General features: G+C 43.6%; 1 long non-coding RNA gene and 1 pseudogene across 1 annotated transcript; one reads left to right on the forward strand and one right to left on the reverse strand.

The window, feature by feature from the left end:
- Positions 1–202: 202 nt before the first annotated feature.
- Positions 203–873, reverse strand: LOC120861378 (annotated as a pseudogene).
- Positions 874–19,732: 18,859 nt separating this feature from the next.
- On the forward strand, positions 19,733–33,414 carry LOC120861394. Its single transcript, XR_005720534.1, has 3 exons — positions 19,733–19,743; positions 24,191–24,194; positions 33,306–33,414. It is a non-coding gene; the product is annotated as an uncharacterized LOC120861394 (long non-coding RNA).
- Positions 33,415–72,089: the final 38,675 nt, after the last annotated feature.

The raw sequence follows: 72,089 nt of genomic DNA on the forward strand, positions 1-72,089 counted from the left end.
TTCTGATCTACAGCAGTGATTCACGTATGCTATTGCTGCTAAGTTGCTTCAGTCGTGTCCGACTCTGTGCGACCCCATAGACGGCAGGCCATCACGCTCCTCTGTCCATGGAATTCTCCAGACAAGAATACTGAAGTAGGTTGCCATTTCCTTCTCCATACATCTACATATATCTATTCTTTTTTTTCTTTTTGATGGTTGTGTATGGTTTATTAAGTTGTGCATTAGTACAGACACTGGGGCTTGCCCATGGTGCTCTTAATGTACAAGGCCCTGACGTTCTGCCAATTTTTCTTGAGCAATGACACCAGGAAGTCGACCGCTAAGTGGGTGTTGTACACAAGCTCATCATCTGTCATCTTCACGTGGCCAACAGCCCCTGCCAGACACAGCACCTTCTTCATCTGGAACTTGATCGTGGACTTCATCAGCTTTGGCCACCATGGTCTCATTGTGGGTCAGCAAGGAAGGGAACTTGCCAGCCTTGTTCAGGCCTGGGCCCAGGATTCGTGGGATCTGCTTGATCAGAGACTCTGAAGCCAAAAAGGCATCCTATTTCTTGGCCAGCTTCTTGACCAGTTTCTTATTGTTGCTGAGTTTCTTCAGCGCCTCAGTGTCCATGCGGGGGTTATCCACAGCCTTGGCCTCATCACGATGCTGCTGGTCCCCCAAGACACACACGGAGAACTTGGGGCGGGGAGTGGACTTAAGCCTGACGGTGCCCGGGAAGCGTTTGTCCTTCTGAGGGTCATAGTTCTTCAGGCTGGTCTGAAGCTCCACCGTCTCCAAAAGCTTCCGGCACTTTCGGTGGTTCCCATGCAGGACTTTCCGCACCGCCTCATAGAGGGTGTCGGGGGAGACTTTGCTGCTCATGGTTCCCCATGTCGCAATAACTGGAAAAGAGCTCTATTCTTTCAGTTCTAACAGATAAGCCTGGAGGCAGATTTAGAAGCTCTTAAAACAATCACTGGCAAATCTCAGTCAAGGGAGCTGCAGGAGGAAGCAGGCAGGCAGGACTGGGCTCCCACCATGAACTCCTCGACCTTCCACCCACCCAGGACTTGTCCCTCTCAAAGGAAAGAGCCTCCCATCGCCAGGGATTTGGCTGCTGGGAATTTAGTGATTAATTACGGCACCTACCGCGGATTGGTCTCCTTAGTAACCACACTAGCAGGGTCCCAGACGGAGAAGCTGTTTCCTATTTTCAAAGAGGGCAAACCCTCTCCTCACTGTCAAATACCTTCAATCAAAACACAAATGGATTTGAAAATCAAGAGACTCTCCTGTCTCTCTCCAGCCTCTTTTCCCCAGCAGTGGGATTTGATGGTTTTGCAGGGAAAGCTGGGTGATAGTGATTGTTTTAAATGAAGAGTTAGGGGACTTCCCTGGTGGTTCAGTGGTTACGGTGCTATGCTTCCAATGCAGGGGAGCCCAGGTTTGATCCTTCGTTGGGGAACTAGATCCCACCTGCCATAAAGAAGATCAGAGCTCCTACAACTAAGACCTGGCACAATCAAATAAATTAAAAAATAAATAAATGAAGAGTTAGGCAAATCCAGTTTCAAGGCAAAATAGCCCATTGTTGTGGTTTTACAATCCAGAGCATCCAGCCAAGTGCTGGGACTGGAAAGCCAAAGGGGTGAACTCAGGTGTCCCACCCTTGAGAAGCTAGCCTGGGGCACAGGACACACACTGGTGGCTTAGAAATGAGAGAATGAGGGAATACATAATCTGGTGCCAACTGCAGCTCGGCCCGGAAGTGAGAGAGCTGTTTGGGTGAGAAGGGAGAGATGGGATATATTTTCTTACTTTTTGAACAAAATGTTAAGATACTGAAGGTCAATGGCAGGTTCTGAGTGGGTAGGAAGGGGCATCCGGGCTTCATTCTGGGCAGCGTCAGGATTATGGGATATATAGGTCAGCTTGAGCGGCTGGCTGAACAACAGACGTTCGTTTTCTCCCTGTTCCGGAGGCTGGCTGGCTGGGCTTTAGAGGATCCTCCAGAGGCCTCTCTCCTTCTGGCTTCTCCTCCCTGTGTCTTCACGTGGCCTGGTCTCTCTGTGTTCTGTATCTTCATCCCTTCTTAGGAGGACACCCATCATACGGGATCGGGGCCCACCCTGATCGTTCTGTTTAACCTTAGTCACCCCACGTAGACCCCATCTTCAAACAGTCACATTCCGAGACCCTGCGGATGAGCACTTCAACAGACAAATTTGGTGTGTGGCGGCGGGCATGTGTATTAATAACGGGGGGAAGTGATACTGTGCCCATCAGACAAGGGGGATGAAACCCCAGAAAGGGAACTAAAGGTCACTGGGCCACTGGGTGACTGCTGTGCACAGTGGGTTCCATCCTCCCCTGGGGCTACCCAGGCCCTGGCGAGCCCAGACACCAAGCTGACAGCGCATCCAGCGGTCCTGCTTTGCGGTATCTTGGTGCGCCTGGTGCCTGCGCAGTTCTCAGGGCCATGTCTTAGAGTCCCATCCCCACGAGGAGGAGTATCCTGGAACTTGGAATGCAGCGATCTTGGAAATGTAAGGCTTGCCATGCTCAGGAGGAAGAAGGCCTCCAGGCACTTCACAGGCTCCAGATTGCCGGCCCTGAGTTTTGTAGGATGGTAGGTTAGCATATGAATACCGGGCGCGGGGCGGGAGGGGGGCGGGGCTCATATGCTTCTGTTCCATCACTTTCTATAAATAAATGCTACAGAACCCCTCTGGAGCTGCCGCTCAGACTCAGTCGCGTCCAGCTCTGCAACCTCACGGACTGTCGCCCATCAGGCTCCTCTGTGGGATTTCCCAGGTAAGAGTACTGGAGTGGGCTGCCATTTCCTTCTCCAGGTCTGGAGCTGGTCCCTCTGTTACATTCGGCACAAGTTATTTGTTAATAAATAATAAAGATGGCTTTATTATAGTTTAATATAATGTATTATTTATTATAATAATAAATAATAAGAGGGCTGCGCTGCATTTTGTTGCGGGCATGTGAACTCTTAGTTGTGACATGTGGGATCTCTAATTTCCCAGCCAGAGTTTGAACCCCAGCCCCCTGCTTTGGGAGTTCAGAGTCTCAGCCGCTGCACTACCAAGGAAGTCCCAAATTAGGCACAGAGTGTGAAGGTAAGCTCATTGCCTTTACTCCCCGGGGGAGGCCCTTAGGTCTCAGCCCGCTTGCCACATTTTCATTGCCTTCAGGAATCCTCACTCACTCACCTCGATACCCACAGGGATGCTGTCCTATCCACTCTGACGAATCCCGCCCACGCTACCAGAGTCACAACCTCATCATCACAGCTGCTCAGCTCTATAACCTGAGTGTTTCCCTCCTCTCTCTTTCCCTATCCTCTGTATTCGGAGAGTTATCAAGTGTCATCATTTCACCTTTATTGCCATTTGTCAGAGCTCCCAGCACCCCCACCCCTTCAATCTATCCTGTACACAGCCCCTTGCCCAACATTTTAAATTAATTAAAAAAATTAATTTCTTTAATTGAAGTGCAGTTGATTTACAATGTGTTAATTTCTGCTGTAGAGCAACATGATTCAGTTATATATATATATACATACACATTCTTTTTTTAAACGTTCTTTTCCATTATGATTTATCACAGGATATCAAATATAGTTCCCTGGGCTATACACTAGGACCTTGTCTGTTATCCATTCTACATATAAAAGTTGACCTCTGCTCACCTCCACCCCGTACTCCATCCCTCCCCGAGCCCTCTCCTCCTTGGCAACCACCAGTCTGTTTTTTACGTCCATGATTCTGGTTCTGTGCCCAACATTTCATTTACTTTTATACAGTAGGTCCTAAGTTATCCATTTAAAATAACTAAGGGTGTTACTTAGTGTGTACACGTCCATCCCAAACTCCCTAATTATCCCTTTACCCTGTCCTACCCCCTACCCCGGTGTGCCCAACAGTGCCATTTTCATTTTGCTTCATTGTCTTACTCCAAAATCCTTTACACTCAAAATTTAAAGGCAGTGGATGATAATGGTTTGAAGCAGTGGGCGCACTGCAAGGCCCATTGAATTTGAACTCCAAAGATCAGAGTTTGAATCCCAGCTTTGCCCCTACCCTGCCACGTGACTCTGGCTAAATCTCTCCTGCTTCCAGGACCTTATCCACTTATTCTTTAAAATGGGTCTAGTAATACCTAACATGGTATAACATTTATTCAGTCAATGTAATGGAAGGGGCTTTGAAAATGCTAAGGTATCACACAAATACTTGTTGTTTTAGTCGTGTCCAACTCTTTTGCGACCTCATGGACTGCAGCCCACCAGGCTCCTCTCTCCATGGGATTTCCCAGGCAAGAGTACTGGAGTGGGTTGCCAAGACCTTCTCCAGGGGATCTTCCTGACCCTGGGATCAAACCTGTGTCTCCTGCATTGTCAGACAGATTCTTAACTGCTGAGCCACCAGGGAAAGTGAAAGTGAAAGAGGCTCAGTCGTGTCTGACTCTTTGCAACCCCATGAACTATAACCTGCTAGGGTGTTCTGTCCATGGAATCCTCCAGACCAGCAAACTGGAGCGGGTAACCTTTCCCTTCTCCAGGGGATCTTCCTGACCGAGGGATCAAACCCAGGTCTCCCACATTACAGGCAGGTTCTTTACTGTCTGAGCTACCTGGGGAGCCACCACATAAATACTATGACATATAATTGCCTCTCAAGCTCATCTCAAGTACAACCATGTCTTATAACTAATTAAAGTGTTAGTCACTCAGTCATGTCCGACTCTTTGCAACCCCATTGACTGTAGCCTGCCAGGCTCCTCCATCCACGGGATTTTCCAGGCAGGAATACTGGAGTGGGTTGCCAGTTCCTTCTCCAGGGGATCTTCCAGGCCCAGGGATCGAACCCAGGTCTCCTGCATTGCAGGCAGATGCTTTACCATTTGAGCTATCAGGGAAACCTTACAACTAATTAAAACTTGCCCTTTTCCTTTCCTGAGCTTCCAGAACCTTTTTCAGGACAATTGCTTGTATTCAGATTTGCAGTTTGCATTGCCTGGTGCGCCCCCTGCTGTTCCCTGCCAGTTTCACATCTTGCCTGTCTTAGGATTGCAAACCATTTGCGTGCTCAGCTGCTGAATCATGTCAGACTCTCTTTGGCCCCATAGACTGTAGCCTGCCAGGTTCCTCTGTCTGTGGGATTTTCTAGACAAAAGTATTGGCTCAGGTTGTGATTTCCTGTTCCAGGGGATCTTCCCCTGGCCCAGGGATTGAACCAGAGTCTCTTGCATCTCTTGCATTGGCAGGCATTCTTTACCTCTAGCACTACCTGGGAGGGCTTCCCAGATAGCTCAATTGGTAAAGTGCCTGCAATAGAGGAGACCCTGATTTGATTCCTGGGTCAAGAAGATCAGCTGGAGAAGGGAAAGGCTACCCACTCCAGTATTCTGGCCTGGAGAATTCCACGGACCGTATAGTCCATGGGGTTGCAAAGAGTCGGACACGACTGAGCGACTTTCACTTCACTTCACCACCTGGGAAGCACATAACCACCTGAGGGACGCATTTATATTCTCTCCTGTTCCTCTTCAACTGAGCACAGTGCCAAGCATCCTGAAGTCAACGCATCTCACGTATATTGATTGAACATCAGATATTTCATCACACAAGGCACATATTAACAGGCAAGAGATTCAGTGAGCTATAATAAAAATCCCTGCACCCAAAGAGCTCACAGTCTGGCTTGGAAGACAAGTTGTAAGAGTGGAAAAGGGTGTGTAAAACTGTTCCAAAAAATACATTGGTGTGTGAGGGTGATGAATCCCCTCCCTGCTTGGGTGGTGGGAAAGGCTTGGCTGAAAGGGAAGCTTTTGATCTGAGTCCTGGAGGATGGGTGAGATCCAGATAGATGTATAGGCCAGAAGGTGGATTACAGTGCACAGGCCAGGTGACCTGGAGTGGAGAAGGCTTGGCAGAAGAGGGTGATCAGACAGAAAGCTGGACCAGGCAGCTGGGTGAGACAGTGGAAGGCCTGGAATGGTAGCCTCAGTGATTTGTGCTCTGTCTTGGCAATTGGAAGACTTGGAGACTTTTTGCTCAGGGGGTGATAGACTCAGGGCAGTCTTTGGAGTGTTAAGGGAGGGTTAACACTGATTACTTACTTTTTAAATAATATTATTTACTTATGCTTGGCTGTACTGGGTCTTCATCACTGCACGGGATTTTCTCTAGATTCTGAGTGGGGGCTACTCTGGTTGTGGCGCGTGGTGTCTCATTGCGGTAGCTTCTCTTGTTGGGGAGTCTGGGCTGTAGGGTGTGCAGGCTTAGCGGCCCTGGGGCATGTCGGATCTTCCTGGATCAGGGATTGAATCTCTGTCTCCTGCATTGGCAGGTGGATTCTTTACCACTGAGCCACCAGGGAAGCCCCTAAATACTTACTGATCAGAGAGAGCAGGAGAGTGTGTGGGTTCTCCTCTTGAGGCTGTTCCTCCAAGGATGACTCCAACCTCAAAATCCTGTCAGAAATAGACGTTACAAGCAGTCAAGCAACTGCACAGAAAGTTTTCTGTTTTTTCAGCAAATCGTGTCGCGTGAAAATCTCCGAATCTCATGACACCTCCTGTTTCTAGATCAACTCACATCTCTCTTTCACCAGTGCAGTCAGGGGCCTGAAACAGCCACAGCCAGTCTGAGCCTGCCCCTCCTCACGGGAGGGGGGCCCGTTCATCCTCCCTCTCCCCAAACAAAGTTCACAGAATGCCATTTCACGAAATGATGCTGTTTGTCACACAAGATGATTATCTTCCCAAAGCTATTTCATGGTTTTGGGAGAGGAGAATACAAAACAGATTTTATACATATACATATATAATATATATACATATTATATATATATATATGGCTTCCCAGGTGGAGCAGTGAGTGGTAAAGAATATAAAATATTTTTCTATTATGAATGAAAACAATTTTCTTTCTAAAATATATATATATTTGTATATGTGCATGGTGCATGCTCAGTTGCTCAGTTATGTCTGATTTTTTTGTGATCCCATAGACAGAGGAGCCTGGTGGACTACAGTCCAGTGGGGGTCACAAAAAAAGTCAGACACGACTGAGCAAAAGAGCTCTCACCATGCACATACATAAGGACATATATATATATATATATATATTTTTTTTTTTTAAAGAGAAACTCATTTTCATTCTTTGCAAAAATGAAATAATGGATCTCTGAGTCCATGTTTTCACCATCAATTAAAAGACATTACCTAAGAACTTCGTCCTGCTGGTCTCCCTCCCTCCCATGGATCTCCCCACCCTGGGCCTCTGTGGACCACACGTCATGCACACAGCTGGTACCTCCAGCTCTGTCTGCCATCATTACAATCAAAGAGCTTTCCCTAAGCAACAGGAGCTGGTGCCGTCAGAATTACTTGCAAAATGTATCTTGTTGAATCACAGGAGCACAGCGCCTAAAAAAAAAACCCAAAGTCGCATCATCGGTTGAAGATAATGGCATTGTTCCTCTGAGGGAAAGGTAGGCGACGAGCCTCTTGTGTCATATATTATAAAACCAAGTGCAGACCTCCAGGAGGGGAAATTTCCAGACACTCAGCTGGCTTGCCAAAACTTGGTTCTGCCGCTTTGCCCTCCGATGGGGAAAGAGTTCCCCAGGCCTGGCCCGGGGGAGCCCAGGCTTTGGTCCTAATGACAGATAAGACTAAATGAGTTTGGGGCTTCCTCCTGAGCCGGCACATGTGTATTACAGGCTGCCACGCGGCCTCCATGGGGCTGCATCCAGGACCTGAATGTTTTATTGAACCATTAATAGTGAATTTTCTGCTTGGATTCCCTGCTGCTTGGAGACAAAAGGCACCAGAGAGCTCTGAGTCAGGGTTCAGGATTGGGGAGGGGAAGATGTTCTCATTTGCATTGTCTAACTTTGCGCGTGTGCTTCGTCTAAACACAGACCATCCCCTCCCCGCCGACATAACTATCCATACTCTGGTTCATTCATTCAATAAGCGCGGGGGCTACCGACCTCCTCTGTGCCCATCACCATGCCCAGAGCTGGGTACCAGACAAGAATGAGACAAGATCCTGTCTGTCGCACAGGGTAACAGTTGAAGCTTGAAAAACGCGTTTAGAATTAGCACAAAGCAGAACATGCTCCAAATATGAAAGACTGCAGAGGGTTTTAAGTGAACGAGTTAGTAGATTGTGAAGAGAGAAGTCAAAGGAAGGCCAGATGATTAAGTATGACTGGATGAAATGGCATGAATGCAGGCACTTCCTTGGGTGTCCAGTGGTAAGACTTCACCTCCCAATGCATGGGGTACAGGTTCTATCTGTGATTGTGGAGCTGAGATCCCATGTGCCTCCAGGCCAAAAAACCAAAACATCAAACAGAAACAATATTGTAACAAATTCAATGAAGTCTTTCTTTTGAAAAAATTATCTGGACACAGATTAGGGGGAAACAAGAAAGATATCTCCATGATCATTTCCCCCCTGCTTTCAGAAGTTTATTTCATGTTGTTACAGTAATCTTTACCGAATAAAATAGGGACAAAAAGCTTCAATTTGGATGAGAAAAACCTTCAAGATACAGCCAGTCTTTGCAGGCAATACAGAATTTTCTCATACTGAAATGTTTGCTAAATGAATGAATGTTTCACCACACAGTTATTCCAATAATTTCCAGGGGTGGAAAGACCACTTATGGAACAGAAAACGGTATCTTCCCCCCAAAATGAAAAGAGTGTTTTTTCTTCTGACCATGTAAGCAATATGTGTTCATTGTAGCAAATAATTTTAAACTATACCAAAAAAAAGCATAAAAATAAAAATTTATCTGTAGACCCATGTAGAAATAGTCAACTTATCTTTGACAAAGGAGCAAAGACAGTCTTTTCTTTTTTTAATTTATTTTTTATAAAGTATTTTGCTCCCATTAAACAGTTTTTTTTTTTGTAAAGTATGAATATTTATTTCAGGCTTTAGATTCCAATCAGTTTCAAAACACAAAATCTGATTCCTCTCTTCCATGTGAGGATGATTTCCTGGAGGCTGAACGGTTCTGTGCCCTTAGGAACATGTCTAATCAGGTTCAGAACAAAGTCCCTGATGCCCACTGAACCCCAGCCCCCTCACCACCATGGGGCTGAACAAATGCACACATGTAAATGAGCTTGCTGTGCTGGTCTTTGTTGCTGCATGGCTTTTTCCAGTGGCAGTGTGTGGTGTCTACCCTCTAGCTGCAGTGCACAAGCTTCTTGTGGTGGTGGCTTCCCGTGTTGTGGAGCAGAGCTCTAGACCTCATGGGCTCCTGGCTGTAGAGCACAGGTTCAATAGTTGCAGCGCATGGGCTTAGATGCCCCACAGCATGTGGGATCTTCCCAGATCAGGGATTGAACTCGTGTCTCCTGCATTGGCTGGTGGATTCTTTACCACTGAGCCACCAGCAAAGCCCCAGTTTTTTCAACAAGTGGTGCTGAGACAACTTGACATCCGATGAAAAAAAGGAAAACAGAATCTAGTCACAGGCCTTATACTCTTCTCAAAAATTAACTCAAAATCCATCATAGACCTAAATGTAAAGCACAAAACTGGAAAACTCCAAGAAGATAACACGGGAGAAAACTTTGATGACCTTGAGTATGAAGGTAAGACACCTGAGGAATGATCCATAAAAGGAAGCACTGATAATCTGGACTTCATTCAAACTAAAAACTTTTTTGCAAAGGACAATGTCAAGAGAATGAGAAGACACAGACTGAAAGAAAATATTTACAAAAGACACATCTGTTAAAAGAGTGTTATCCATAATACAGAAAAACTCTTAAAATTCAACAATAAGGAAACAACCAGAATAAAAAATGAGCTGAAAACTTTAACAGACACTTCACCAAAGAAGGTGAAGGTGAAAGTGAAGTCACTCAGTTGTGTCCGACTCTTCCCAACGCCATGGACTGTAGCCTACCAGGCTCCTCAGTTCATGGAATTTTCCAGGCAAGAGTACTGGAGTGGGTTGCCATTTCCTTTTCCAGGGGATCCTCCCAACCCAGGCATTGAACCTGGGTCTCCCACATTGCAGGCAGACGCTTTACCATCTGAGCCACCAGGCAAGCAGGTATAAGATGGCAAAAAAAGCACATGAAAAGACGCTCCACATCGTATGTCGTCAAGGAAATGCAAAATAAAAGAGATACCACTACACACCTGTGTGTGTTTAGTCGCTCAGTCTTGTCCGACAGTTTTGACCCCATGGACTGCAGCACTCCAGGCTTCCCTGTCCTCCACTGTCTCCTGGAGTTTGCTGAAACTCACATCCATTGAGTCGGTGATGCCATCCAACTATATAACACTCTGCGAAAAGCAAAACTGTGTAGGCAGTAAAAAGTGGTTACCAAGGGCTAGAGGGTAAGGGGAATGAATAGGCCGAGGACAGAGGATTTTAGGGCAGTGAAAATATACGGCACTAGAACAGTGCTTGCATTTATCCACAATCAGAATATAAAACACCAAGAGTGAACCCTAATGTCAACTATGAACTTTGGGTGATTAGCAATTGTCAGCGTAGGTTCATCAGTTACAACAAATGTACCATCTGGTGGGGGGTGTTGATGGCTGGGGAGGCTGTGCATGTGAGGGGGCGGGGGGTAGGTGGGAAACTTCTGTCTCTTCCTCTCAGTTTTGCTGTGAATATAAAACGTCTCTAAAAAAATCTTTTAAAAAATTGTCTTTAATTCTTTCAGAGATAACTTCTGTTAGTATTTGACTGCATAGAACTAAATTTGTCTTTATGTGGATATCTTTTTAAAATATAAATTTATTTATTTTAATTGGAGGTTAATTACTTTACAATATTGTATTGGTTTTGCCATACATCAACATGAATCCACCATGGGTGTACACGTGTTCCCCATCCTGAACCCCCATCCCGCCTCCCTCCCCGTACCATCCGTCTGGGTCATCCCAGTGCGCCAGCCCCAAGCATCCTGTATCCTGCATCGAACCTGGACTGGTGATTCATTTCATATATGATATTATACATGTTTAAACTCTGTGTGCTTGTGCTTACTCGCTCAGTCCTGTCTGACTCTTCGCAACCCCCTGGACTGTCGGCCGTCAGGCTCCTCTGTCCATGGGGATTCTCCAGGCAAGAGGACTGGAGTGGGTTGCCATGCCCTGCTCCAGGGGATCGTCCCAACCCAGGGATTGAACCCAGGTCTCCTGCATTGCAGGTGAATTCTCTACTGTCTGAGCCGCCAGGGAGGCCCCCACAACATGTCTTTAAACCTCTACCACCACATTCATAGCAGCGTTATTCGTAGTAGCCAAAAGGTAGAAACAACCCTAGTACCCATCAGCAATGAGTGGGTGAACAGGATGTGTGTATATATACAAAGGAACATTATTTAGCCATGAAGGAAGGAAATGCTGGCAGAGGCTACAACATGAATGAATCTTGAAGACAGGATGCTGAATGAAATGAAATAAATCAGTCGCAAGAAAACAAATATTGTAGGATTCCACTTACAGGAGATAACTAGAGGGTTCAAAGTCATAGCAACGTAAGGCACAATGGTGGTTGCCTAGGAGCTGTGGGAAGGGCTTCCCGGCTAGCACTAGTGGTAAGGAACCTGCCTGCCAATGCAGGAGACATAAAAGCTGATCTGATTCCCGGGTCGGGAGGGTCCCCTGGAGGAGGAAAAGGCAACCCACTCCAGAACTTCCTGGAGAATCCCATCGACAGAGAAGCCTGGCAGGCTACAGTTCCTAGGGTCACACAGAGTTGGACACAACTGAAGCGACATTTAACAACAGGGGCTGCAGGAGGGGAGATTGAGGAGCTGCTGTTTAATGGGTACAGAGTTTCAGCTGGGAAAGGTGGAAAGTTCTGGAGCTAGATGGGGGTGAAAGCTGCATGGGGAGGTGAATGTGTGTAATACCACTGATAGTGCATGTACACGTTAATGCTCAGTCGTGTCTGATCCTTTGTGACCGACCGCATGGACTGCAGCCCACCAGGCTCCTCTGTCTATGGGATTTCCCAGGTAAGAATACTGGAGTGGGTTGCCATTTCTTTTTCCAGGGGATCTTCCCCCCTCAGCCATCAAACTCACATCTCTTGTGTCTCCTGCACTGGCAGGCCAATTCTTTACCTCTGAGCCACCCAGGAATGCCACTGAACTGTACACTTAAAAATGGTAGAAATGGTCAAATTTATGTTCTGGATTTATATATGTATTTTTAAAAATTGAAGTATATAGTTGATTTATAATATTGTGTTTCAAGTGTTCAGCAAAGTGATTTGGTGTGTGTATATATATATATATATATTTCCAGATTCTTTTCCATTATAAGTTATTCCAAGATATTGAATGCAGTTCCCTGTGGTACACAGTAGGACCTTGTTGTTCGTCTATTTTAGAACTCTGTACCTGTTAATCCCATAGGCTGTGTATATTTTACCACAATGTGCAATGTTAGATTAAAACTCTACCACTGTATAGACACAATATACATACACTTTGCAAGTAACTGAAAAGCTCACTCAAATTGGTTTCAGAAAAGGAGGGCTTTAGTTTTTGAAACTGTGAAACAGATTTTTGGCTGCATTGGGTCTTCATTGCGATGTGCCAGCTTTCTCTAGTTGTGGCCTTTGGTATTAGGGATCTTAGTTCCCTGACCAGGGATGGAAACTCTGTCCTCAGCATTGAAAGGCAGATTCTTAAATTCTTAACCCACTTAACCACAGGGAAGTCCCCAAAGGAGGACATTAGATATACCCAATGCCACCTAAAACCCATTAGCAGGCATGTGGCTGCCTTTTTAGGGGCCTGAGATCAAGAACCAAAGCTCCAGAAACAAGGAGATGCTGTCTGTCTGTCTGTCTGTCTGTCTATCTTTGGGGTTGCCTGCTTTCTCTGTTCTGCAAATTTCTGGGTATCTGATTCTTCTGTTTCTTCATCTGGGTTGTTTTCCTGTTTTTCCAAGCCTGTGGTAGAAGGTGGCTGCCCTTAGCTTCTGGATTTACTTGTCATCTTTAAAATAAACAACCCAAACTCAATTTCTAGGCTTGAGTGATCAACCTAGAATAACATTTCTAAATCCTAATTGCAAATTCCAAGAGAAGAGATTATTTGCTCCCAAGGGTATCTTGAAAAATTTCAAGGCCATAGAAAAGTTGAATGAATAGAACAATAAACCTTTTTATTGTTTATTGTATTAATGCTCATCAATTAACATTTTGCCATGTTTGTGTGCTTTCTCTTTCTCTGCCTACACACACCACACACACACACGCGCGCATGCTGATTTTTGACTGAACTATTTGGAAGTAAGTAGTAGATGAGGTTCGCCCTTAAAGTTCTTCAGCATTGCCTCCTAAGGTAAAGACTTTCTTCTTCTGAACCACCCTTATCACACCTAAGAAAATTAGCCACAATTTAACAGTATTAGGTAATATCCAATATATATTCAAAGTTTATCAAGCGGCCCAAATTTCCCTTTATGATTTTTAAAATTGAGGATCCAATCAAGGTTTTTACATTTTTTTAAATTTTCTATTATAGCTGATTAACAATGTTGTGTTCATTTCAGGTGTACAGCAAAGTGATTCAGTTATACTGTATCCATTCTTTTTCAAATTCTTTTCCCACTTAGGTTATTACAGAATATTGAGCAGAGTTCCCTGTGCTGTACAGAAGACTCTTGTTGGTCATCCATTTAAAATATAGTAGTGTGTGCATGTCCATCCCCAACTCCCAATCCATCCTCCCGCTGCCGCCCCCCACCCTGACCAACCATAGGTTCATTTGCATCATTTTTCTTAGATTCCTCGTAAAGGGATATCATATAATGTTTATCTTTGTCTGTCTGCCTCACTTCACTTAGTATATAATCTTCAGTCAAGGTTTTCATGCTGCATATTTCTGGTCATTTAAAAATCTAGAACAATCACCCTGCTTTCTTTTGTGTTTCTTGATACTGACCATTTTGAAGCCTTCTGGCCAGCTGTCTTATAGAATGTCCTTTGTTCTGAATTTGTCTGGTGTTTCTTCATGGTAAGATTCAGGTTAAACATTTTTTGGTAAAACAGTGACCTTGGTAATGTTGTATACTTACTTCATCACATCAGGAGGCAATTTCTGGTGAGATTAAGCTTGATTGTAACTATATGTTTGACTTTTCTAATTCATAAGAAATCTGTGGGGTGATAGCTTGGAGACTGCGTGAATATTCTGTTTCCCTGCCACTTTCATTCAATATTCTTTGATGAGCTTTGCCTCAATTAATTACTACATTAGAGGTTGCAAAGTGATGATTTTCTATCAGTCTTTCTTCATTTTTAAGTGGTATTTTTACACAGAAAAGTTTTCCCTATTTTCCTTCTCTCCCCTTCCCCCCCCCCCCCAACTTCTTTAGGAGCATTATAGAATTTATAATCTTAAAAAAAAACTCTCAATGTATTACAAACACTTACTGTAATTACTCTATTTTGACACTCAAATTGCCCCAAATTTGGCCCATGGGAGTTCTTCAAATTGGCTCATGTCCTAAACTGATCACGCGAATACTTTGTGTTTTCTGGCACAATATGTTTCAGAATTATCTCGTACTTCCTCACCCCAGATCTGGGACCAACCAAAAGAGAGCATCTGAATGAATGGCTTAACACAAATCTGTTGCCCCTCATTCTCAATCCCAGTGGCGGTGGAGGGGTCTGGGGTGTGGGGTGAGGACCTTCCTGGTTGGTGTGCAAATGAACGGAAGACACGCTTCCCATTGTTTGAGGCTTTATACTCAGACTCGGGAGTGACAGAAGACACCTAGAAAGACCCACACCTCAAAGCAATAGGTGAGTGTCGACTTGTGAAAAAGGTGTCATAAAATATCTGATGTATAGATACTGTAACAACTGTGCGACGTCATTTCGACTTGTTTGAAGTACTTGGTGCAAAAAGTACTGACCTAGGAGCCAGAAAGACTTGAATGATAATTAATACTTTTAAATTGAGCATCTGTTGTGTGCCAGGTATGTTATAGACGGTATATGCTTTAATTCTTATAACACTTTCTAGCAGATTGTGTTCTCCCTAAATTTATATGTTGAAACTCTCATCCCTAATGTATTTAGAGATAGGTTTCTTTTAAAAATTCATGTGTTTTTTTAAATAAATTAAATTATTTTTGTTTTTATTTATTTTGTTGGTTTCTGCCATACGTCACCGTGAATCAGCCACAGGCATACACATATCCCCTCCCTCGTGAACCTCCCACCCTCCTCCCACCCCGCTAGGCTGTCACAGAGCAGCAGTCCACGCTCCCTGCGTTACACAGCAAGTTTCCTGTTTTACACATGGTTGCGTATATGTTTCAGTGCTGCTCTCTCATGTCCCACCCTCTCCTTCACCCACTGTGTCCAAGCAGGAGAGAGGGCTTTTAAGAAAATAATTAAGGTTAAATGAGGTCATAAGGGTGGAGCCCTAATCCAACGTGGAGAACCCAGGGGTGTGTATGCAGGGGACGGGCGTTGTGAGTACACAGTGAGAAGGCGGCCGTCTTCAGGGCAAAGAGCAAGGCTGCATGAGAAACCTTGCCCCGACTTTGATTTGGATTTCCACCTCCAGAACTGTGAAAAAATGAATGTCTATTTTTTTTTAAAGCCCCTCCTCAGTCTGTGTGGTATCTTATTATGGAAGCTCTAGTAAACTAATAAACACTTATTCAAGGAAGGAACTGGAACCGCCACTGCTCAGATGAAGAGAACAGGGTTCAGACAGGCAAAGATACTTTCCCAAGTTCCTGCAGGTAGGAAGTAGTCATGCACGCATGCATGCATGCTCAGTTGTGTCTGACTTTTTTTTTTTTAATTTCTTTATTTATTTTTGGCAGCCCTGGGTCCTCACTGTTGCATGAGAGCTTTCTCTAGTTGTGGTGAGTGGCGGCTACTCTTCACTGCAGTGTGCAAGCTTAGTTACTCTAAAGTATTTGGGATCTTCCTGGACCGGGGATTGAACCCATGTCTCCTGCACCAACAGGCAGATTTTTAGCTACTGGACCACCGGGGAAGTTTCAGCGTGTCTGACTCTTTTGCGATTCCATGGACTGTAGGCTGCCAGGCTCCTCTGATCATGGGATTTCTCGGATAAGAATACTAGAGTGAGTTGCCATTTCCTCCTCCAGGGGATCTTCTCGACCCAGGAATCGAACCCACGTCTCCTATGTTGGCAGGTGGCCCAGGAAATGGTACTACCGGAATTCAAATCCAGGTCTATCTCACACTGAAGCCACGGCATTTTTCACTGCTCTCTCCCTTGGTTAAGTTCTGGTGTTGCCACAGTTGAAGTAAGTGCCGCCCTAAAGTCAGGGATGATTAATGCGCTTACTGACATGTCCCTGTGGCTCCCGAAGTGCCCGTGACAGCACTCATGTGTTTGTTGGCTGAAAAACTATGTATTCATAAGAGCATTATGATTCGTTCTAGGTAAGAAACCAAATGTAAAAACAACATGAAACTATTGTTATGGTGGAGATTTGGGGGACAATAATTCTGGAAAGGGAAAGTCCGGGTGGGTTAGAACAGAGGGAAGATTCCAGAAGGCAGAGGGGAAAATGGTCAGCATTGGGGTCCAGTGGTTTATTTGTCTTTTCTATTTTGAGTCACTCTATGAATCCCAGGGACGGGGGAGACTGGTGGGCTGCCATCTATGGGGTCACACAGAGTCGGACACGACTGAAGCGACTTAGCAGCAGCAGGAATAATTTAGGAGAAGGCAGTGGCATCCCACTCCGGTACTCTTGCCTGGAAAATCCCACGGACGGAGGAGCCTGGTGGGCTGCAGTCCCTGGGGTGGCTAAGAGTTGGACACGATTGAACAACTTCACTTTCACTTTTCACTTTCATGCATTGGAGAAAGAAATGTCAACCCACTCCAGTGTTCTTGCCTGGAGAATCCCAGGGACGGGGGAGCCTAGTGGCTGCCGTCTATGGGGTCGCACAGAGTCAGACACGACTGCAGCGACTTAGCAGCAGCAGCAGCAGCAGCATGAATACTTTATGGGCTTCCCTTGTGGCTCGGCTGGTAAAGAATCTGCCTGCAATGTGGGAGACCTGGGTTTGATCCCTGGGTTGGGAAGATCCCCTGGAGAAGGGAAAGGCTACCTACTTCAGTATTCTGGCCTGGAGAATCCCACGGATGTCCATGGGGTTGCAGAGTCAGACATGACTGAGCGACTTTCACTCATTTTTATGAATACTTTATAGAAGTGAACATAAAGGAGTAGTGGAAAACAACCTCATTAGAAATTTTGGTAAAAATTCAAATAGTAAACCTCTTTGAATCAAGCAAATTTTGTGGCACAAATATAAAAAATAAGACAATGCTGTTAATATTGCATGTCCTTTTAGCAAAATGGGATAGGCCAGGTGCTTGTAACAATTATCCATCCTTTGCCTAATGATTATAAAATACTGCATTCCCTTTTCAGCCTTAAATATACATCATTCATACCTTGGTTCTTAAAATTTGGGAAGAATCATCAGGATACCATCATCTGAGGACTCGCAGTCTGAGGTTTCACTTACAGGTTACATTTTCCCATCATGACTCAAGCCTAGAGTGCTGCTCTCTGTCGCTTTTCATTTTCTGGTTTATCAAATAATTTGAAATGTCTTTCTCTGTTTGTCTTCTTTTCTTTGCCTTTAAAGGTAGGAAATTAAGAATTCCTGAGTTGTCATTTGAGTTTAATGAAGGCTGAGAGCAGACTACAAAGATAGGGCCCACTGGCTTCTTTTATACCTTCTTGAAAAGATGATGTAATCCTTTTGGCAACAAGAAAACCAAAGAATGATAATTTCTTCACTTTGCTTCATCTTCCTAGGCAGTGCCATCATCCTTCCATTTAAAAATTATTTTCATCTTCTTTTAGCAAACTTGGGAACAGTTGACGAGTAATGATAAGGAAAGATGAGCAACAATAACTCCCAGGTAATGGAAAAGCAGCATGTTTTAAGAGACAGGAAAAATAAGACCATTAAGATCCCACATTGTGTCTTAGACACATTGTCCTTTGATAAAAGGGTTTACATAGTTTAGAGGTTTTATTTAATTAAAAAGATAAAGATTTTATTTAGTTAAAAAGAGATTTTATTTAATTTAAAAATATGCAAATTCTCTTTTTGTTTCTTTGGAAGGTTTCTAAGAAACAGTCATAAAATGCCAGTCCTCATAGTTGGAAATTAAGAAAGAAATGGGAAAGGAGATCTGGAAAAGTGGGTGAAGGCGGACAGGCATTCCAGCTGTGGAGGGAAGAGTTGGCAAACAGGTGCAAAAGGGAGAGGCAATGGAGCCCTGTGTGTATGGGAATCAGAGTAGATCTGATTTATCACAGCTGACTTTTTGTTGAGTAGAGTACATTCTGTTGGGTATCCAACTGTGGCCACCATTAATTTGAGCAAGTAGCCTGGATTCTGCAAGGTCACCCTGAAACCACCTGAGACCTGATGCATGCACACTTTTTCTGGCAGTTTTGTACTATGATTGTGATGCTTTCTTCCCAAGGAAAAGTTTTAGTTTTTAACATGTAATAAAAATCACCCATAAGAATCTTAATATTCAGTTCAGAGCATTATGCATTTATTTTCAAGTACTTCAGTATGGATTACATTCTTTTATACAAATTAAAAACCCACATGCTGTTCTTCAAACTCAGTTAAAACCATACACATATTAATAAATAACCTACTTAGTTAAATTTCATTTCACTGGGGATTTGTACTGACTCCACAGCCTTTGACTGTTTTAGGTACCACGGTGGTTTGCCAGTAGGGGATATGGTAAAAAAAAAAAAAAAAAACACCAGACTTCTCAGTCTGGGACAGTTAAGCTTGAGAGTGAATAGGATTGTGTTCTGAAACGGTTAAGTGTGGTAGAGAAATGGAGCACACGTTTGCTTTTCAAATTCTGGAAGTGTTTCATATGTGAGAAGCTTATGGACCCATTATCCCAAGAGGTGGTAGTGCCTGAAAATGGAATTTCAGAGATAAAGATAAATGTGGAGATGACAGTCATAATTGGTTATTAAAGAAAACTAAGTGTTTTGAGTCACCCTTCTCTAAGGCTATTGTCAGGGCATAGATTTCTAGCTGCTTAGACAGTCACATTTTTTGTTTGTTTATTTTTGGCCGTGCTGGGTCTCCACTGCTGCTTGCAGCCTTTTTCTAGCTGTGGCTGGTGGGAGATCCCCTCCAGCTGAGGTGCACAGGCATCTCACTGCGTGGCTTCTTGTGTTGAGGAGCATGGGTTCTAGGGGTGTGGGCTTCAGTAGTTGCGGCACAAAGGCTTAGTTGCCCTAAGGCATGTGGGATCTTGCTGGACCAGGAATTGAACCCGTGACCCCTCCATTGGCAGGCAGATTCCTAACCACTGGCCCACCAGGGGAGTCCCAGAGTCACATTTAATGCACTCTTTCTTACGTCCTTCAGAGGCAGTTTGTACTAAGAGGAGCATCTTGCTTTCAGAACACATGCCCATTGATTTCTTTTTCTTTTTTTTGTTTAAAACAAAATGATCATTTATTGTTGACTGGGCTTAGGAGGTGGTTCTCACTTGGAGTCTCTCCTGAGGTTGTAATCGGGTAGTGGCTGGAGCTGGAGTCGTCTCAAAGGCTGGCTGTTTGTTAGCCTCAAAGGCTGGACCTCAACTGGGGTGAGGGTTGAAACCCTGTCCTTGGGCTCTCCATTGTTACTTGGGCTTCCTTACATCATGGTAGCTGAGATGGAAGAGCAGGCATGTCAAGAGAGGAAGAGCCAGGCTAAAGTACCTTGGAAGTCACACAAGGTCACCTCTGCAGCATTTCTTCGTTAGAAGTGAGTCTCTTAAGTCCAACTCAACTCAAAGGTAGGGGAGTTAGACTCTGCCTCTCAATGGGAGGCCTACTGACTTTTAGGAAAATATGCTAGTTTCATTCCCACATCTTGATAATAATTACACCTAACATCTCTCCCGTGCTATTCAATCAATCAATTATTCGTTCATTCAGCAAATGTTTATTATGTTGGGCATTTTGTCCATACTTGATGTCTGAATAGGGCTTTATAGTTTCAAAGCAACTTTATATCCATTATTCTACTTGATATTCTCAACAACCCAGGTATAAAAGGCTGAGTGTACTTTATTACTTCCATTTTTTTCAGATAAAGCAAGAAGAGACCAAGGAATTCATCCAAGTCTCTGGGCTGGTGCCTGGTCCATAATCACTCATTCCTAAGTCTGTCCTGTTCTTTCCACTCATCACCCAGAGCACCACCATCTCTTTTTCTCAGCATGGCCAACACTGGGGAGGGGTATAGACAAAGACTTGCTCTGAAGTCAGATGGCCTGTACACTGGGTGACCTCATTATCACCAAACCAGAACACTCGAGAATGAAAAGTAATGCTACTTGCCAATTGTACTGTGATGGCAGGCTTAAATCAAAACCATTTCAGGAAAACTAGACATGGGCACTCTACCCACAAAAGTCAAATTTCACTGCAACCCAAGTGCCCGGTGTTCTTTTTTTATTTCCAAAATCCTGCCTTAATTTTAAAATGTCTATCTCTTTAAAAAATGTGTAAATTTCATTTAAGTATAGTTCATTTACAGTGTTGTGTTAGTTTCTAATGTATAGCACAGTGTATCAGGTTTATATATGCACAGAGACATTTAAATTCAGATTCTTTTCCCTTGTAGGTTATTATAAAATAATGAATATAGTTTCCTGTGCTATACAGTAGGTCCTTGCTGTTTACCTACTTAATATATAATAGTGTGTATATGTTAAACCAAATGTCCTAATTTATCCCTTCCCCAGGCTCCTTTCTCCTTTGGTAACCATAAGTTTGTTTTCTATGTCTGTAGGTCTATTTCTGTTTTGTAAATAAGTTCATTTGTGTTTTTTTTTTTCTTTTTAGATTCCACATATAAGTGATATCATATGATATTTATCTTTCTCTGTCTGACTTACTTCACTTGGTATGATAATCTCTAGGTCTATCCATGTTGCTGCAAATGACATTGTTTCATTCTTTTTATGACTCAGTAATTTTCCATTATATATATTGCAGATAATCTTCTTTATCTGTTCATTTGTTGATGGACATTTCAATTCTTCCATGTCCTGGCTATTGTAAATAGTGCTGCTATGAACATGAGGGTGCAAGTCTCTTTTTGAATTATAGTTTTCTCCTGATATATGCTCAGGAGTAAGACTGCAAGGTCATGTGGTAACTCTGTTTTTAAAAAACTTCTAGTTCTCTTAAAGCAAAACCAGAGAGCCAAGAGAGCCATCAGTACATGAATAATCCACATTTCCCAGGATAAGGCATGAGGGCCTCTTCTTACATACTTCACGTGACTGCTCCACCAGCTTCGGGAACCTGGCTTATCCCACGTCAGCCGAAGCCCCTGTACGGGTCTGGATTGTTGGGCACAGGCCTGTGGGGAGACTGTCCAGCTCTGCTGAGCTTCTATTCTGCTGCAGCATTGGTTGGGGAGGCAGGAAGACCATGCTCGAGAGAGTTGAAGTTCAGGATAAAGGGGAAGACCGGGATACAGGGTGAGGAGAGAAAGGCTGTCTCAATAGGTGGTCTAGAGTTCAAGCCTGGAATTAGGATGGCTAAGTCAGGGATGACCAAACTGAGGACAGTGGAGAATGGTGTGGCATGGCCTAGGGTGTGCTGTGGGGCAGTTCAGGGTCTCCAGAAGCAGGTAGTGAGGAGGAGTCTGGGGTGTGAGTTGTGTGTCGGGAATCAGCATCCGTGAAAGAAGCCAGAGGGAAATGAGATCAGGCAGAGGAAGAAGTCAGTGTGATGCAGGTCTGATAAAATCCTCGTTATTAGCTCAGCCGAGAGCTTGGGAATAAAAATTGCCCATTTGCATTACCCATATTGGGCAGAAATGCCTGGGTCTTTACCCCCTGCCTCAGTCAGTGGATGCAGGCTACCCGGGAAGTGTGTGACCCTGGGTGACACAGGCGTGTACACTGGAGGCAGACCCCGAAGGAGCTGAGAGCTGATGGCCATGTTTTGACCTTGCATCCCACACCTGGGCCACAGTTCTTCCTGAAAGGAAGTTGGGGGGTGCATATCTCATGTCCATCCCAGACTGTTGCAGTAGGGACAGACAAACAGGAAGAAAATTTCTATTTTACTTATTTATTTTTAAAATTTCGGTTGCACCAGGTCTTTGCTGTGGCTCGCAGGCTTCCCTAGTTGCAGTGCGCAGGCTTAGTTGCTCTGTGGCATGTGGGATCTTATTTCCCCAACCAGGGATAGAACCCATGTCCCTTGCATTGGAAGGCAGGGTCTTAACCACTGGACCACCAGGGAAGTCCCGAAGTTTTCTATTTTAAATTAAGTGTGGTCTCAGATTTAAAGGACCCAGACCTGGAGCGGATTCTGCCACTAATGTTTGGGTGACCACAGGCATGTCTTTTTCCCTTTCCTGGACTGACCTTTCTTGTGTGTAACAGTGAATTTCCTGAAATAGAGTTGGAACCAGCCGCCATCCTGGCTCACAAAGTTACCCGGGCTGGGCAGGCTTTTCTGCCTCTTAGAGTGGGTTGAGTTTTAAGCCTTTTTGCTGTTGGGTTGGGATATATGCCGCAGGCTCTTCAAGGTAAACTAGAATACCCCCTGGAGAATAATGTTTTAAATGGCTCTACAGGAAAATTTATTGTGACTGTTAAGTGGCTAAAGAACAGAGAATCCCTAGGGAGTGATCCGATGCCACTTGTCAGCATTGGAAAAGCTTTAGCCTTTTGGTTAATGGGAAAGAGCATGCAGAGTTTGGGGTAATAACTATGGTGTGCCTAGCATTTGTGGAGAACGTTTTTGTGTCTTTCCTGTTTTTTGTTTTTTTTTTTACTTCCTTCCCAAAAACACTTCCCTGGCCTCTTTTGTGTCTTGTAAGCTTCAACTTAAATTGCACATTTGATGTGGAAGGCTTTTTGCAGCTGATGGATTATCTGTAAATTTCCATTATTCTTATCTCTTCTTCCCAAGGTAATTAAAAGATGGCTGGGCCATTGAGCGATTACAAGTGCTTTATCCAGTTATCTACAGTATTTATCTTTCTCTGCATGGCTGAATAGCCTCCTTTCTCTAGTTGATGAAATCTTGGCAGATTGCTGGCTCGAAGGATGGCAGGTCATCCCACGACCTGCGAGTCTTCTTGGTGGTCAAAATTCCAGGAGACTGAGGTGTCTGTGTCTTAAAATATTCTGCCCCCCGACTCCCCTGAGAAGAGATGGAAGGTAAAGGGGAAGCCAGGGACTTTGGAAGGGGGCATGGGTCAAACTGGGAACCACTTTCGGTTCTGGAGCCAGTGGGAAAATGCATTTGGCATGTGATTCGAAGAGCCTGTTGGAAATGGACCCCAGTGTAGAAAGACTGGATGGTAGAGGAGTGACACCCTGAGCAAGATGGGTGTGGCCCAGGGGTGGGAAGAAGGAAGAGGAAGTGGTGTGGAAACTCTGAAGTGCCAACCAAATGTGGTCCGCTCTTATTAATGCCAATAATACCTTCCAGAAACCTGGACCTCCAACCCTGGGAACATTCTGCAGAGCCCCATGACCTGCAATTTCCACTTCACTGCTGTGCCCTAACTGAGCCCTTTAACAGTGTGAACTTGGACCATTGTAAGAGTTTCCTTTCTGAGCTTCCTGCCTCAGTCTCTGCGTCAGATCACAACTTCTTCAGTGCCTCTGGAGCAGTCTTACTAAAACACAGTTATTAATACAATCCTCTCCTCTGGCTGAGAAACTCAAATCCCCCCACCCACTCTGAGGGCAGCTGACTTCCTTAGCAAGCATTAGACCTTCACCTTGTTTTTGTTTTTAATTTTTATTTTCTTTGGCAGTATGAGAAGTATGTGGGATCTTAGTTCCCCTGCCAGGGCTTGAACCCATGTCTCCTGTATTGGGAGCTAGGAGTCTTATCCACTGAAGTCTCTCAGCTTGCTTTTTTATTTTTATGTCCTGTATCCCCTCTCTTCCTCATTTTATAGAAATTCACAGGTTTTTTTAAGTTTTTTTTTATGTAGACAGTTTTTTAAAATATTGAATTTATTTCAATACTGCTTCTGTCTTTCATTTTGTTTTTCTTTTTGGGCTGAGGCATGTGGGACCTGAACTCCTCCACCAGGGACTGAACCCATACCCCTGTGTTGGAAAGTGAAGTCTTAACCCCTGGACCTCAAGGGAAGTCCCCTAGAAAGTCACAATTTTAATTTGGCTGCTTCCGTGTCTTTATGTATAACCTGCCCTCCTGGTCAGAACCTTCTTTTTCCTCCCTCTTCCTTTAACCTCATCTATAGGATTCTTAACCAACCCTAAGACCAAGTTCTGAGGCCACCTTGTTCAGAATGCTTATCAGGTCTGCTCTGAATCCATCATTCTCTCTTCTGTGCTGGCACAGTACTATTATTGCATGTGACCCAGTTTGCTTCATTTATTGCTTCTTTTTCTGCCTTTCCTGTGAACTGCTGGTAATTGAGGGCAGGGAAGGTGTCTGATTGATCTGTATATGCCACATGGCATCTGGACACTCAGTGACAATTTTTTATAACTGTTACAAACTGTTATAACGTTACCTTATTAACAAGGTTCTGTCTCCTTTGAACCTTGGGCAACATTGATTCTCTTCCTACAAGCTATTCCTCTTGAGGAACAAGACCCCTATCACAAACTCCTGTTTTTTATTCTCTGTAAGGCCAATGCTATTCTGCTTCCAAATGTTCCTCTGGATGGCTTAATAGCAGTTAATATCATTAGCTCCTTCCTGTGGCAGAAGCTGTGATTTCAAAAGAGTACCATTTTCGTTGTCCAGGAGCCCAGCATGATAATCCACCACAGTCTGGAGGGTTGAGTCATTGGGCTCATGTCCCCATTTTGCAGATGTTAAAAACGGAGCTCAGTAGTTACTTCCCAAGAGGTACTGAGGCTAAAAATAAAATCACTGGCAAATGAGTACTTTATAAAAAAGTTTAAACCGCAAGATGAAGAACTGAGATGATCCTTCGCTCATTACTCGATTTTTGGATGTTGTTTAAAATACCGGTTATCTGTAATGTTAGCAAAGTGCATTCTAAGCCACTTCAGTAGGGTCTGACTCTTTGTGACCCCATGAACTGTAGCCCACCAGACTCCTCTGTCGGTGGGATTCTCCAAGCAAGAATACCAGAGTGGGTTGACATGCCCTCCTCTAGGATCTTCCCGACCCAGGGATCCAACCCACATCTCCTGCACTAACAGGCAGGTTCTTTACCACTAAATGTTAGCAATAAGGATTCTCAAAAATATTTGCCTGACCCACTAGAGTGAGTGAGAGGTGGACAGAAGTTAAGTGACTGGCCCAAGGTCACACACCTAGTAGGTGCCATTTTATACATATAACACAGCATTCATTTAAGGATGTTCTGCTTGAAGCTAGGGGTGCTGAGAAAAGGAGATTTTCTTCCTGAACAGATAGACTTGCCATCTTCTCAATACATTACTGGGGCTTCCCAGGTGGCACTAATGGTAAAGAACCGCCTGCCAATGCAGGAGACATAAAGAGATGTGGGTTTGATCCCTGGGTTGGGAATATTCCCTGGAAGAGGGCATGGCATTCTTGCCTGGAGAATCCACTGGACAGAGCTGCCTGGTGGGCTACAGTCCATAGGGTCACACAGAACTGGACATGACTGAAGGCACTTGAAAGTGAAAGTTGCTCAGTCATGTCCGACTCTTTGCGACCCCATGGACTCTACAGTTCATGGAATTCTCCAGGCCAGAATACTGGAGTGGGTAGCCTTTCCCTTCTCCCGGGGATCTTCCCAACCCAGGGATTGATCCCAGGTCTCCTGCATTGCAGGTGGATTCTTTATCAGTTGAACTACCAGAGAAGCCCAAGAACATTGGAGTGGGTAGCCTATCCCTTCTCCAGCACATCTTCCCAACCCAGGAATTAAACTAGGGTCTCCTGCGTTGCAGGCAGATTCTTTACCAACTGAGCTATCAGGGAAGCCCTGAAGTGACTTAGCACAATACATCATTAAATTGATTGTCAAGGCCGTAGCTGTTGACTAAATGGGTCCCCTGACTCAGTCACCCATACCTTTTTCTAAAAAGATACAAGTAGCTTTCCTAGACTCTGCCTTTGGGGTATCACATCGCAGCCAGCTTACCAACACTGCCACTGGGAACAAGAGCAGTGTGAAAAGCAGTGTCACTGGGGGGAGCATAAACTCTCCTGATGGGTCAGCTGGGAGAGTTGCTGGAAGATTCCAAGAGATAATGGCTGTGAAGCACACCCCACAGGTCCCAAAGCACAGTAAGCATTTAATGAATATCACACACTGCTGTTATGTTTATTCATTCCATATCCACAACTGGAGTATGAACTACACAAAATATGCGGCTGAAAGAAACGTTCAGATCTCCTAGCTGAACCGCTTCAATGATGGAATTCCTCACAGATGCTCTAGACTAGAGTCTTGCTACCTGTTGAATCAGTCTTACTGCATTTTTTAAAAATCCATTTTATTCATTTATTTTTAACTTTTTATTTTGTATTGGGGTATAGCTGATTAGGGTTTCCCTGGCAGCTTAGCTGGTAAAGAATCTGCCTGCAATGCAGGAGACCCCAGTTCGATTCCTGGGTTGGGAAGATCCCCTGGAGAAGGGACAGGCTACTCACGCCAGTATTCTTGGGCTTCCCTGGTGGCTCAGATGGTAAAGAATCCGCCTATAACGTTTGATCCCTGGGTTGGGAAGATCCCCTGGAGGAGAGCATGGCAACCCACTCCAGTATTCTTGCCTGGAGAATCTGCGTGGACAGAGGAGTCTAGTGGGCAACAGTCCATGCAGTTGCCAAGAATTGGACACGACTGCATGAGTAAGCACAGCACATAGCCAATTAACAAACAATGTTGTGGTAATTCCAGGTGAACAGCAAGTGGACTCAGCCATACATATGCATGTTTCTATTCAGACTCATTGTATTTTAATAGCATTTTTTTTAATTTAAGTGAATTATTTATTTGGCTCATTGGGTCTTAGTTGTGGCACACAGAATCTTTAGTTGTGGTGTGTAAGATCTAGTTCCCTGACCAGGAATGGAACTCAGGCCCCCTGCATTGGGAGCTTGGAGTCTTAAGTCGGTAGACCATCAGGGAAGTCCCTTAATAGCATTTTTAAAAGAGAGGATCGTGTTGAAATAATCTAGCTATGCCTTAAGTGTCTCTAGGTTGGGGGGAGTAACTGCTTCCCCATTGGTCAGCTTTGTTAGTTCTTCCTGACTTTGAGTTCCTCAACTCAACTCTGCCTCTGGTGATGAGCTACCCTTGGCTGGGGTTTGGCCTTTTGGTGAAACACGGAAGAAAGTCTCTCCTGCTTTCTCAAGGGCAATCTTTCAGTTATTTGAAGACAATCATTGTTTCTCCCCTGAGTCATCTTTCTGCCTAAAGAAGCCATTCACCATAACCTATGACTTTCTGAGCCATCACTATCTTGCTTCTGTGCTTTTGGACAATTTTCACATATATAATTAATGTGGAACCTCCTTCCTGAAAGGATTAGACAATAATAGCAGAAATGCAGCAAGGTTAGGCTCTGTTCCTACCTGCAGTGGGAAATTAGGATCAGGAATGATGAGGAAACACAGATGAGAACTCTAAGGGTTAAAGAAGTTGATGTGATCCAGCATGGAATTTGGCTCTGAGCTTCTAAACAGCAAGCATAAAAATAAGGACAGTAAGTTAAGGGAACTTATTGTTAAAAAAAAAAAAAATGAGGAATGCATGGAAGACTCTCTTAGGAGTTGTATTTTTTCTTGATTCTAAGCTTCTCAGGCATGCTTTTGTTCCCCTAAATAAATTTTTTATTTTGGAATAACTTTAGATTTACAGGAAAGTTTCAACAACAGTACAATATTCCTACAGACTCTCCTCTTAATTTCCTCTACTACATTTGCCAAAACTGAATTAACCTAGGTACTTAAGTATCCATTAGACTCCAGCTTTATGCACATTTCACCAGTTTTCCCACTATCCTTTCTCTCATCCAAGATTCAGTATTGGTACCCAGGTATTGATATAACCAGGACTGAATCATGAATTTAGTCTTCTGGTCTCCCTAGTCTCCTCTGGATTGTGTTTCTCAGGCTTTCTTTCACCAAGGTTTTTTTCTTTTTTTTTTTTCAATTGCTATTGTCCTTATTTTCAGGAAGGTTGAATCATTTACTTAATAATGAGATTTTTAAACAAAAACAGAATCACATTTCATATACTGTCTCTGTGCTGTGCTTAGTAGCTCTGTCTTGCAACCTTTTGTCAGCCCATGAACTGTAGCCCGCCAGGCTCCTCTGTCCATGGGGATTCTCCATGCAAGAGGGGATTGCCCTTCCCTTCTCCGGGAGATCTTCTCAACCCAGGGATCCAATCCAGATCTCCCGCATTGCAGGCGGATTCTTTACTGCCTGAGCCACCAGGGAAGCCCAAGAATACTGGAGTGGGTAACCTACCCTTCTCCAGGGCATCTTCCCAACCCAGGAATCAAACCAGGGTCTCCTGCATTGCAGGCAGATTCTTTACCAGTTGAGTTACTAGGGAAGTCTCTGTTTCTGTAGTGATATTCAATGAAAATTGATGTTAAAACATTTAAAAGGATCTTCAGTGAAGATGATTCTGTACCTCAGACTATTGGGGGCCTACAGTAGGAAGACTTTCGGTGGTTTTACCTGAATAATAGGGAGGGTTTGGATTGGAAGTGGATGGCTCTAGGCCCTCCTTAAATATCACGTCTCTTAGCAAGGCTTTCTAAAAGAGCAGAGTGGTTGGTTCAAGCTTGTGTTCCCAGACAATGGCCTGCACTGATGGCATCTCTGCATCCCTGTTGCTAATTCTGGGCAAATTCTTATCTTTTGGGAAAGTAGGTGATCACACGGTGGCTTGTTGTCATGTGGGTGCAAAAATTCACCCTCTTTTTTTTTTAAGATTTATTTATTTATTTTGGACTGTACTGGGTCTTTGTTGCTATGCACGTGCTTTCTCTAGCAGCAGCGAGCAGGGGCTACTCTTTGTGGTGGAGCACAGGCTCTAGGTGTGCAGGCCTCAGTAGTTGCAGCTTGTGGGCTCAGTAGGTGTGGCACATGGGCTTAGCCGCTCTGTGGCCTGTGGGATCTTCTTGGACTAGGGATCGAACCGGTGTCCCTTGCATTGCAAGCTGGATTTCTAACCACTGGACCATCAGGGAAGCCCTTGGTTAAGTTTTAAAAGGTAGTCCATGCTGCTTTTCTCTATCACTTCTTTCCTCCTTCACTCCCTCTCTTGCTCCCTCCCTCTTTTCCTTCCTCCCTCCTTCCTCTGTCTCTCCTCCCCTCTCTCTTGTTTACTTTCTCTCCTTTCCTTCAAACTTAAGAATGAGTGTTGGTTTTCAGAAGTTTTTTCCCAAGTTATTTTCACCTGAGCATGACTGAACAATCTGATTTGGGGCTGAGTCTAATACCCTATAGAAAGTGGGTCATGGGAATCATGTGGTGGTGACGTGGCAGTTGGTAATCAGGCTGGATAAAAAGGGTTTGCAGAAAGAATAAATCACCGTGCACTGGAAATGTGGGCAATTCAGGGGGAAACTGACTCTGTGGTCTGGTTGAAGGAGTCCTTCCAGCAAAGCAGTCAGGTCCTCCGCCAGGGTGAGAATCTCTCAGTGCTGACCACACATGTTGGCTGCGTCACATGGTTTGTTGTAGAATCCTGTGACCTTGGCAATGTGAATGAGTGCTTCTGATCTAGGTGAGCAGGAGTTTCAAGTATCAGAGAAACAGAATGGTGTTGTTTCGGCAGAGATGTTCATCTGCAGAAACCTGGTTAATAGTCTAATCTCAGATGGCTCTTGAAATCCAATGTTACATGTTAAAAAAAAAAAAAAGGAAAATTCTTTATAATCATGTGAATTGCACATTACTGCGATTTAGTTGCTTGTCTTAGTCCTTTGGGGTTGCTGTAACAGAAGACCATAGGTTGAGTGGCTTATCCACAACAGAAATTTATTTCTCTCAGTTCTGGAGGTTGGAAGTCCAAGATCAAGGTGCCAGCAGATTTCATGTCTGGTGAGAGGTGGTTTATGAGTTCATCAGAAACCATTTATTCTTGTGTCCTCACATGGCAGAAGAGTGAGGGTGCTCTCTGGAGTCTTTTTGTAAGGGCACTAACCCCATTCATGGATGCTCCACTCTCATGACCTAAGCACCTCTCAGAGACCATCCTGAACCTAAGACCATCACGTTGAGGGTTAGGTGGTTTTTTTTTTGTTTGTTTGTTTTTTACATTTTATTTAGTTATTTAAAATTTTTTATCCATTTATTTTTTATAAATTTGTTTATTGAGGGTTAGGTTTTAAATATACATTTTTTGGGGGCACGCAAACATTCAATCTGTAGCAGTAATCATGGAACATTTGTGGGTGGATGGAAAAACAGACATTTCAGTCTAGCTGGACACTGTGATGTATGTTCAATATAAGTCAAAAAATAATATTTTGTAGATATACCATGTGGCCAACACCATGCCAGACATCAATGATACACAAATGAATAAGACAAAGTCCTCTACCTTGAGGGGCTAACAGCTTAGGAGGAGACAACACAACAGAAGTTCCACATAATGTGTGATAAACATTAAGAGTGAGGCAGGTATAAAGTATTGTGGGAGTGTGGCTTTCAACCCAACCTGAGCGTTTAGCTTCTTGAAGGTGACACCTAAACTAATCTTGATGTAGAAGAAACTTGAGGATTTCCCTGGTGGTCCATTGGCTAAGACTTTGTGCTCCCAATGCAGGGGCCGGGGTTCGATCCCTGGTCAGGGACCTAGATCCCACGTGTTACAACTAAGACCCAGCATAGCCAAATAAATACAAAAATACTGGGGGCGGGGAGAAAGCCTGGAAGAGGGATGTAGCAGCCCCAGCAGGAGCACACAGGAGGGCAGTGCCCAGTGATGTTGGAACCACAAGCAGTTCCACCCTCTTCAGCTGTGGCCTGTCCTTCTGTCAGTGGTGGAAGAAAACTGGAAACACCACCACTGAGTTTGCACTTGGGCTGGTGAAGAATCATGAAATGTTCTAAACAGATATGATTTGTGTGTGTGTGTAAAGATGGAATGCATGCTGAGGATTCTGATAAGATGTTGGCTGGAGCCCACTTTAATGATGCCCTGTCCCCTTCTTTCTGCTAGGATCATCAGCTCGTAAGAAAAGGATGGTTCACTGCTGGTGCCTGGGAAGAGACTCTCAAACACGCTGGAATTTGAGTGGGTGTTGGTTGGTTGAGGGTTGAATTTGGGTACCATTATTGGAATTACCAAGGAAAGTCAAAGGACCTAAGAGGAAGCCAGACTGTCTGGCAAAGGCTAAGCCAGCACACACTAATCAGAAGGACTGTTGGTTTCAAGGAACCTGGTCGCCCTCAGGGAGAATGTCCCTGCTGGGTTGAACTGCTCTCTGTGATCTTGGGACAGGACTCTTCATCCTGTAGTTCCTGAGAGTTTGGGTGCCTCTTCAGGTGCTTCAGTTGAGAAGTCCCAGGTCACCAGCCCCTGTGGGTCTGACCTACAGAGGAAGCAGTTCCTTCTGAAGCAGCCAGCTCCCCACTGCCTGCAGGAGCCCAGTGTTATGACGTTCATTAAGTGATGCAAGTAGGCGAAAGTGAGAGTTGCTCAGTCGTGTCCAACTCTTTGTGACATCATAGACTGTAGCCCACCAGGCTCCTCTGTCCGTGGGATTTTCCCGGCAAAAACACTAGGGCGGGTTGCCATTTCCTTCTCCGGGGGACCTTCCTAACCCAGAGACTGAAACTGCATCTCCTGCACTGGCAGGCAGATTTTATTTACCACTGAACCACCTGGAAAGCCCTTGGATTATTGTATACATTTATTGGATTTTGCATTCATCATAGTTAATTTTTATATTGTAATGCCAAGAAAACCAGTGAAATGGAGAACAGAATATTTTATATCAAAGCTGGTTGGAAACAGTGAAAGCAATATTTAAGAGAATATTTCTAGCTTAAAATGTGTCATAGTATTTCTCTAGTTTACAAAGAAAGATCGATGGCTTGGGGTTCATTGAAGCCTAAAAATAGAGGCGAAAACTGTATACACCCTGCAAGTCCAATGTAGTATGTGATTCTATATGCTAGAAAAAGCAAAACCATGCTGTTTGTCAAAAGAGGAGTGCAAAGAAACAGTGTGATGATAAATTAGAAATTGGATTTTGTTCAATTGGTCATCTACTTCCCCCTAATATGTTGTTTGAAACTTTGTCGAGTAGTGATATAGAGCCATCAAAGTTCTTGCAAATGAAGCATAGAAGCCTCTTTAGTAAACCTCCACCTGATTAATTTTATCGTTGAAGGTAGAAGGAAACCCAAAACTCGAGGCATCACCTAGAACTGCAATCCTCCAAGCAAAATGAGGTGTTATTTATGCTATTGAAGGGAAATGTATAAAACCAGCCAAATGTGATGACTAATGTGCTTGGAGAGAAAGCATAACGAGTTATTGAAAAATTCATTTAAAAAATGATGCGGTTAAAAAACGATGCTGTTGGATATCACAGGCAGTATGAAAGCACAATTACCATCACGTATAGTTGGACGAGACTACTGATGTAGAGCGAGTGAAATAGCTCTTGGAATACGTGTGTTACATACATGAGAGAGAAGTGCTTGGAGACTTGCTGTCTTGTTTCTCACTTAAAAAAGCACGTGTTGCAGAAGAGATTTTTTCACATAGCTGCTGATTAGTTAGTTCACGAGTGATGGTGTAGACTAGAAAATGAGTGTTGGGACCTCCTCTAAATATATGTAGCTATTTGGAAAGCAAGAAGGGGCATTCCAGATGTAGAAAACAAACTTATTGTTACCTGGGGATGAAGGTTCAGTTCAGCTCATTTCAGTCTCTCAGTTGTGTCCGACTCTGTGACTCCATGAGCTGCAGCACACCAGGCCTCCCTGTCCATCATCAACTCCCAGAATCCACCCAAACTTATGTCCACTGAGTCGGTGATGCCATCCAACCATCTCATCCTCTGTCGTCCCCTTCTCCTCCTGCCCTCAATCTTTCCCAGCATCAGGGTTTTTGCAAATGAGTCACCTCTTTGCATCAGGTGGCCGAAGTATTGGAGTTTCAGCTTCAACGTCAGTCCTACCAATGGGCAAGCAGGGGGAGATAAACTGGGAAACTGGGATTGACATATACACACAACTATATATAAAATGGGTAACTAATAAGGTCCTTCTGTATAGCACAGAGACTCTGCTCAGTGCTGTGTGGCAGTCTGAATGGGAGAGGCGTTTGGGAGAGAATGGATACATGTATATATATGGCTGAGTCCCTTTGCCCTTCACCTGAAACTATCATAACATTGCTAATCAACTATACCCTAATATAAAACAAAAAAGTTAAAAAGTTAAAAAAATAACTAATAAGGACCTACTGTATAGCACAGGAAACCCTAGTCAATGCTCTGTGATGACCTATGTGAGAAAAGAATCTTAAAAAGAAAGGATGCATGTATATGTATTACCAATTCACTTTGCCGTACAGCACAAATTAACGCGATGTTGTTTGGGAGTGGTTCATTGAAGCCTAAAAATAGAGGTGAAAACAGTATAAACCCTGCAAGTCCAATGTAGTATGTGACTCTATATGCTAGAAAAAGCAAAACCATGCTGTTTGTCAAAAGAGGAGTGCAAAGAAGCAGTGTGATGATAAATTAGAAATTGGATTTTGTTCAATTGATCTTTGTCTGTGATCTTGGGACTGGACAGTTGTAGATCAACTGTACACCAAGAAGAAAATTTTTTAAAAAGAAAATGAAAGCATAGAGATTATATCTGGAATTAAAAGAAGAAAAGTCCTCTGTAATGTCATGCACATGTTCACACTGGTCTGTTTACTGAGAACAGTTGTTGGTCAACAGTACACAACAGTACCTACGCCTTCAGCGTGTCTTTTATTGTCTGTATGCTGACACTTTGACATCTGGGGCCTTGCTGACACTGGAGGGACTGCTTTTCCCAGGATAGCTAATTCCTAGAGAAAGTAAGTGAAAATCACCAGAATTGCCTCTCATATGCACACCAGCCAATTCAGAGCCCTTGGTAGCTCAGACGGCAAAGAATCCGCCTGCAATGCAGGAGACCCAGGTTCGATCCCTGGGTCGGGAAGATCCCCTGGAGAAGAGAATGGCAGCCCACTCCAGTATTCTTGCCTGGAGAATCCCATGGACAGAGGAGCCTGGTGGGCTACAGTCCATGGGGTTGCAAAGAGTCGGACACGACTGAGCAACTAACACACCCCCAAAAACCTTCTTTGTCAGGCTCTCACACTCCAGGCCACCATCCATCAGCACCAAAACCTCCAACACAACATAGCAGGAAGTAGAGACCCGTGCTCTGCCCCAGGGCCTGCTGAAATATTTATTTAGCCACTCCTAAACCTGGTTAGATAGCATCACTGACACAATGGACATCAATCTGAGCAAACTCTGAGAGATAGTGAAGGACAGGGGAGCCTGGCGTGCTGCAGTCCATGAGATTGCAAAGAGTCAGACAGGACTTAACAACTGAACAACAACCAAAAGACCTGGTTGCTTTGCCCTGCCTTACCTATTCCTTTCCATGGGAACCGCAATAAAGGCTCTTGCTCAGAGGCTTTTCCCTCTGCCTTGTAACCAACCCTGGGGCTTCCTCATGTGCTGCCTGCCCACCCGCCCCACGCCCCACCCCCGGCATTGGTGTGGTGTGCCCTTACTTCTTGGGATCTATATAAAAAACCTGTTTTTTATTTTTCAAAAACATTATTTTACAATGAGTCCTTGATGGTTGTCTATTTTTTAATATTTACTTGGCTGCATTGAGTCTTCACTGTGGCATACAGGCTTCTTTCTAGTTGGTGCATGGACTCAGAGTGCTTGGGCATGCAAGCTAGTTGCACACCTCAGCATCTCAGTTCCCTGACCAGGGATCGAATCCTTATCCCCTGCCCTGGAAGATGGGTTCTTATCTGCTGGACCACCAGGGAAGTTCCTGGTTATCTATTTTAAATATAGCAGTGTATACTGGTTGATCCCAAATTCCCAATCTATCCCTCCCCCTCTGGTAACCATAAATTTGTTCTCTAAGTCTGTTTCTGTTTAACAAATCTATTTTTTCAATGGCAATCTTCTCCTGATCTGTTGGCCTCATCATACCTAAATAATAATAACGCCTACATTTTCAAACACATCTTGATCTTGATTTAAGGTTAATAGAAATTGTGAAAATTGTGAATCCATCCAGATTGTACCCAGTGGCAGCCTATTTTTTTTTAATGCAGGATGTCAAGAAATGGGCACCAAGTACCAGACTTCTTCCACCCTGAAGTACCCTAGCTGTCACAGAGAACACAGTTCTCAAGTTTTGAAGTTAGGAAGGAAATAAAAACATCTCTCTATGACACTGATAAAATGTCATAAACTGCATTTCTAGGACTTCAAGTGTTTTTGCTCAATTGTGTATTTCAGCATTGTGTTTATTGTCTTGAGAGCCTGAGCCCACTGCCTCAGGGCGGAACAATCATGAATTTTAATACCGAAGATAAAATACCAGAACTTCTCCGTGATGCAAATAGCTCAGTTGCAGAAAGTCTGTCTTTTTCTCCAGCACTTGCTGATTTTTTTTTCTCAGGGAGAAAGAAATCAATGATGTATTATTGGCCATATTTTAAAATTACCTCCAAGGGCTGCACTGGAGCATGACAAGCTACTTTCTAAATCCATTCAGCACCAATTCCTGAGTGAGAGTCATTTCTGCAGCTTTGAGTGTGATGTGCGTATTGACAGAGCATCTGATGCAAAGCTGAAAGAAGTCTGCAGTGAGTCATCTCTTCATGATTTCCGTGTCCCTGTTCAACCCAAATACCTAGCATTATCTCAGAGCCAAACTCTTCCTGCCATTCTCAATAACTTATAATTGGTACTTAGAGTTTTATAATTAGGTAGAAAAAAGTAGAGAGGAGAAACCAAGTCAGTGTGGAATCTGGTGACACAAGCTTTGTCATCAAGTCAAAGAATTAAATATTTCAGACTCTCCAATCCTCCAATTGATATGAAATAAGCTTTATTGATTTTAAAGATCTAGTTCTTATTATTAAAATTATGATGGCTGTCTTTAGAAATAACCTAAAATTTGGCTCATTAAGTGATCTGTAGTTGTCCAAAGTCAAGGAGATCCTGGTTAAGTGTAATAATTCTTCTTAAAGAATTGTCCTTCTGGGACTTCCCTGGTGATCCAGTGGCTAAGCACTCTGTGCTTCCAATGCAGGGGACCTGGGTTTGATCCCTGGTCAGGGAACTATATCCCACAGGCCACAGCTAAGACCCAGCACAGCTAGATAAATAAATAAATGTTACATTAAAAAAAAGAATTGCCCTTCCTTTCCTTACTAGATCAAGTACATTTCCTTATTCACCTAGGATCATTTCTCTCTCAAGAGGGTCTGTAATTGTCAAAGTTCTCCAGGGAAGAAGAACAAACAGACCATTCATTCATTCATTATTAAGAAACTGGCTCACATGATTATGGAGGCTGAGAAGTCCCAAGAGATGTAGTCTGAAGGCCTAAAAACCAGGAGAGTCAATGGTGTGAGTTCCATCTGAGTCCAAATGTAGAATAAAACTGTGTTCACCATCAGAGAGAGAACAAATTCTATCTTGCTCAGCCTTTTGTTCTTTTCAGGCCCCCACTGAACTGGATGTGGCCTACCCACCCTGGGGTGTGCCATCTGCTATATTCAGTCTCCTGAGATGGTAATCATATCCCAACCACCCTCATAGACACACTCAGAATACAACTTAACCAAACGTCTGGGTGCCCGGTGGTCCGGTCAAGTTGGCACATAAAATGAACCATCACAGGGTCCTTAGCCCTCCTGAACAGAGGTTTACTTGTGGCCATTCCATAGGTCTGTTACACAAGATGCAGATGAAGGCCAGCAGAGAACAGAGCTTAAGTTCTCTTTCCAAGAGGCACCACAACCCACATGAGTCCTGTACTGACAGGCTTCTCTCATGACTGTGCCATCAGCTTCCCAGGTGTGACTAGAGCCTAGATGTTTCTGAGTCTCTTATCCTCAGGAAAAGACTCATATATCAAGGTCCTTAATTGCCAGCAACAAGAATTGATTCTGCTTGATATTAGTAGCAAAGTCATTTCTTATATGCTTATTGGGAAAGAAACCCTTGTGCACTGTTGGTGGGAATGTAAATTGGTGCCACCACGATGGAAAGCAGTATGGAGGTTCCTCAACAAATTAAAAAATGGAACCACCATATCATCCAACAATTCTGCTTCTATGTATTGATCTGAAGAAAACAAAGTTACTATCTTGAAAAGATATCCTATGTTCACTGTAGCAGTATTTACAATAACCAGGACATGGAAACAACCTAGATGTCCACTGATGGAAGAATGGATGAAGAAGATGTGGTCCATGTACACAATAAACTATTAATCAGCCATTAAAAAAAAAGAAGTAAATCTTGCCATTTGCAACAAGATGGATGGACGAAGGCACTGTGCTAAGCGGAGTAAGTCAGACAGGACAAGGCAAACACTGTGTGATACACTTTGCATATACTGAGTTGGCCAAGAAGTTCTTCTGAGTTTTTCTGTAACACCTATGGAAAAACTTAGATGAACTTTTTGGCCAACTCATTAGAATCTGAAAAAAAAAGGAACTCAGAACAGATTGGTGGTTGCCAGAGGTGAGTGGTAGAGAGTAAGGGAAATGGGTGTAGGTAGTCCAAAGGTACAGACTTCCAGATGTAAGATAAATAAGTCCTGGGGTTGTAATGTACTGCGTGGTGACTGTAGTTAATATTGCAGTATTATATGCTTAAGAGTTGCTGAGGCAGTAGACCTTAAAAGTTCTCATCTCAAAAAAAAAAAGCAGTTAGGACTGTGAGGTGATGGATGTTAACTAGATTTACGGTGGTGATCATTTTGCAGTATTTACATATATCAAATCTTTATTTTGTACACCTGAAATGCATTCAATGTCAATTGTAGCTCAATTTAAAAAGGAAAAATATAAACCTAGCAATAAGATAATAATCCTTTTTTATTGGAGTATAATTGCTTTACAAGGTTGTGTTAGCTTCTACTGCACAGTGAAGTGACTCAGCCATTTGTGTACAAATATCCCATCCCTCTGGGACCTCCCTCCTACCCCGCTCTGCAGCACCCCCTTCTAGGTCATCACAGAGCACCAAGCTGAGCTCCCTGGGGTGTACAGCAGCTTCCCACTAGCTATTTATTTCACACATGGTTGTCACCTAGAGCCAGACATCCTGGAATGTGAAGTCAAATGGGCCTTAGAAAGCATCACTACGATGTGGAGGTCCATTTGTTCCCCCACCATTTTTTTGAAAAGGCTGCTCTTTGCCCACTGAATTATTGTGGCAACCTTTTAAAAAATCAATCAACTACATATACATGTGTTTTTTAGAAACACAATTCAATTCCATTGATCTTATAACTATCCTTATACCAGGAGCATATTGTTTTGGTTACTGTAACTTTGTAGTAAGGTTTGAAGTCAACAGTTTTAATTTATCCAGTTATGTTCTTCATTTCCAACATTGTTTTGACTATCTAGGGTCCCTTGCATTTGCGTTTCAATAATCAGTTTGTTTATCTTTGCAAAAGGCAGTTGGAATTTTGATAGAGATTGGATTGAGTCTGCAAGAACAATTTGTTCTGTCTTTCAATCCATGGACATAGTCTGTCCTTGCATTTATTTCTTCCAATAGTACTTTATATTTTTAGTGTACAGGTGTTTTACTGATTAAATTCATTTCTATGTATTTTATTCATTTATGCCATTTTCAATGGAATTGATTTGCTAATTTCATTATTGGACTGTATGATGCAGATTCATGTTGATGTATGGCAAAACCAATACAACATTGTAAAGTAATTAGCCTCCACTTAAAATAAATAGATTTATATTTAAAAATTAAATAAAATAGAATAAAAAATAAAATTAAAAAATAAAATAGAAAACGAAAAAGAAAGCATCATTATGAACAAAGCTAGTGGAGGTGATGGAATTCCAGTTGAGCTATTTCAAATCCTGAAAGATGATGCTGTGAAAGTGCTGCACTCAATATGCCAGCAAATTTGGAAAGCTCAGCAGTGGCCACAGGACTGGAAAAGGTCCGTTTTCATTCCAATCCCAAAGGAAGGCAATGTCAAAGAATGCTCAAACTACCACACAATTGCACTTATCACACACGCTAGTAAAGTAATGCTCAAAATTCTCCAAGCCAGGCTTTAGCAATATGTGAACTGTGAACGTCCAGATGTTCAAGCTGGTTTTAGAAAAGGCAGAGGAACCAGAGATCAAACTGCCAACATCCGCTGGATCATGGAAAAAGCAAAAGAGTTCCAGAAAAACATCTATTTCTGCTTTATTGACTATGCCTGACTGTGTGGATCACAGTAAACTGTGGAAAATTCTGAAAGAGATGGGAATACCAGACAACCTGACCTGCCTCTTGAGAAACCTATATGCAGGTCAGGAAGCAACAGTTAGAACTGGACATGGAACAACAGACTGGTTCCAAATAGGAAAAGGAGTACGTCAAGGCTGTACATTGTCACCCTGCTTATTTAACTTATATGCAGAGTACATCATGAGAAACGCCAGTCTGGAAGAAGCACAAGCTGGGATCAAGATTGCCAGGAGAAATATAATAACCTCAGATATGCAGATGACACCACCCTTATGGCAGAAAGAGAAGAGGAACTAAAAAGCCTCTTGATGAAAGTGAAAGAGGAGAGCGAAAATGTTGGCTTAAAGCTCAACATTCAGAAAATGAAGATCATGGCATCTGGTCCCATCACTTCATGGGAAATAGATGGGGGAACAGTGGAAACAGTGTCAGACTTTATTTTTGGGGGGCTCCAAAATCACTGCAGATGGTGACTGCAGCCATGAAATTAAAAGACGCTTACTCCTTGGAAGGAAAGTTATGACCAACCTGCTGCTGCTGCTGCTAAGTCACTTCAATCGTGTCCGACTCTGTGGGACCCCATAGACAGCAGCCCACCAGGCTCCCCCGTCCCTGGGGTTCTTCAGGCAAGAACACTAGAGTGGGTTGCTATTTCCTTCTCCAATGCATGAAAGTGAAAAGTGAAAAGTGAAAGTGAAGTCGCTCAGTTGTGTCGAACTCTTATCGACGCCATGGACTGCAGCCCACCAGGCTCCTCCATCCATGGGATTTTCCAGGCAAGAGTACTGGAGTGGGGTGCCATTGCCTTCTCCCTAGACAGCATATTGAAAAGCAGAGACATTACTTTGCCAACAAAGGTCCGTCTAGTCAAGGCTATGGTTTTTCCTGTGGTTATGTATGGATGTGAGTGTTGGACTGTGAAGAAGGCTGAGCGCCGAAGAATTGATGCTTTTGGACTGGTAGTGTTGGAGAAGACTAGATCCAACCAGTCCATTCTAAAGGAAATCAGTCCTGGGTGTTCTTTGGAAGGAATGATGCTAAAGCTGAAACTCCAGTACTTTGGCCACCTCATGCGATGAGTTGACTCATTGGGAAAGACTCTGATGCTGGGAGGGATTGGGGGCAGGAGAAGGGGACGGCAGAGGATGAGATGCCTGGATGGCATCACCGACTCGATAGACGTGGGTTTGGGTGAACTCCGGGAGTTGGTGATGGACAGGGAGGCCTGGCGTGCTGCGATTCATGGGGTCGCAAAGAGTTGGACACGACTGAGCGACTGAACTGAACTGAGTGTATGTATGTCAGCCAGACTCTCCCAATTCGTCCCACCCTCACCTTCCCCTCAAGTGTCCACATGTCTGCTTTCTGAGTCAGAAAGAGAAAAACAAATATTGTAGATTAATGAATGTATGCAGAATCTAATCATTCTTAAAAAAAAAAAAGGATATTGGGTAGCTTAGAGAAGCACATGGAGGAAGTTGCTGGGAAAGCTAGTCTTGGAGGCTGCATAACCAGAGATCAGGATCAAAATTACTGCTGTAGACTCGTTCTGTCTGTCTGACCAGATGACTCCACCATCAAATGCCGCACCATAGACGCTGGACAGGGTAATAGTTTTGTTGTCACGTGGCTCAGGAGTTCTGTCTTGGTACAATGCCATTGCCTCCAGAAAACATTCTCTGTAATTTTTATTTCTTTACAAAATGCCCACTGGGTTAGAGTCCAGGGCAGTGACTTCAGACGATGGAGTCTAGATTCTATGCTCATGGTTGACCTGCAAGGGGACCAGGGGAGGTGAATTTCTGGAATTGTTGGTTATATGGTTCTAAAAATAAAATGGTTCTAAAAAATTAACTGGTTCTAAAATGGTGGTTGGGTTCTAACTTCTACCAGAACCACAAGATAGGAAATTTTCTGCATATAGTCAATACAGTGAGGACAATATTGAGCAGTAGTTAAAAATGTGGACTTGGGGGGTCAAATTAGGTACAAATTCAAGGTCTACCACTCACTAACTGTATGACTTTTGTTAAATTATGTAACACCCCTGTGACTCAGTTTCCTCATCTGTAAAAGGAGGAGACTAATAGTACCTATCTTGTAGGGTTGCTATAAAGATTTTATTACTTTAAAAAATTTTAAATTGGAGTATAATTGCTTTACAAGGTCGTGTTAGTTTCTGCCATACAACAGTGCAAATCAGTCATAACTATATATGTGTGTGTGTGTATACCTTGTAAAGCAGTATATATATCGCTTTTGGATATATATATATATATATCCCCTCCCACTTGAGCCTCCCTCCCATCCCCAGCACCCCCCATCCCTCTAATCAGGTGATCACAGAGGGCTAGGCTGGGCTCCTTCTGTTATATAGCAGCTTCTCACTAGCTAGCTATTTTACACATGGTAGTGTATATAGGTCAGTCATCCCACCTTCTCCTTACCCTGCTGTGTCTACTAGTCTGCGGATTTTATTAGGTAATATAGGTAAGCATTTGAAACAGTGCCTGATGCATGATGGTGGTGGTGGTTTAGTTGCCAAGTCGTGTCTGACTCTGCGACTCCATGGACTGTAGCCCACCAGGCTCCTGTGTCCATGGGATTTCCCAGGCAAGAACACTGGAGTGGGTTGCCATTTCCTTCTCCAGGGGATCTACCCAACCAGGGATCAAACCTGTGTCTCCTGCATTGGCAAGTGGATTCTTTCCCACTGAGCCATCAAGGAAGCCGTTGCCTTTCCATCAGCCTCAGTTCAGTTGCTCAGTCGTGTCTGACTTTGCAACCCCATGGACTGCAGCACACCAGGCCTCCCTGTCCATCACCAACTCCTGGAGCTTGCTCAAACTCACGTCCATTGAGTCAGCGATGCCTTCCAGCCATCGCATCCTCTGTCATGTCCCCTTCTCCTGCCCTCAATCTTTCCGAGCATCAGGGTCTTTTCTAATGAGTCAGTTTGTCACATCAGGTGGCCAAAGTATTAGAGCTTCAGCATCGGTCCTTCCAATGAATATTCAGGACTGATTTCCTTTAGGATTGATTGGTTTGATCTCCTTGCAGTCCAAGGGACTCTCAAGACTCTTCTCCAACAACACAGTTCAAAAGCATCAATTATTTGATGTTCAGCTTTCTTTATGGTCCAACTTTCACATCCATTCATGGCTATTGGAAAAACCATAGCTTTGACTGGACGGACCTTTGCCGGTCAAGTGATGCCTTTCCATAGGGTGACCCAAGTCATCATTCTTGAGAGTCTGGAGGCATGGTGACCCTGCCTGTGTCACGAGGCTCTGGCTCTCCATTGACTTAAACCACTGTTTATGCATATTATTTAGGATGCTTTTGTCTGCATGTCATAGAAAACCCAATTAAATAGCTTCAAAGAAGGTTCATTCAATCATTCACTCATCTAAAAAATGTTTATTGAGTGCTGACTGTATATTAGGTACTCACTCAGGTGCTTAGGATTGAGCAGTGAACAAAATTTCCTGCCCTTGTGAAAAGTTCTGGTTGGAGGAGGTGGGAAGGAAGAAAGTAAACCAATAAACTGCATGTAGAGTCTTAGGTGGTGATAAGTGCCAGGGAGAAAAAGCAGGTTAGAGTAACCAGGTAGGGTTACCCTACCCTAGAGGCAGGGCTTGCTATTTTTAATAGAGTGGTCAAAGAAAGATTCCTTGATAAGGTGGTGGTTGGGCAGAGATCTGAAAGACATGGGGATACCTGGGAGAAGGAGTTCCCCTGGCAGATTTAGGTGAGTCAGGTTGTTTTGACAAACTGTTTCTGAAATTAACTAACAATGTTGGATGAACAGAAACATCGCCAGGCAGGCTGGTACAGAGAGTGCTGGTTGACCCCTCACTCCATTTCCTGTATTGTTAACCTCTTTGTAACAGTGGCACATTTGTCAAATGTACAAAAGTGGCATTGCACATTAATTATTAATAAACTGGTAATTTATTTATACTAGACGTTATTCAGATCTCATTAGTTTTTAAACTAATGCACCTTTTCTCTTCCAGGATCCAATTCTGGCCACCACCTTGCATTTATTTGTTACGTCTCCATAGTTTCTTTCGATCTTGACTTCTGATCAGGCTGCTGTAACAAAATACCATAGACTGGACAGCTTGTAAACACAGAATGTTTTTTCTCATAGTCTGGAGGTTGGGTAGTCCAAGAATCAAGGCATTAGTGGATTTGGTGTGTTTCCTGGTCATAGATGGCTATCTTTTTGCTGTGTCTTCAGGCGGTGGAAGGGGCAGAGGAGCTCTGTGGGATCTCTTTTATGAAGGACTAATCTCATTCATGGGCTTCCCTGGTGGCTCAGAGTTTAAAGCATCTGCCTCCAATGCGGGAGACCCAAGTTCAATCCCTAGGGTGGGAAGATCCCCTGGAGAAGGAAATGGTAACCCACTCCAGTATTCTTGCCTGGAGAATCCCATGGATGGAGAAGCCTGGTAGGCTACAGCCCACGGAGGTGCAAAGAGTCGGACACGACTGAGTGACTTCACTCACTTACTCACTCAGTCTCATTCATGGGGGCTCTGCCTTCATGACCTAATCTCCACCCAAAGGCCCTACTTTATAGTATCATCACCTTGGCATTAGGATTTCAGCATGAGAGTTTTAGGAGGAGGCATAACATTTATTCTATAGCAGGTCTGTAACAGTCTTTTTTTCCCCATCATTTTGACAGTTTTGTGGAGTATTGATCAGGTAGTTCGCAGAATGCTTCTTCATTAGGTTTTGTCTGATGTTTTTCTTATGGTTAGGCTGGCTTAGAGAAGAGTACCTAAGAGGAGAAGCATGCTTCCTGTCACAATATAACAGGATACATGATATCAACATGGCTTATCACTGGTGGATAGCCTTGATCATGGTTGAGCTTGCTGGGTTTCTTCAGTCTCAAGTTACCTTTTCCCTCTTTCAACATTGGTGATGTTTGGAAACAGTTATAAATCTGGTCCACACTTGGGGTGGAGGATATGGGGGTGAAGGCTGAGAGTCGTGGATTCAGCTCCATCTCCTGCAGGGGGCATCAGCTACATAAATTATTTGTAATGCTTCTGTAAGGACAATTTGCTTCTTCTTCTTCCCCACTTATTTATTTACAAAATGATTCACTTTGGATTATAATCCAGTGCTATATTTATCTCATTACCCAAATTGTTCCAGCTTTGACCATTGACATGTCTTGTCTTATTTTTTAAAAACAATTTCTTACTTTCTGGCATGGCAAGACACTCCAGACTCATCTTATGTTTTCCACTCCTCAGCCCTAGGCAGGGAAGTGGTATTCATTCATTCATTTATATATTTTTTGGCCACATGTAAGACCTTAGTTCCCCAACCAGGGATTGAACCCACGGCCCCTGCATTTGAAGCATGGAGTATTAACCACTGGACTGCCAGGGAAGTCCTGGGAAATGGTAACAAGATTTGGGGGCTAGGAGTTCTTGGTGCTACTTGGGTGCTGGCTTTTTTGTGAACAGAGCTAGGGAACACATGTATATATATTAACATTAATCTATGGGAGTACACATATCTACAATTGTTCCATATCTTCCCAACTGTACTGTATATCTGTATCTATTAATAATAAGGCTAACATGAGTTCATACTGATGTCTTCAACTCTTACCCAGTGTCACGTGGCTCATCCCAGTCTTCCTTTCTTGCCTGTAGTTTCCCTCTTAGACATCAAGAACCCTAGCTCCCAGTTGCTTGGTTCAGTCCAGCATATACTACTTTCTCTCGTTGGTGCTGGGTTCTCTGGACGTGACAGCTGCTCCGTGGTTCAGAGAATCTAGTTCATAGATACTTCATTGACATGGCCTCCTGGGGCCGACCATTAGGTCTTTTCTTCCTCAAAAGAAAAATGGTTATGTGCCAAAGAGGGGATATGGCTTTGCTCCACAACTTTGGAGCTTCTGCTAAGATTCTCTGTCTTGGCTTGCCATGGCCCCATAGAGCATCCCAACCTGGCCCAGCCACTTGAAACAACATGGGACACACAGGGTCATGAGGCAGGCCAAGTGGTATTGCTGCTTCCATGAAGTGTGGGTGGCTCCTTCTCTGAGACCTGGGGCTCTAGGATGGGGGCAAATAGCAGGGGAAATTCAGGATACTATATATATGTATTTTTAATTTTTATTTATTTATTTTTGGATGTGCTGGGTCTTTGTTGCTGCGTGTGGGTTTGCTCTAGTTGCAGTGAGTGGGGGCTGCTCTCTAGCTGCAGGGCACAGGCTTTTTGTTCCAGTGGCTTCTCTTGCTGCAGAGCATGGGCTGTATGTAGGCAAGTGGGCTTCAGTAGTTATGGTACATGGGCTTAGTTCAGCTCAGTCGCTCAGTCGTGTCCTACTCTTTGCGACCCCATGGACTGCAGCACACCAGGCTTCCCTGTCCATCACCAACTCCGGGAGATTGCTCAGACTCATTGAGTCAGTGATGCCCTCCAGCCATCTCATCCTCTGTCATCCCTTTCTCCTCCTGCCATCAATCTTTCCCAGCATCAGGGTCTTTTCCAGTGAGTCAGTTCTTCACATCAGGTGGCCAAAGTATTGGAGCTTCAACATCAGTCCTTCCAGTGAATATTCAGGACTGATTTCCTTTAGGATGGACTAGTTGGATCTCCTTACAGTCCAAGGGACTCTCAAGAGTCTTCTCCAACACCACAGTTCAAAAACATCAATTCTTTGGCACTCAGCTTTCTTTATAGTACAACTCTCACATCCATACATGACTACTGGAAAAACCATAGCTTTGACTAGATGGACCTTTGTTGGCAAAGTAATGTCTCTGCTTTTTAATATGCTATCTAAGTTGGTCATAGCTTTTTTCCAAGGAGCAAGCGTCTTTTAATTTCATGGCTGCAGTCACCATCTGCAGTGATTTTGGAGCCCCAAAAATAAAGTCTGTCACTGTTTCCATTGTTTCCCCATCTATTTGCCATGAAGTGATGGGACCAGATGCCATGATCTTCATTTTTTGAATGTTGAGTTTAAGCCAGCTTTTTCACTCTCCTGTTTCACTTTCATCAAGAGGCTCTTTAGTTCCTCTTCACTTTCTGTCACAAGGGTGGTCTCATCTGCATATCTGAGGTTATTGATATTTCTCCTGGCGATCTTGATTCTGGCTTGTGCTTCTTCCAGCCCGGTGTTTCTCATGACGTACTCTGCATATAAGTTAAATAAGCATGATGACAATATACAGCCTTGATGTACTCCTTTTCCTATTTAGAACTAGTCTATTGTTCCATGTCCAGTTCTAACTGTTGCTTCCTGACCTGCATATAGGTTTCTCAAGAGGCAGGTCAGGTGGTCTGGTATTTCCATCTCTTTCAGAATTTTCCACAGAAAACTAAAATCCATTCAGAAAACTAACATCCATTCAGAAAACTAAGATCATGGCATCTGGTCCCATCACTTCATGGGAAATAGATGGGGAAACAGTGGAAACAGTGTCAGACTTTATTTTGGGGGGCTCCAAAATCACTGCAGATGGTGATTGCAGCCATGAAATTAAAAGATACTTGCTCTTTGGAAGCATCTTTAAGCAGCACAGAGAACATAGCCAATATTTTATTACTATAAAAGGAGTATAACCTTTAAAAATTGTGAATTGCTATGTTGTTCACCTGTAAATTACAATGTACATCAATATATCTCAGTTAAAAATAGAAAAATAAAAGCCAAGTGTGTTATAGCTGAATGGTAGGGGCTCAGATCTCCAGTGAACATAGCAGAACTACCACACCACACCTCTGAACTTGTCTTAACCTGTTGCTGTTGTTCAGTGGCTAAGTCGTATCTGACTCTGCAATCCCATGGACTGCAGCATGCCAGGCTTCCCTGTCCTTCCCTATCTCCCAGAGTTTGCTCAAACTCATGTCCATGGAGTCGGTGATGCCCTCCAGCCATCTCATCCTCTGTCGCCCCCTTCTCCTCCTGCCCTCAAACTTTCTCAGCATCAGGGTTTTTTCCCAATGAGTGGGCTGTTTGCATTAGGTGGCCAAAGTATAGGATCTTTAGCTTCAGTCCTTTCAATGAATAGTCAGGGTTGATTTCCTTTAGGACTGAATGTTTTGATCTCCTTGCTGTCTTATGTGGGAGAGATATAAACTGTCTCCTTAAGGCCTTGTTTTTCCTTGGCTTCAATTAAGAGCAATCTAGTGCATGTCTTCATTAATACAAGGCTCTGTATCCCAGTCATCATCAGTCATAGGTCATGCTAGGGACATGCTTCTCAAGCGTCAGCATCACCTGCACGGTTGGTTAAAACCTAAATGGCTGGGCCCTGCACCCAGAGTTTTAGATTCAATTGGTCTGGAGTGGGGCCTGATGATGGACATTTCTAACAAGTTCCCAGATGCTGCTGCTGCTGCTGGACCAGGGACCACAGTTTGAGAAGCCCTGGGCTAGGGCAATGGGAAGAACATAGGAGGTTTTATGTAAAAGGTACGATTTTTCAGGCTATAGTTTCTGTTTAAGCAAGATCTTTGATTGTGAACTCACACTTACATGATCAGAAGCAAAGAAATTGGAAGCCTCCCAGTTTAAAAAAAATTTTTTATTGAGATATAATTTATCCTTTAAAGTATGTAATTCTTCAATGGCTTTTCATATGGGCTACCAAAGTAAAAAAAATTTTTGTTGTGGTAAAATATTCATAACATAAATACAGCTACTTTGACCTTTTAGAAATTTATTTATTTTTAAAAATTTTTATTGGATTATAGTTGATTTACAATACTATTTAAGTTTCAGGTGTAAAGAAAAGTGATTCAGTTATATATATGGTTTCAACCATTTTAAAGTGTGCTGTTCAATGGCGTTAAGTGCATTCCCTCTGTTGTGTAACCATCGCCACCATCCATCTCTAGAAATGCTCATCTTCCCCAGCTGAAATTATGTGCTTGTAAAAACAACCCCTTCTTCCCCTTCCTTCCAGTCTCTGGTGACCCCAGCTCTACTTTCTGTCTGAATATGACTACTCTAGGTCCCTCATGTAAGTGGCATCATGCAGTGCTTACCCTTTTCTGACCAGCTTATACTCATCATGATGTCTCAACGTTCATCCATGTTGTAGCATCTGGAGAATTTCTTTCCTTTTTAAGGCTATATAATACCCCATTGTGTGGATAGACCACATTTTGTTAGATCATTCATTCAGACATTTGGGTAATTTCCATCTTTTAGCAATTGTAAATAATGCTGCTATAAACATTGACCTATCAAATTGTTAATTAAAAATTTTCAATATTAGCTTTTTCAATTTTATCTTTGATGGCGTGGATCACAACAAACTGTGGAAAATTCTTCAAGAGATAGGAATACCAGACCACCTTACCTGCCTCCTGAGAAATCTGCATTCAGGTCAAGAAGCAACAGTTAGAACCAGACATGGAACAACAGATTGGTTCCAAATTGGGAAAGAAGCACATCAAGGCTGTATATGTATATATGCAGAGTACATCATGTGAAATGCCGGGCTGGATGAAGCACAAGCTGGAATCAAGAGTGCTGGGAGAAATATCAATAACCTCAGATATGCAGATGACACCACCCTTATGGCAGAAAGTGAAGAGGAACTAAAGAGCCTCTTGATGAAAGTAAGAGGAGGGTGAAAAAGCTGGCTTAAAATTCAACATTCAAAAAATGAAGATCATGGCATCTGGTCCCATCACTTCATGGCAAATAGATGGGGAAACAATGGAAACAGTGACAGACTTTATTTTGGGGCTCCAAAATCACTGCAGATGGTGACTTCAGCCTTGAAATTAAAAGATGCTTGCTCCTTGGAAGAAAAGCTATGACCAACTTAGATAGCATGTTAAAAAGCAGAGACATTACTTTGCCAGCAAAGGTCCGTCTAGTCAAAGCTATGGTTTTTCCAGTGGTCATGCATGGATGTGAGAGTTGGACTATAAAGAAGACTGAGAACCAAAGAATTGATGTTTTTGAACTGTGGTGTTGGAGAAGACTCTTGAGAGTCCCTTGGACTGTAAAGAGATCCAACTAGTCTATCCTAAAGGAAATCTGTCCTGAATATTCACTGGACGGACTGAAGCTGAAACTTCATTGGATGCTGAAGCTGAAACTCCAATACTTTGGCCACCTGATATGAGGAACTGACTCACTGGAAAAGACCCTGATGCTGGGAAAGATTGAGGGCAGGAGGAGAAGGGGACAACAAAGGATGAAATGGTTGAGTGGCATCACTGACTTGATGGACGTGAGTTTGAGCAAGCTCCTGGAGTTGGTGATGGACAGGGAAGCCTAGTGTGCTGCAGTCCCTGGATCTTGCAAAGAGTCAGACACAACTGAGCAACTGAACTGAAGTTTTACTCCTGGGTTTATATCCAGAAAAGACGAAAACTCTAATTGGAAAAGGTGCATGCAGCCCAATGTTTGTAAGACCATTTGCAATAGCCGAGACATGAAAACAACCTAACTGCCCATCAACAGATGAATGGATGAAGATGTGGAATATACAATGGAATATTAACATAAAAAAGAATGACGTCATGCCATCAACAGCAACATGGATGTACCTAGAGATTATCACACTTAAGGGAAGTAAGTCGGAGAAAGACAAGTATCATATGACATCAATTATATGTGGAATCGTAACAAATTATGCAAATGGATTATCTACAGAACAGAAATAGACTCACATACATAGAGAACAAATTTATATTTACCAAAGGGGGAATAGCAGAGAGAGAGAAATTAGCGGTTTGGGATTAACAGATACAAGCGATTATATAGAACATAAACAACTGAGATTTACTGTTATTGTCATTTAGTCACTAGTTGTGTCTGACTGTTTTGTGACCCTATGGACTATAGCCCTCCAGGCTCCTCTGCCCATGGGATTTCCTAGGCAAGAATACTGGAGTGCCATTTCCTTCTCCAGGGGATTTATTGTATAGCACAGGGAGCTATATTCAGTTTCTTGTAATAACCTATATGGGAAAAGAATCTGAAAAAGAATATATAAATATTCCTTTGAAGCATTTTGCTGCATACCTGAAGCTAACACCACATTGTAAATCAGCTAGACTTCAATCTAAAACATTTAAATAGCTAACACCTTCATATGGCTCAAATACAAAAGAATGGAAACACAGTAAAAAATCTTACTCCCACCCATGCTCAGAACCACCCAAACCCTTCCCAGGAGGCAACTTTTGTTATCTGTTTCTTGTGTGTCCTCCCAGAAATCTGTCACTTTCCCCTTCATTCTGACACAGAAGAAATTTAGCGTCCTGTACACACTGTTCTGCACCTGTTTTTAAAATTCAACCTTGTTTCTAAAAGACCTAAAGTCAGAGCGTTTTCATTCTTTCATTCTTTTTTTTAATAGTTGTATAGGATGTCATCATATGGGTGTACCATGCTTTCTTTAACTGCCGTTTATTGATTGTCATTTAGGTGGTGTTTAATCCTGTGCTTTAGAAACACAGCTGCAGTGAATAATCTTAGAGAAATATCATTTTATTTGTGTGAATTCATTGCTATGATCAATTCCTAGAAGTGAAATTAGTCAAAAGATATCACATGCGTAATGTGTATGTATATAGCCAAATGTATATAGATAGCTAGCTATATATATCACACAATTACTCATATGTACATATGAGTAATATATTTAGTCAAATTGCCCTCCGTGGCGGGAGCTGCAGTTTATGCTCCTGTCAGCATCTATATGAAAGTGCCTGCCTGCGCTGGCTTGGCAATGCAGCCTGTTATCAAAGTTTTTGATCTTTTCCAATCTCTTTAGTGAAAAATGGTCTCTGACTTGCACAGAATGTACACAGTACTCTTACTCATAATAGTAAAAACTACTTGCATCAATTTTTAAAAGACTGTGAAAGCCATGTACCCGCTCCGCCCCCCACCCCCAGAAGGCTGTCTTCTGCAAGGCCCCCCTTAGAGGAGGCTGTGAAGACAGCTGGCCTGGAAGTTTCTCTCAGACACCAGGAGAAGGGATCACAGAGGCCAGCGAACAAAGAGGAGCATTCCAAAAGCAGAGTGTGGGGCCTCTGGACTAGCCCACCAAGGAGCTGACTCTTTGGCCAGCCCGAGTGTCTACCCCATTCAGTGGAAAATGGCAGCTGTTAGGGCTGGTGCCTGCTTTGTGTGTCCCATTCTCCTCTTTTCCGGATGATGCTGAGTCACTCATTCTCTGCCTTCCCTGTCACTGTCTACTGGGTGAATTCTACTGAGTGAAGCAAACAGTGTGGTTTCAAAGCTTCCAGGTCCCCAGACCGTGAGAAGGCATGTTTGGGTCTGAGATACTGGACTTTGAACTCAGCTGTGACTTGTCAGGTACGGAGACATTGGCTGGACTCATGGAGTGACTCTGGCACACGCAGCTAGATCCTTGATAAGCATTCAACCCACTTTCCTTTGGCCTTTTCTTTCTAGCTAAAGGAACTCGAGTTGTGTTGGAGGGGTGGGAGTGGGAGGGATTGTCCAACTGTAAGTAGTGAGTCATGATGGATTCATTGCTTGAGGGTGAGTCTTGCTTTATCAGAGCAATGTTTTCCTTTATAATAAAAAGAATGAATGATGGATACTATCTCTTCCCTCTCCTTACCTTAATGCAGACAAGATGCTTAGAGCTGCAATAGCTACCTTGTAACAATCAGGTGATGAATAAGGATGGTAGGGCAGAACATGAAGAAGGGGCCTGGGCTTTCAGCCTCATTGGATTTCTATACCAACCCTGAAATTCTGATTTCCAAAGTTTTTTTTTTTTTTTTTAATGTTGTTGTTCAGTTGCTCAGTTGTGTCAGAGTCAGGGAAGCATGCCAGGCTTCCCTGTCCTTCACTATCTCCTGGAGTTTGCTCAAACTCATGTCCATTGAGTCCATGATGCCTTCCAACCATCTCATCCTCTGTGGCCCCCTTCCCCTCCTGCCTTCAGTCTTCCCCAGCATCAGGGTCTTTTCCAATGAGTTGGCTCTTCACATCAAGTGGACAAAGTATCGGAGTTTTCAGCTTCAGCATCAGTCCTTCTAATGAATATTCAGGGTTGATTTCCTTTAGGATTGACTAGTTTGATCTCCTTGCTGTCCAAGAGACTCTCAAGACTCCAGGACTTCCCTGATGGTCTAGTGGTTAAGAATCCACCTGCCAATGCAGGGGACCTGGGCTCGATCCCTCATCTGGGAAGATTCCACATGCTGAGGGGCAACTAAGCCTGAGTGCCACAGCTACTGAAACTGGCACACACTGGACCCTGTGCTCTACAACAAGAGAAGCCACCACCATGAGAAGCCCATGGACCACAATTAGAGAGTAGCCCCTGCTCATCGCAGCTAGAGAAAGCCCACACGCAGCGACAAAGACCCAGCACAACCAAAAAAAAAAAAAAGTCTCCTCCAGCACCACAGTTTGAAAGCATCAGTTCTTCGGTGCGCTATCTTCTTCACGGTAAAACTCTCACATCTGTACATGACTACTGGAAAAACCATAGCTTTGACTAGACAGAGCTTTGTCAGCAAAGTGATATCTCTGCTGTTTAATACTGTCTAGGTTTGTCATAACTTTTCTTCCAAGGAGCAAGCGTCTTTTAATTTCATGGCTGCAGTCACTGTTAGAAGTGATTTTGGAGCCCCCCAAAATAAAGTCTGTCACTGTTTCCATTTTCCCCATCTATTTATCATGAAATGATGGGACTGGATCCCACAGTTTTTAAAAAATATGATACAATTAAAGCCTTTATTGTTTAAGCTACTATTGATGCTTAAAACTCGGCCTCTGTGCACTGGTGCTGAATTGAATCTCAGAGAGCAAGTTTCCAGTGAAGTAGAAACTTCAGGCAAAGGGGGACCCAGCAGGAGTTGTATAGTGATGGTTCAATTGTGGGGTGCTGATAAGACTAGAGTATGTGCAGGGCCTGCATCCTTTAACCTGGCCTCAGTTAATCTCATGATGAGCTTCCCTGGTTCCTTTAATCTGGCCTCAGGCGGGCTTCTCTGGCATGAAGAATGTCGGCATCTTCCACTTGTTGGGGGTTTTGGTAGGCAGGGAGAGCCAGGACCCTGCCCAAGGCCGCACTACTGTTTCTTGCCTGCTTCTCCCTTGCCTCTGCATTCCTTCTCTTCCATGATTAGTAGCTGTTGGAATCTGCCCTTTAGAGCTCAGGGAAGGTCACGGAGGCTGGGGTCTGTTCCCTAAAAATAAGAAATGGGGGACACATAAAGGCTCCCAGGAGCCTCACAGAGTTCTGCTCAGTTTCACCCTAGTGCCTCAATCTTATTAAACTTCCAGACAGAATAATCTGTGCTCCTTTGCCTCACTTGCTTGTATCTCCAAGTCTCGGGTGAGTGTGCCTGGTTGGTAGAGCTTGGGCTGTGTTCTAGTTGCAAGGGAGGCAGAAGGTGAGCAGCTGACATTTTTTGGCCTCTGTAGTGGGAGGTGGGCTCTGCCTCTCACTAAAATTAATCAGGTTGGGAACTCCCGAAATGTTGGACAGGGTTTCAGATTCTGGGTGGTCCAGAAGTGAACCTCTCCATGACAGACCTTCAAGCCACATGGTCAAGTGTGGTTAGTAAAGAAAGTATCCTAGGCAGAGGAAACAGAAGAAATGAGAACATTGGCATGGTGTTTTTCTAGAAGATATGAAAAAAATAGAGGCAAAATGTAATAGGCTAAACTTAAGTGACTGTACTACTATAACTGAATGTAAGGAATGCTGAAATCTCAATCTCTGTGTTTATTTTCTAATTAGTCTTTTTAAGCCAAAATAACCTCTCTGATTGGACCATAAGATCCTCAAAGTCAGGAACCATTCCTCGCCTTGGGGAGATGCCATGTTTCTAGGGAAAGTCCATTGGCTTTCAGATCAGGTGGAAGTAAGCTTGCATCCTGGGTTTGCCACCTTCTTATTTTTAGTTTGCATGCACTGGGTCTTCATTGCAGCACATAGGCCCAGTTGCCCTGTGGCGTGTGGAATCTTAGTTCTCCACCCAGGGATTGAACCTGTGTCTCCTGCACTGGAAAGCATATTTTTAACTCGCAGGACCACCAGTGTAGTCCCCTGGGTTTACTACTGATGAGCTAAATGATAGTGGTTATGTAAGGCAGCCTCTCTGAGACTTTGTATCTTTGTAAGTAGATAGAGATGGTACTTGCTTTTCTGCGTGATAGATATTGTATCTGACAAATAAGCTTAGAAAGTCGATGTTCAGTAACTATTTCCTTCCTTCCCTTTAGACCATTTCTGCTCTCCGCAGCCCTTCACTCGGCCGGTGTTTGCTGAGTGAATGATCTTGGCCTTCATCACTCTATAGATGCGCTTCTGCCCCTTCCTCCTGTAGCAGCAATATTTGGGCTTGCTCTGTAGCCATTTTGGCAGCTTGGTGTGATTCTTTTTCCATGGACATCCTCTAGGAGATTTTTATATTCCAGTAGGACTTCACTGGTGCTACTTTTCTATGTTTACTAACCAATTCACTTGACAGATGGATCTCCAGATGCCAGGCTCTGGGGAGCAATGGGTCCCAACCATCATGAAATCTGCAATAAGGGGGTGGGTGGGCTTGTAAATAGCTATCAGCAATGCTGACTGCAGCAGTAAAGGGAAGCGCAGACCATGAGCATCTATTTCAAGAAAAGAGTCACTTTATTCCATTGCTATGCCATTGAATTTCTAGGGTTTTCCCCCCAAATGAGTGTTCAGATAATAACCATTTGGTTTAATTATTTCATCCGAACGTTTTTAGAAAATGGCATCTCTACATACACGTGCTTTCCCAACCTTCCCAAACCACAACTTTTACTTTGGTTTTACTTACTACTTCAGTGGTCTTCTCAACTAGGAATGAGTCAGGTTCCATTTCAAATTTCCTGCTTCACATAGTTTTGAAAAGCTCTATTCCCAGAATTTGGTCTTGACTTCTTCCTACTGAGAAGGAGCATGACTATAACAATTTCCACTGAGAACCAATTACGAAGATGGCAGTGAAATGATGGTATCAACAGTCTCATTAATCCAATCACTTGGGATAAGCCCCAATGGAAATTAGTAAAGGCTGTAACGTAGTAGGGGATGAGCCCACTGGAAGCCCAGGAGAAGTTTCTGAGCCCATCTGGCTCCATATTCTGATGCCCAGCTCTGAGCGTGGAGAGAAGGGAAACACTGGACCTTCAGCATGGCTTTTGGCTGTTGAAAAGGGATGAGTTTTGGAGACACTAATAGCAGCTTAAATGAATGAATTAGGGCTAATATATGGACAAAGCTCAAAAATGATTATGGAAAGAAAAAAGCAAGTTGTGGATTTCAATACCTTTAGACCATGAAGTTTCTGCAGCTGGTCTTATGTTTCTGCATATGTCTCAGTGTCTCCTAGTTTATAGTCTATGGGAACCTGAATAGAATTTGTATCCTACTGTGGTGTGAAAGTTGTGTAAATCTTAATTATAACAAATTGGTTCATAATGCTTTTCAGTTCTACTATATTCTTCCTCTTCTCTCCACATTCATTCTATTAATTTCTGGGAGTTTTTGATTTTGAAACTCCAACCAAAAATCTTTATCTACTTAAAACAATTGTAATATATAGTGGAATTATATGTAATTTTGTTCTGTATTTTCCAAGTCTCCTATAAATGTGTTATCATATTTTCATAATTAAAATTTTTTTAAATTAAAATATAAAAAAGTGAGTTGTAGAATAATAGAAATGAGTTTGAAATCTACAGAACAGGATGTATTAGTTGCCCTTCATGTCCAACTCTTTGTGAACCTATGGACTATAGCCCGCCAGGCTCCTTTGTCCAGGCAAGAATACTGGATTTGCCATTCTTTTATCCAAAGGATCTTCCCAACCTAGGGATTGAATCCAAGTCTTCTGCATTGCAGGTAGATTCTTTACCATCTGAACCGCTAGGGAATTTATTTGTGTGTGTATATAGTCTAGTAATTCTAGCAATGGAAACTATGTGGAAATGACAAATTCTGAGTTAAGGAGAGTGGTTATTTCTGGAGAGGGAGAAAGGATGATGGGATCTAGGTAGGGATTCAAGTATTGTAATATTGTAATTAAAAACAACAAAGATTGTGTACAGCAATTATATTTAAATAAAAATACATTTAACAACAACAGTAACAAAGATCTGAAGCAAAAGGAGGGAAAATGTGTGAGAACAAAAGCTCTGCCACCCCAAGGATACAGCCAAGGAGATATAGTGGGAAGAGACGGGTACTGGATGGGAGACCTAAATTCGTGTCTTGTCTCTGCCCTGGCTGGGTTCTGAGACCTTGAACAAGTCTCCTCCATGAGCTTTTTCTGGACTTCCTTTCATAGAATAGAGAAAATCACATTTGACCCTATCCTCCTCAAAATATTTCTGTGAGCAGCCTTTACTCAGTGTATACGAGTACATTCTGATGACTGATGTGTGTGTGTGCTCAGTCGTGTCCGACTCTTTGCAACCCCATGGGCTGTAGCCCGCCAGTCTCCTCGGTCCATGGGATTTCCCAGGCAAGAATACTGGAGTGGGGTGCCATTTCCTTCTCCAGGGGATTTTCCCGACCCAGAGATAGAACCTGACTCTCCTGCATTGGCAGGTGAATTCTTTACCATTGAGCCACTCAGGAAGCCCCCACCCCTGCCCCCCAACCATGACTGTTGAGTATTTCCCAGAGGATGAGAATAATTATCAAGCTGAACAAGAAGTTCAGGGGTTCCTTGGTAGTTCAGTTGGTAAAGAATCCACCTGCAATGCGGGAGACCCCAGTTCGATTCCTGGGTTGGGAAGATCAGCTGGAGAAGGGATAGACTACCCACTTTAGTATTCTTGATCTTCCTTTGTGCCTCAGCTGGTAAAGAATCTGCCTGGAATGCTGGGAAATCTGGGTTTGATCCTTAGGTTGGGAAGATCCCCTGGAGAAGGGAAAGGCTGCCCACTCCAGGATTCTAGTCTAGAGAATTCCACGGACTGTATAGTTTATGGGATCACAAAGAGTCGGACGCAACTGAGCGACTTTCACGTCACTTTACCTGAATGAACTTCTTGGCCAACCCAGTATTATTAATAGAAACTAGTTAGAGCTTTAGGTATGGTGAAGCCAGGAAAAAAACTGAGGTTAGTAACCAGGTAGTAGGGCTTCCCAGGGGGCATTCATGGTAAAGAACCTGTCTGCCAAAACAGGAGACATTAGAGACATGGGTTCTATCCCTGCGTTGTGAAGATCCCCTGGAGGAAGAAATGGCCCTGCACTCCAGTGTTCTGACCTGGAGAATCCTGTAGACAGAGGAGCCTGGTGGGCTACAGTCCATGGTGTTGCAAAGAGTTGGATACGACTGAAACCACACATGAACCAGGTTACAGTAAGAGCCTTCTGTATATATCAGCAGTATAGAGCTTAGATGCAGAAAATAAAATGTTCCAAAAGATATGAGGAAAAAAAAACCCTGATAATCACTGAGGGAAAATACCCCTCAAGCCTTGCCTGTGTTCCACATTCCCACCCACATCTCTACCCCAGCTGGCGCTCACTGGAACATTCTAGAGGATGCTGTGTACATGCTCACATACTAAGGGAAGAGGGTGGGTGGGAAAAAACATATTATGTTACCTTGAAGCAAAATGGTCCGCTGTTAACTGTGGCTGATCACCCGTTCTCCCTCAAGGGCAGGAATACTTGTGCAAGATTCTATTGGCTGTGTGAGCCCCAGGGCTCTCTGTTCAGGCTTTTCCACTGGGAATGGCTTACTTAACACAAGCAGGATGAAATGATACTGTGAATCTGTGGATTTTCACCTGCTGTCTTCCTTAAAAGATGTTCGTCTCAATGATATACTTTCCAGCAAGGGTTTTGACTGATTGTTTTGGGTTATTTTAAGACGCAGGACCTCTGCCAGTGGTTGTTTAAACTATTGTGTGTGTGTGTGTGTATGTGTGTGTGTGGTTTTTGCATTTACCTCTGTGTGTCTATTTCTGACTGACTCTTACTATGTCTGTTTATTTCTTTCCAGGCCTTACCTGTCATTTTTCTTCTCCTCTTATTTCTTTTCCTTTTTTTTAGTGGAAAGAACATGTGTGCTTAGTCACTTAGTCATATCCAACTCATTGCGACCCCATGGACTGCAGTCTGCCAGGCTCCTCTGTCCATGGGGATTCTCCAAGCAAGAATATTAGAGGAGGTTGCTATGCCCTCCTCCAGGGGATCTTCCCAATCCAGGGATTGAGCCCAGGTCTCCTGCATTCCAGGCAGATTCTTTATCTACTGAGCTACCAGGGAAGGCCAAGAATACTGGAGTGGGCAACCTATCCCTTCTCTAGGTGATCTTCCAGACCCAGGAATCGAAATGGGGTTTCTTGCATTGCAGACGGATTCTTTACCAGCTGAGCTGCCAGGAAAGAACATATACATTTAAAAAATTTACTTTTAAAATTTAATTAACTGCTTTGAGGGGGGTGCTGCCCTGGGTCTTTGTTGCTGCATGTGAGCTTTCTCTAGTTGAAGTGAGCAAGGGCTACTTCATGCAAAGTTACTGCAGTACAAGGACTTCTCGTTTGGGTGCCTTCTCTTGTGCAGCACAGGCTGTAGGCGTGTGCTCAGGCCTCAGTAGGGTGGCACACAGCCTTAGTTGCCTCACAGCATGTGGATAGTGTACACCAGACATGTGAACTAACTTACATGATTAGAAATGTGAATGTGCATTCGCACCTTTGAAAGTCCTCAACTCGAAGGTTCATAGACAGGGGCCTATTGTATTTCTTTATGTGGATTCATGTAAATGTCCATCTTCTCCCCTTCCTTCTCCTCCGAGCCTTTTGCTTTTGCAAGCCACACTATGTCTTACTTTCTTGGATGTTTTCTCCTTTTCATTCTTTTTATCATATGTGTAGCTCTTTCTCTTGCTATTTTGTCTTTCTGCAAATGTTACCTGATGCCTCTTGGTTGGGGACCCCAGGCTACTCTTTAGATTCAATGGCTTGGAAATCTCTCTCTGTTGAAATGGTTGTTCACATTCAAACCGATGAATACTTCATCCCTGTTGCTCTGTGGGAACAAATTTGGTCTTGAGTCGAGTGTGCCAGGAGAAAGCCAGAGTGAGTCACCGTTTCATTTTCTTCTGTAAGCAGCGTGGTTCCTCTCACTTTTACCAGACACCCAGAGTGAGAGACGGCTACTGCTGTGCTGAGTGACTTAGCTCTTGAGATGTTGCTGGGCCTTGGTTGAGTGACTTTCAGGGAAGCAGAAGTAGAGGGAAGAATTCTCATTTCAGGCAGTCGTAACCTTTCACTGTGGCATGTCCCTGCAGATGATATCAGAAAGAGAAAGAAACAACAACAGGAAAAAAAAAATGAATTTTTCCTAAGGTCTGTGTGGGGCTTCCCAGGTGGCTCAGTGGTAAAAGAATCTGTCTGCCCATGCAGGAGAGACAAAAGATACAGGTTTAATCCCTGGGTTGGGAAGATCCCCTGGAGGGGGAAATGGCAACCCACTCCAGTATTCTTGCCTGGGAAATCCCATGGACAGAGGAGCCTGGCGGGCTACAGTCCAGGGGGTAGCAAAGAGTCAGATAGGACTGAACGTGCATGCACGCACGGGCCCTCGCGCATGCGCATGCGCGCACAGACGCACCCACTCCCCTCTACTGAACTGCTCTCTGAATTCCCAAGATACGATCATATCTGAACAGCAAAGTCTTGTTTGCTGAACAGCAAAGCAAAGCTCTTCCTGAAACTCTTTCTTGGAGCTGCTTCCCTGAAAGTCACTCAACCAAGGCCCAGCAACATCTCAAGAGCTAAGTCGCTCAGCACAGCAACAGCCGTCTCTCACTCCGGGTGTCTTGTAGAAGGGAGAGGAACCACGCTGCTTACAGAAGAAAATGAAATGGTGACTCACTCTGGCTTTCTCCTGGCACACTCGACTCAAGACCAAATTTGCAGAGCAATAGGGATGAAGTATAGGTCTGTGTGGTCACTTGTCCAGCCCATGCACGCTACTTTGGAACTGTGAATTGAGAGTTGAATTTACCTGGGCTTCTAAAACTCATTGGTTCCCCAAACTGGCAAAGACCTGGGCCAAGGAATTGAAGAGGCAGCTTCAGCGAGCAGACTGTGGGGTCTAGGGTAACAAGGGAAGAGCTCCTGCCTCTCCCCTGGGTCGCCAATCTTTGTGGTCAGTGGTGACAGAGACTGTTGGCTCAAGGTACAGACACTTTAGCTGCCAATTCACAAGTCAATGTTTCTCTAATTAGGTTTTACCATTTGAGTTGTATCTAAAGCAGCTCTAACCTTTACTCCAGGCTTCTCAGATGGCTCAGTGATAAAGAAGCTGCCTGCCAATTTAAGAGATGCAGGTTCGATCCCCGAGCCAGGAAGATCCCCTGGAGAAGGAAATGGCAACCTACTCTAGCATTCTTGTCTGGGAAATCCTATGGACAGAGGAGCCTAGTGGGCTATAGTCCATGGCGTCACAAGGAGCTGGACAACAAACATTTATTCCGCTCTCTCTCTCTCACACACACACACACACATTATGCATCACATCCAGAGCACAGACGCAGTCTGTGTGCAGGCTACACAGCCATAACACAGACACTGTCCGGAGTGCAGACAGAGTTCTCCTCGTTTTGAAAGTGGCCTTGGCCTCATGCCAGGGCCCAGGGGCTGTGACTTGGTGTTTGCTGCTTTCTGCAAACAAGCCTGGCTCTGCCAAGTGTCTAGTGTGCCCTGACTTGGATTCCTTGTCCTGCCACTCTGCTGCAGTCAGGTAGAGTCCTGGTGTCCCTCATTCCGGCGTTGGGCCGCCATGCAGGCTGTGTGTTAGGTGTTCTGTGCCTGGATGTGCAGAGGGGTTCAGCGCACAGGCTCTGAGGCCACAGCCTCAAATTCTGGCTCTACAGCCTTGGCCAAATCCCGTAACCTGTCTCTCTGTGTCTTCTCATCCCTTCTGAAAAGATAATAGACCTACTTCCTAGGTAGGATTTGGAGAAGGAAATGGAAACCCACTCCAGTATTCTTGCCTGGGAAATCCTTTGGTCAGAGTGGCCTGGAGGCCTACAGTCCATTGGAGTCACAAGAGTTGGACACAACCCAGCAACTAAAACCACCACCATCACCACGTAAGTAGGATTACCCCATAGTGAGGATTAAATAGAAGCACCTAGAACAGAACCTGGAAACTCAAAGAATGATAATCATCAGAGAACCAGGTTAGCTCAAGACTACTCTGTTCCTCGTTTATTTGTCGTCTCTCCTTTGGCCTCAGGAATCTGAGGGAACCAGACCTGCAGCTTTGGTAGGGAGTAGAAAGCTAAGTCAAGGTGGAGAGACGGCCTCTGGAGAGTTTCTCAGCTATCTGGGTGGAAGGCTCCATCCCTATCTCCTCTAGACGTGTGCTTGCATCCCCGGATCCAGGTTCCTCATTCTTAGTCCTGTGGTCCTTGGCTGTCCTCAGCGTGCTGCACAGGGATTTACATGATGGAGCAAGTTCCATTTTGGACCAGAACGAAGACCTAGGAAGGTTATCTTTCATTTAGGGCCCCAAGGAGTAGAAACTGGAGTTAGGTTGCCAGATTTTACAATAACAAAAGAAAAAAATTTGCAACTAAGGCTATCCAAAGATAAGTTGACTTCACCTGAGAGAGGTTGATGTCCTCAGTGATTGGAAGTTGACTGGGGATAGCGTTGGAAGGATTCTGGCATTAGGTGAACATTAGAACAAGATATCTTTAAAGTCACACCTATAAGGTCATCAGTGATGCTGAACGCAGAAACTAGATGGAATGAATTAAGTCAAAGAAGGAGTGAAGATGAGAGAGAAAAGACTCTGCTAGAGGGCGCTGTTTCAAGAGCTAGCTGGAAGGGATGAGCAAGGGGTTCTTCAGGATGGGGAGTCTGAGGTTATTGATGGCTGAGGAAGAGAAGCAAATAGATGGGAGATGGTTTCTATTATGGCTGTAATGTATCTGGCCACATTTACATAATCAAAGGGATAAAGAAAAAAGCAAAGAGAAGGGATTCTCTCCAGGCCAAACTGTATTAGTGACATATCCGGTAATAGTAGATTCGAGCAATTGAAACTATTTAATTCCTATGTAACTTGCTCTGTATCTGGAATGCTTGGAAATCCAGAGACCAAGGACATGTTTAATAACCTTCCTCGATTCTTCATTCCTTTCTCATACTGTCATAACTAGATCTCTTTACAAGAGAAAGCTAAAAAATTAATTTATAGCTTTCCTTCCTTGTTCCTTCCCAGCAGGAACAAAAATTGAACACATGTATTTTCTGTGTCAAGCTGTGATAATAAAAAGTAAATAAATAAGGTTAAAAGTAAAAGAAAAAGATTATACCTATAATAAGGCTCTGTGGTTCTGTGAAAAGTTACGTGACCCACTGGGCCATCAGTTTTTATTTTGTTTTATCTTACATCTTTCAATGCGTCACAGTTCTTTTTTCCCATCGTAGAGCATGTTTGAGTCCCAAGGCAGCAAAGCCTAGAGAGGATACTGATTCTTGGTCCCTGTCTTCCGCCTGATGTCACCTTCTTCCTCACAACCTCAGCTTTTCCTTTGAAGAGCCATTCATTCCTCAGAGTCCAATTGTCCTCTGTGAGCTAGGGCAGGACTTCCTCAGAGAGAGAAGTAACCTCCATGAGATGTGATGGCTGTCTTCAAGGAGGTTTCATTCTGGGATAGGCAGATAGACACAGAAGTGATATTAAAAGTATATAATAGGAATAAATCTGAGTCAGTTCTAGTGAAGCCTGTTATACAGAGTGAAGTAAGAAAGAGAAAAGCAAATATTGTGTATTAACACACACACACACACACACACACACATATATATATATTAGAAAAATGGTACAGATGAACCTGTCTGCAGGGCAGGAATAGAGACTCAGATATAGAGAAGAGACTTAGGGACACAGTGGGGGAGGGAGAGGGTGGGACGGATTGAGAGGACCACTGACATATACACGCTGCTGCTGCTAAGTCGCTTCAGTCGTGTCCGACTTCGTGCAGCCCCATAGACAGCAGCCCACCAGGCCCCCTTGTCCCTGGGATTCTCCAGGCAAGAACACTGGAGTGGGTTGCCATTTCCTTCTCCAGTGCAGGAAAGTGAAAAGCGAAGTCGCTCAGTCGTGTCCGACTCTTCGTGACCCCATGGACTGCAGCCCACCAAGCTCCTCTGTCCATGGGATTTTCAAGGCAAGAGTACTGGATTGGGGTGCCATTGCCTTCTCTGATATATGCACTACCATCTGTAAAATAGCTAGCTAGTGGGAAGCTGCTGTATAGCTCAGGGAGCTCAGGCTGGTGCTCTGTGATGACCTAGAGGGGTGGGGTGGGGAGGGAGAGTCAAGAGGGAAGCTCATATGTCTATCTACAGCTGATTCATACTGATGTATGGCAGAAACTGATACAACGTTGTAAAGCAATTATTCTCCAGTTAAAAATGAATAAAATTTTAGAAAGTATATAATAGGGACTTCCCTGGTGGACCAGGGGTTAAGAATCCACCTTCAACACAGGGGCCAAGGGTTCAGTCCCTGGTCGGGGAACTAAAATCCTACATGCCATGGGGTAACTAACCCCCTGTTCTGCAACCGCTCAGTGTGTGTGCCTCAACTACAAAGAAGCCTGTGCACTGCATCTAAGACCCGATGCAGCCAAATACATTAATATTTACCAAAGTATATAGTAATGTAGAAATCACCCAATCCTATCCACTCTGAGACAACCATCTTTATGTATCAGCAGTATCTATAATCTATATATCTCTCGACATAAATATTTGAAAAATATGTATTACAAATATAAAATGATGGGATGATGTTAGGAATACTGATAACAGACCATTTCCTTGGACTATGCTAAATGTAATGACAGGTGAATATACAGGGCATCACAGGAGCCCAGACCTGGAAGTGGGGTCATGGGTGTGTGCACGCTCAGTTGCTCAGTTGTGTCTGACTCTTTGTGACCCAGTGGACTGTAGCCCACCAGGCTCCTCTGTTCTTGGGATTTTCCAGGCAAGAATACTGGAGTGGGCTGCCATTTCCTTCTCCAGGGGATCTTCCTGATCCAGGGATGGAACCCATGTCTCTTTCATCTTCTCCATTGGCAGGTGGATTCTTTACCACTGTGCCACCTGGGAAGCAAGAAAGGCTGTCCTGGAGGAGGTCCTGAAAAGATTCTGTATCCTTTTCTGTCCCTCTTCCCTACAGGCCTAGTTCTTCCAACCTAGATTTCCTGATTCCCTCACTGCTCTATCTTACTGTCCCCACTTAGAAAAATAAACTTGCCTCTTCCCACTCAAATCAAAGAGCAACTTTATTGTTTCAAACAATGAATAAAGAAGAATATAATGAAAACCCACATGCCTATTATCCACTTGATCAAATATTAATATTAAGCTATCTTTGCTGAAAAGTTCTCTAAAAGAAATTACATATCACAGATTAAAATGGAAGCCTGCTGTCTATTCTTCTTGGATCTTTTCCTTTCCCTCCCTCTCTCCCCAGAGGGGATCATACTCATGAATTTAGCCTTTATCATTTTCATTCATGTTTTTATGTATTTCCACATATGCTGTGTATTCATAAAAATTATAAAGTGTGGTTTTGGCCATTTGAAAAGTTTATATAAATGGTATCTTGTTGTAAATGCCCCACTGCCTCTTGATTCTTTTGCTCAAAACTGTTTCTGGGATTTATTCAAGGTTGATAGATGTAGCTCTGGTGCTTTCATTTTTAAATGCCATATGGTGTCACATTGTCTGAATATCACACAATTTATTCATTCTCCTACAGATAGACATTGGCTTATTTTCATTTGGGGGGACTTTTCTTTCTATTCCATACAATCAACTTTCTTATGTGTGTCCTTTTAGGCAAATATGTATGGATTCATTTATAGATTTCCTTAAGTGGTTCAGCAGTAAATAATCTGCCTGCAATGCCGGAAATGTTTGGGAGATGTGGGTTCAGTCCCTGGGTCTGGAAGATGCTCTGGAGAAGGAAACATCAACCCACTCCAGTATTCTTCCAGGAAAATCCCATAGACAGAGGAGCCTGGTGGGCTACAGTTCATGGGGTTGCAAAGAGTTGGACACAACTTAGCGACTAAACAACAAGTGCAGTATCAGCAGTTTCTAGTTTCTCATCATCTTTTTTTTAAAAAAATAGATGCTTATTTCTTACTAGTGTAAAGTTCAATCGTTGGGAAGGGGGTGTGAGTTCTTCTTCCAGGGATGTGGGCTAAAAAGCAGCTCTTTTTAAAAAATTTATTTTTCATTGAAGGATAATTTCTTTACAATGTTGGTTTGATTTTTGTCGTACATCAGGATGAATCAGCCACAGGTATACATATGTCTCTTCCATCTTGAACCTCCCTCCCACCGCCCACCCTTTCACTCCCCTCTGGGTTGTTGCAGAGCTCCAGTTTGAGTTCCCTGAGTCATTTCCATTGCAAATGGACACATTTCCATGGGCTGTCTATATACATATAGTAGTGTATATGCTCGGAGAAGGCACTGGCAACCCACTCCAGTACTCTCGACTGGAAAATCCCACGGACGGAGGAGCCTGGTGGGCTGCAGTCCTTGGGGTCGCAAAGAGTTGGATACGACTGAGCGACTTCACTTTCACTTTTCACTTTCATGCATTGGAGAAGGAAATGGCAACCCACTCCAGTGTTCTTGCCTGGAGAATCTCAGGGACAGAGGAGCCTGGTGGGCTGCCGTCTATGGGGCTGCACGGAGTCGGACACGACTGAAGCGACTTAGCAGCAGCAGCAGCGGTGTATATGCCTCCACGCTACTCTCTCCATTCCTCTCACCCTCTCCTTCCTGCCCACCCCCTTTGTCCATAAGTCTGTTCTCTGTTTGTATCTCCAGTGCTGCCCTGCACATAGGTTCATCAGTACCATCTTTCTAGATTCCATAAGAATGCATTAATATATGACATTTGTTTTTCTCTTTCTGACTTACTTTATATGATAGGCTCTAGGTTCATCTATCTCATTAGAACTGACTCAAATGCATTTCTTTTTATGGCTGAGTAATATTCCATTGTGTATATGCACCACAGCTTCTTTATCCCTTCATCTGTCAGTGGACATCCAGGTTGCTTCCATGTCCTAGGTATTGTAAATAGTGTAAGAACAGCTTTTCTCTCATTACCCTGAGCTCTGGCATCCACCTGATGGGCAAAGAGAATGGAAGACAGACCAGAAGTGGTGCTCATCATTTGCACTCATTCCTTTGACCCTCAAATCAGTTACACTGTCACACCTGACTGCAAAGGAGACTGGGATAGATAATCTGGCTGTGTGCTCAGATATAAGAGGGAATAGCTTTTTGCTTTTTTTAAAAAAATCTGCTCTATGCAGCACGCTGAGATCTCAGTTCCCAAACCAGGGATTGAATCTGTGCCCTCTTCAGTGGAAGTACAGAATCTTAACCACTGGACTGCCAGGGAAACCCCTCTCTCTCTTCACCTTTGCCAAACTTTTCATCATCAGGTTTTACGTATTTTGCCATCTGATGGGTACGAGTGCATCTCAACGTTGTTTAGCTTAGTACTTTCCTCATTGATAGAGATATCGTGTGTCTTTTCACATGTCTGTTGGCTACCTGGGTTTTGCTCTGTTGAGAACTGCCCTTCATGTCCCTTCCCATTTTTCCTGTTGGATGCTACCAGCGCCTTCTCTTTGAGAAAGAGAGGAGTAGCCTCTGACATCCAGGAGCTTGCCTGGTACCATCAGCAAGGCCTGGTGTTGTCCAGTTGAACATACACATTTCATACAATATCAGGCTTCAAACAGGGCACACTCTGGGACTGAGCTGGACTGAGATGAAAATAACAGCACTCCATCATCATGTCTGATCACAGACCATACATGAGCACTGTTTGAACCATAAACATCAAACACCCTTGTGGCTGGCAGAATTCTAAGGTGCCTTAGCCCCCAAGAATCCTGGCCCCTGGTATATACACACCTTCCCCCCAGTTATTCAAAAAAACATGGATCTAGGTACTATTGTAAAGGGATTTTACAAATGTGCTTACAGGGACTTCCCTGGTGGCTCAGTGGTTAAGACTCAGTGTGTCCACTGCAGGGGGCAGAGGTTCAATCCCTTGTTGGGGAACTAAGATACCATGTGCTGTGCAGCATGGTCTAAAAAAAAAAAAAAAAGACTACAAATGTGATTACAGTCCCTAATCAGTTGATCTTAAGATAGATTACTTTTTGTTGTTCAATCACCCAGCTGTGTCTGACTCTTTGCAACCCCATGGACTGCAGCACATGAGACTTCCCTGTCCCTAGTAGCCCTGATCTAATCTCAAGACTTTAAGAGCAGAGAGTTTTCTCTGACTGATTGTAGAAGAGGAAGTCAAGGCCTCTTCCCTTGCTGGCCTGGAGGAGAGCAAACAGGCCTGTGGGGGACTGCCTCTGAGGGCTTCATGTGGCAAGAAACATAGGGAGCCTTGGGGAGCAGAGAATCACCCCTGACCAGCAGCCAGAAGGAAATGGGGACCTCAGTCCTACAGCTGCAAGGGAGCGAATCCTACCGACAATCAGAGATCGTGGAGGAGCACTCTGTGCCCAAGCATAGCCCCATAGCCCTCCTCCGGTGAGCTCCTGAGCTTCTTGTTTCTGACCTACAGAAACTGTGAGATAGTGAACTGGGGTTGCTCATCACCACTAAGTTTGCGGTAATTTGTTATAAAGCAACAGAAGACTAATGCCCCACCTCCCAGCTGCTATGAGTGCCTGCTGCTTCATTACCACTTACAGCTTAGACTCAGTCTAGTCTTCCTTCCTCCTGCATAAGATTCCTTAAGATGGCCAGGCATAGAATTGCCTCTGCTTCCTGACATGGAAAACCTTGCTTATACCTTCACCCAAATCACCTGACACAAACCCGAAGCCTACCATGACCCCTTTCTCATCTCCCTCCTACTGGGACCCCCCGTGCTTTTCCACGGTGTATGGTCCCCCTCCCCGCAAGGTGTGAGAAACCCAATGTGTTCAACTACCATGCCTTTGTTCCTGGCATCTTTTTTTTTTTTTGGCTGTGTTTCTGCATGGAGTTTTCTCTAGTTGCGATGATCAGGGGCTTCTCTTGTTGCTCTAGAGCATGCAGGCTGAGTAGTTATGGCATGTGGGTTTAGTTGCTCCATGGCATCCGCAATCTTCCCGGACCAAGGATTGAAGCCATGTCCCCTGCACTGGATGGAGGATTCTTATCCTCTGTGCCATCAGGGAACTCCTGTTCCTGGTATATATGGTGGGAGGACACTGACACTCTGAACATGATGGGCACCTGTGCTTTAGAACTAGCTTGGGCATCACTGGCCGTGTTCCCTGACTGACTCACCTATTTTAGGGAATCTTAATTTTTTCAGTATTCTTGCCTTCAGAACCCCATGAACAGTATGAAAAGGCAAAAAGACAGGACACTGAAAGGTGAACTCCCCAGGTCAGTAGGTGCCCAATATGCTGCTGGAGGTCAGTGGAGAAATAACTCCAGAAAGAATGAAGGGATGGAGCCAAAGCAAATACAACACCCAGTTGTGGATGTGACTGGTGATAGAAGCAAGGTCTGATGCTACAAAGAGCAATATTGCATAGGAACCTGGAATGTCAGGTCCATGAAGCAAGGCGAATTGGAAGTGGTCAAACAGGAGATGGCAAGAGTGAACGTCGACATTCTAGGAATCAGCAAACTAAAATGGACTGGAATGGGTGAATTTAACTCAGATGACCATTATATCTTCTACTGCAGGCAAGAATCCCTTAGAAGAAATGGAGTAGCCATCATGGTCAACAAAAGAGTCCGAAATGCAGTACTTGGATACAATCTCAAAAATGACAGAATGATCTCTGTTCATTTCCAAGGCAAACCTTTCAATATCACAGTAATCCAAATCTATGCCCTGACCAGCAATGCTGAAGAAGCTGAAGCTGAACAGTTCTATGAAGACCGACAAGACCTTCTAGAACTAACACCCAAATAAGATGTCCTTTTCATTACAGGGGACTGGAATGCAAAAGTAGGAAGTCAAGAAACACCTGGAGTAACAGGCAAATTTGGCCTTGGAGTACACAATGAAGCAGGGCAAAGGCTAATAGAGTTTTGCCAAGAGAACACACTGGTCATAGCAAACACTGTCTTCCAGCAATACAAGAGAAGACTTTACACATGGACATCACCAGACGGTCAACACCGAAATTAGATTGATTACATTCTTTGCAGCCAAAGATGGAGGAGCTGTATACAGTCAGCAAAAACAAGACTGGGAGCTGACTGTGGCTCAGGTCATGAACTCCTTAGTGCCAAATTCAGACTTAAATTGAAGAAAGTAGGGAAAACCACTAGACCATTCAGGTATGACCTAAATCAATTCCCTAATGATTATACAGTGGAAGTGAGAAATAGATTCAAGGGATTAGATCTGATAGATAGAGTGCCTGATGAACTATGGATGGAGGTTTGTGACATTGTACAGGAGACAGGGATCAAGACCATCCCCCATGAAGAAATGCGAAAAAGCAAAATGGCTGTCTGAGGAGGCCTTACAAATAGCTGAAAAGAAGAGAAGTGAAAAACAAAGGAGATAAGGAAAGATATACCCATTTGAATGCAGAGTTCCAAAGAATAGCAAGGAGAGATAAGAATCAGCAATCAATGCAAAGAAATAGAGGAAAAACAATAGAATGGGAAAGACTAGAGATCTTTTCAAGAAAATTAGAGATACCAAGGGAACATTTCATGCACAGATGGACTCAATAAAGGACACAAATAGTATGGACCTAACAGAAGCAGAAGATATTAAGAGGTGGCAGGAATACACAGAAGAACAATACAAAACAGATCTTCACGACCCAGATAATCACGATGGTGTGATCACTCACCTAGAGCCAGACATCCTACAATGTGAAGTCAAGTGGGCCTTAGGAAGCATCATTAGTGGAGGTGATGAAATTCCAGTTGAGCTATTTCAAATCCTAAAAGATGATGCTGTGAAAGTGCTGCACTCAATATGCCAACAAATTTGGAAAACTCAGCAGTGGCCTCAGGACTGGAAAAGGTCAGTTTTCATTCCAATCCCAAAGAAAGGCAATGCCAAAGAATGCTCAAACTACCACACAGTTGCACTCATCTCACATGCTAGTAAAGTAATGCTCAAAATTCTCCAAGCCAGGCTTCAGCAATACATAAACCATGAAATTCCAGATGTTCAAGCTGGTTTTAGAAAAGGCAGAGGAATCAGAGATCAAATTGCCAACATCCGCTGGATCATCAAAAAAGCAAGAGAGTTCCAGGAAAACGTCTATTTCTGCTTTATTGACTATACCAAAGCCTTTGACTGTGTGGATCATCACAAACTGTGGAAAATTCTGAAAGAGATGGGAATACCAGATCACCTGACCTGCCTCTTGAGAAATCTGTATGTAGGTCAGGAAGCAACAGTTAGAATTAGACATGGAACAACAGACTGGTTCCAAGTAGGAAAAGGAGTATGTCAAGGCTGTATATTGTCACCCTGCTTATTTAACTTCTGTGCAGAGTACATCATGAGAAACACTGGGATTGATGAAGCATAAGCTGGAATCAAGATTGCCAGGAGAAATATCAATAACCTCAGATATGCAGATGATACCACCCTTATTTATGGCAGAAAGTGAAGAGGAACTAAAGAGCCTCTTGATGAAAGTGAAAGAGGAGAATGAAAAAGCTAGCTTAAGGCTCAACATTCAGAAAACGAAGACCATGGCATCCGGTCCCATCACTTCATGGGAAATAGATGGGGAAACAGTGGAAACAGTGTCAGACTTTATTTTTTTGGGCTCCAAAGTCACTGCAGATGGTGAGTGCAGCCATGAAATTAAAAGATGCTTACTCCTTGGAAGAAAAGTTATGACAAACCTAGACAGCATATTAAAAAGCAGAGACATTACTTTGCCAACAAAGATCTGTCTCATCAAGGCTATGGTTTTCCAGTAGTCATGTATGGATGTGAGAGTTGTACTATAAAGAAAGCTGTACATAAAGAAAGCTGAGTGCTGAAGAATTGATGCTTTTGAACTGTGGTGTTGGAGAAGACTCTTGAGAGTCCCTTGGACTGCAAGGAGATCCAACCAGTCCATCCTAAAGGAAATCAGTCCTGAGTGTTCATTGGAAGGACTCATGTTGAAGCTGAAACTCCAATATTTTGGCTACCTGATTCGAAGAACTGACTCACTAGAAAAGACCCTGATGCTGGGAAAGATTGAGGTTAGGAGGAGAAGGGGACAACAGAGGATGAGGTGGTTGAATGGCATCACCGACTTAATGGACATGAGTTTGAGTAAACTCCAGGAGTTGGTGATGGACAGGGAGGCCTGGTGTGCTGCAGTCCATGGGGTCACAAAGAATCAGACATGACTGAGTGACTGAACTGAATTTTTTCATCTGTAGAATGAGAAGGTGGGGCTAGATGATCTGGAGAGGAAAGTTGTGTGACAGAGTAGAAAAACTCTTGGAGTTTGACTGTCCTGGGCTTAAT

Source organism: Oryx dammah, unplaced genomic scaffold (genome assembly GCF_014754425.2).
Source record: "Oryx dammah isolate SB20612 unplaced genomic scaffold, SCBI_Odam_1.1 HiC_scaffold_1, whole genome shotgun sequence".
NCBI classification, from domain to species: Eukaryota; Metazoa; Chordata; class Mammalia; order Artiodactyla; family Bovidae; genus Oryx; species Oryx dammah.